This window comes from Meriones unguiculatus, chromosome 16 (assembly GCF_030254825.1).
Source record: "Meriones unguiculatus strain TT.TT164.6M chromosome 16, Bangor_MerUng_6.1, whole genome shotgun sequence".
NCBI classification, from domain to species: Eukaryota; Metazoa; Chordata; class Mammalia; order Rodentia; family Muridae; genus Meriones; species Meriones unguiculatus.
In genome coordinates, this window is record NC_083363.1 from 2695550 (window position 1) to 2761576 (window position 66027).

Genomic DNA, 66027 nt, shown 5'->3' on the forward strand with positions numbered 1-66027 from the left:
GCTCCCCATGGCTTGCTCCCCATGGCTTGCTCCCCGTGGCTTGCTCCCCGTGGCTTGCTCCCCGTGGCTTGCTCCCCATGGCTTGCTCCCTGGGGCTTGCTCCCCGGGGCTTGCTCTGCCTGGTTTTTTATATACCATGGACCACCTGCCAGGGGGGGACCTTCCACAGCGAGCCGGGTCCTCCCACGTCAATCATCAGTCAAGAGAATGCTGCACAGGTTGCTCAAGGCCCATGTGCTGAGGACTTTTTCTCGGCCAAGGCTCCCTGTTCCCAGGCAGCATATCTGTGCCAAGCTGACAGAAACTAGCCTGGATGACATAGGCACTTAAACGTAGATCCAATCTCTTCAGCTTGGCAGGCCTAAAGCTCGGAACCAGATCTTCTGGCCAGCCAGGAGTAAAGGAGTGAGGCGTTCCTCCTTGCCTTTTGAATTTTCAACTACATTAAAATGTTGCCCTTTTTATACATTTTTAAAAATGAGAATAGTGAGAGAATAAGTGTTTACAAGACTTCTGTTCCCAAGTCAAAGTCACCCTTGTCCACGTGTGAGACCCTGTCAGGTTAGTGACTGTTTCTGCACTTTTTTAAAAAAGATGTATTTATTTATTATGTCTACGGTGTTCTGCCTGCAGGTGTGCCTGCACACCAGATCTCAATATAGATGGTTGTGAGCCACCGTGTGGTGGCTGGGAATTGAACTCAGGACCTCTGGGAGAGCAGCCAGTGCTCTCGACTGCTGAGCCATCTCTCCAGCCCGTGACTGTTTCTGAACTCGTGTTCTCAAGTTCAGGGTTGTGACAATCACACCGGCCACGTGAGGCTGTCTTGAGAATGCAGTAAGAATGTGCATGCCCGGCCCGGACGCAGCTGCAGAGATCAGGAAGCCCCCAGAGAGCACGGCCCAGCTCAGGAGTCCCTCAACTCACGCAGTGCTTCCCACAGCCGCCAGGGGGCATCGGGGTCACACCAGCGCTGCCCTGGCTCACCCAGCAGGGGACTAAGGAAGGTCGCCTCTGACTACTCCGCCCCCCTCCCTGAGGGATCCCTCCCGGGAGGTCCCTGTGACCCCCAGGCGGACATCCCACTGTGCAGAGCTCTGAGGACTGGAGGCTCGATGCTGCCCCACAGAGAACAGGACAGACCGGGCAGCCGTCTGGGTGGACCGTAGGAATCCACAGAGCCTTCCTGAGAGTCCCCCTCCGCCCACGCTTTCCTTCAGAAAGACCAAGCCCTCCTTCCCTCTCTGTCACCCTGTACAAAAACCCGCCAGGATGGATCAAAGACTTTGATGTAGGAGCTGCAAACGTGGCTACAGAAACGCTGCAAGATCTAGGTGTGAGCAGTGGCTGGAAAGGCCCAGAAGCCCAGGAAACAAAGGTGAGAATTAAAAAGTGGGATTGTGTTAGATTAAAAACCTTCTGAAGAGCCAAAGAAACGGAGGCAGAACTCAGAGGGACAGAACGGCAGGGCCGGATCAGGAGGGAAGGCTTTGCCAGCTGCCTGCCTGACGGGGACTCAGACCCAGAACACACACCAATCTCAGGACACCAGACACTAAAACACAAATAGCCCAGCCAGTAAATGAAGACACATCTGGGTGAAAACGTGTCTGTGGTGCCGGGAACCAACCCCAGGGCCTTCCACGTGCCAGGCCACCTGGCACCTGCAGCCCTGAAAAAAAAAAAAAAAAACATTGAAGAAGCTCACGCAGCCAAGAACACACGGGGAAAGCTCGAGAAGGAGGAGGGTGCGAGGCTCACAGAACACGGACGTCAGTGGGAGGGAAGGGGTGGGGTGAACCTGGGCGCAGGAAGAGCGGGGGCAACCGAAACTGAGCGTGTCCCAGTGCGCCCCAGGGGACCGGGACCTCTGCCGCTAACTCTAACACGTTTCTTTACGCTCTCCGATGAGGGCCGTGGAGATGGCTCGGGGCGGAAATGCACTTGCCTAGGACCCACATGCTGGAGAGACAGAACGAGCTCGGCGAAACTGTCCTCCGTTCTCCACACGCGGCTGTGGTGGGAGTGCTCACCCACACAAACAACAATAATCAATAAACGACATAGAAATGTTGAGCTGTACTGAGAGTCCATCTCACCTGAGCCCGACTACCGGGACAGAAAAGAAGAAAGGCAGGGCTGGAGCGATGGCCCGGGTTAACCGCACCTACTGCTCTGATAGAGGACCAGGGCTCAGCCCAGAACCCACACGGCAGCTCACACACATCCGTTATTCCAGGTCCAGGGGGTCTGACGCCCCCTTCCCGCCTCTGTGGGTGCCGGGCACACAGCATACACAACACAGCCATCAGATTAACAGATTTGGTAAAGAAAGAAAAAGAAAAATGCAGCTCTTGGGAGGTGGAGGCAGGGGGATGGTAGTCTGTGAGTTCAGGCCCTGGTCTACATGGTGGGACCCTGTCTTATAAACCAGAGAGGAAAGGAATTGTTACTTGTTACGGCCTCGGGTGTTTGCGCTCTGCCGGTGGAGGTGTGAGCTCTCCAGTATGCAAGCATCCCTACGGAGGCTCTCCAAAGACAAAATTAAAACCACCACACGGGCTGGCGTACCGCGCCGAAGCACACGCCTGAAGGACCGAAGCCAGCGTGCAGCAGACCCTGCACACACACACACACACACACACACACACACATACAGCAGGTGAGCTACTGAGCAATCTACATGCCCATCAGCTGGCGAAGAAAGCGGATGGGCTGGCCAGTCACAACGAGCTTTGTTCGTCCACAAGGACGGATAAACTCAGGACAGGACAATGGATGGAGCTGGAGATGTCACACGGAGAAGGAAGTCAGGTTTACCAGGGGCACCCCATGGCTTCTCTCTGTGAGCATAAAGCAAACATGGAAACGGGGGGGGCTCTCAGAGAGGCGGGTGGAGAAAGAGGGTAACGAGGGTGACCGGGGCTGAGCACGATCAAAGCGTGCTGTAGGCATTCGTGGCGATGTCTAAGGAGGGCTGGCAAGATGGCGCCACGGGTACAGGCACTTGCGGCCAAGTCTGATGCCTGGGTCCCATGTAGTGTGAGGCGAGAACAGACCAACTGAAGCAGTCGTTAGCTGTTCGCACGCACAGTCACACACACATCCTAAATGAAAGTAATAAAAACATTTTAACACAATAAGACCCACCTGTGGTAAAGCTGGTATACAGCAGTGTTTTAGAATAAGGCTGGGTAAGCCTTATTTTATAATTTTTTAATTTTATATTTTTATAATTTTATAAATCATTTTATAATATGAGAGAGAGAGAGAGATCTTGTGGCTCAGCTTGTCTTACATGAAGGTCAGAGGCCAATTTGGGGGAGTTGGCCCTCTCCCTCCTTTACTCGGGTCCAGAGACTGGACTCAGGTCATCAGACTTTGCAGAAAGCATCGTTCCCCAGCCCTGCCGAGTTTTGTTTTTTAATTTAATCTACCCGTGCATAGGTGTTTTGCCTGTGTGTGTGTCCGTGTACCGAATGAGTGGAGTGCCAGTGTAGGCCAGAAGAGGGCGTCAGATCCCTGGAAGTGCCTTGTGGCTGTGGGGAATGGAACCCGGGGCTCTGGAAAAGCAGCCCGTGCTCTTAAGCTCTGAGCCAGCTCTCCAGCCCCTGCTATGCTATTTTTAAGATGCTCTTCAAGAACGTGATTGTAGTGAAAAAATTCAGGGACTCCTCACACACCATCTTCCCTAAGGTCAGCGACAAAAGAATTCTTTTCCCTGTAGAAGGGGAGCTTTTGTGGGACAAGGGAGGACTCTGGTGAAGCCTTCTCCACCCCTCCCTCCCCGTGCTTCGCTCACCTCCCCTGGGCGGTGCTCCGGTGCCGACGGCTGCCCGGCTGAGGGATGAGCAGCTGAGCTGGCAGGCTCCCGCCTAGCGCTGGAAAGTACCTGCTGTTTCCAGGAATGTCCAAGTTTCTGTTTCCCCGAACACGGCTGTTCCCAGCGCGGCCCTCCCAGCGCCGGTGAGCTGAACAGCGGCAGATCCGCCTCAGGAGTTCATTTCCACAACAGACTCGCTATTCATGCTCTGTGAACCTGGGCTCTGGGCCAGGTCAAAGACACAAAGCCTAATGAGATACAGCCCTTCCCCGGGGAACTCCTGGCCTAGAGGACAAGCAGCGGGCAGGGGAGCTTAAGGGAGGTAGGACATGAGCCCATGTGACTCCTGGAGAGGCCACCTCCCGAGTGGGCTCCTGGGAGCCCTCGGTTAACCCTGGAGGGCTTGTGGGAAGTCAGGAGGGTGGTCAGGGAGCTTGCTGATGGACCAGGACAGGGAGGTTGGGGCCCCCTGTGTGCTGGGCAAAGACTCCAGGCCCAGAAGCCCACAATGGAAGTGGCACCTTCCCAGCTCCCTCCAGAAAGAAAACCCGCCTTCCTGAACGGGGGGGGGGAGGGAAACTCATGACAGAAAGCTCTGGTGACTGGATGATCTAAGGCTGTGAATGGCGGCCGTCACAGGAGGGAGAATAGTGGATTGAGCTCCCGAAGCCAGCGGCTGCAGGCGGTGTGACTTGAGTTGGGACTCTGGACAGGAAACACAACACAACTGTGTTCAGAGTCCAGACACCAGACCTAGATCCAGACGCTGACTCCGACAGCGTCTAACCCTGGTGGTGAGTTTTGGGTTTTAACTTATTTAATATGTATACAGCGTTCTGCCTGCATGTGTGCCCGGGTACCAGAAGGGGGCACCAGATCTCACTATAGATGGTTGTGAGCCACCGTGTGGTTGCTGGGAATTGAACTCAGGACCTTTGGAAGAGCAGCCAGTGCTCTTGACCTCTGAGCCATCTCTCTGGCCCTGGTGGTTAGTTTTAAATGTCAACTTGCAGGCTGGAGACACAACTCGGGGTTTAAAAACACTTGTTGCTCTTGCACAGGACCTGAGCTGGATTCATACCCAGCACCCTCAGACAGGCTCACAGCTCAACTCCAATCAGGGGACCCAATGCCCTTCCTTTTTAGACCTCCAGGCTCACATGGGTGCACATAGAAACATGCAGACAAGCACAGACAGAAAATAAACTGAGCAAATTTTTTTAATGTTTTTGATGTCAACGTGCCGCTGCCCAGAATCACCTGGCTTCGTGCTTTCAATGAGGACCGTCACCCATGGCACCAAGTATGTGAGTGTTTGGTCCCCAGTTGCTGAGGTCATCCGGGGAGTTGGTAGATTTGCACCACGGCAATTTGCTCTCCGCTTCCTTTAGGGACAGACGCGATCTCTCCGTCTCTGGCTCTGACAACCGGCTGTGCCTCATCCGCCATTACAGACACTGGCTCTCGAGCCACGAGCCAGATAAACCTCCCTCCCGTAGTTGCTTCTGCCTGTGGTGTTTCATCACAGCTAAGACAGCTGTGAAGAGGCTCGGGAAGGATTTCCTGCCATCGGGTCGCCCGCCCCGTGGGCAGGTCTGGGAGGCTGGCCTTGGCTGTCGCTGTAGGAGGCCCAGCCCGCTGAGGGCCACTCCGTCCCCTGGCCAGAGGGCCTGAGCTGCGTACGATAGCTGAGCATAAGCCTGCTGGGCACCGAGGAGCAGCAGCCGCTATGGTCCCTGCTGCCCATCCCTGGCTGTGAAGGGAGCTGCTTGGTTAGGCACGGCTGCCATCGCACCCTGACCTCCCTCACTGATGGACTGTGATCCAGAATTGTGAGCATATACGCCTTTCTCCCCCAGCCTTTCGGCAGGGTGCTGGTCACGGTGACCAAAATGAAACCAAACACCTTGGTTTCTAATCTCTTTGCACCTCGGTTTCCCCACTCATAAAACGGAAGTGATAAGAACCTGGAAATGGTAAATATACAGATCCCTAGAGCTCAGAATAAGGATTAAAGACAACACACGGGAAACATGGGAGTCGTTCCTGCCCACACTCAAACTCCGCAGGCCCAGCTCTCATCCACACAATTACACTGTCACCACTGTTAACGAAAGAGCTGAGCTCTGCCCTGCCATTCTCTAGTTTCCCCCCCCCCAAAAGATCAGTTACATGGCCAGGCAAGATGGCGCACGCCTTTAATCCCAGCACTTGAGAGGCAGAGACAGGTGGATCTCTTTAAGTTTGAGGCCAGCCTGGTCTACGCAATGAGTTCCAGGACAGCCAGGGCTACATAGAAAAACCCTATCCAAAAAAAAAAATATATATATATATATATATATATCAGATACTGGAAGCGTACAGAAAGGCAGCCTTATGACTATTCGTGTGAAATTGGGTGACTTGCATTTTAAAGAACAGATACACACTGAAAAGATAGCTAACACAAGAATAACAATGGTCATATCCAGGAGGTAAATCACCCTGTGAGCCGCCTATATGAAGGTGCCCTTATTTGTATGTACAGATCACATTAGTTCCAACAGAACCCCCGACAAAAGCAACTTAAGGGAGGTTTGGCTGTGGTGTAAGGGCCCAGTCTGCCGAGGCAGGGAAGGCAGAAACGAGAGGCGTCAGTCACGAGGCGTCCGCAGTCAGGAAGCAGTGAGGGATGCAGGCTGGTGCTCAGCTCGCTTTCTCCTTTTTACGCCTATGGGCTGGTTCCACACGGCGGGGCGGGCCTTCCCACTTTAGTTACCCTGAACTAGAACTCCCCCGTAGACATGCCCAGATGTTGGCCACGATTCCAGATGCGGTTAAAACGTCAGCAATATTAACCATAACATGCATTAAGGAAAAGCATTCTTACGTATTTATTATTTTTATATTCAGCAAAAAATAATGTTTCTAGACCAAAAAAACAACCAGTCCACTCGGTGATCACCCCATCCCCCGACTCTCACCCATCGAGCCCACCAAAGCACACAGGGTCCAAAATGGTCCCGATCTTCATCCCGACTCCAGCTCAGGCCCGGTGCGTCTGCTCCCGGCCACAGTTCTGAGGCATCCAGAGGCCTCACTCCTCCAGCCGCTGCTGCACCAGCTGAGTGTAGACATCCTGGTCCTCCCTGAGCTGATCACGCTCCACCAGCCGCCCCTGCCTGAGCACCAGGACCTGGTCCGCACTCTGAACCGTGTGCAGCCTGTGAGCGATCACCAGCACTGTCCTGTCGCCCTGCGATCTCCAGGCCTGTAGCTGCAGGGGACAGATCACGGGCCTCAGAACGGCGAGCGTGGGACAAGAGCTGGGCCCTGAGCTGTGCAGGAGGCAGGCGGCGGGGATCCGCCCTTCTCCGTGGCTGTGCGGCTGCCACCGGCGAGGGCAGCTATGGAGGACCAGACACGCACACCTTTTCTCCACTCCATCCTGGAGACGGTCCGTCTCCATTGCCAACGAAACTTAAGAAAGCCCAGGACGTGGGCAAGGCACACTTTTGGGTGTGTCTGTGACTATCGGCTCAAGAATCCAGAGAGGAAAAAGATCCACCCTAAAGGTGGGTGGCACCAAACCTGCCCCGGGCCTGGACCATATGGGGGGGCGGATCAGGAGCAGCTGGGTGCCAGCACCCCCCCCCCCGCTTCTCCATCCACCAATATGTGAAGAGCCCAAACTGCCCATCCCCACAGCCGCGCCCTCCCTGCTGTGATGCCCTCTACCCAGGAGCCAAAACCGCCCAGTCTGCTAAGCTCCTTTGCCGGCTATTCGGCCAGCGACAAAGAGCAGCCCTAAAAGGTGCTGACGGTCTCCCCAACAGCGGGGCTTCTGAGCACCCCTGCTCAGGTCCACACTACCTGACCCTTCCAACATCCCCTAGACCCCATTTCCCCGCCCTTCCACACCGGTGCTCACAGCCCGCTCACACCTAGACCCCACGCCCGCCCCTTCCACGCCGGCACTCACAGCCTGCTCACACTGAGCGTCCAGGGCACTGGTAGCCTCATCCAGGATGAGGACCCGTGGGTTCCGCACAAGGGCCCGGGCAATGGCCAGGCGCTGCTTCTGTCCCACGGCCAGCTGGCCCCCTTTCTCTCCTATTTCTGAGGAAATCAGAGAAAATTCCCTCTGGAGACACACGGGTCAGAAAACACCCCTCCCCTCGGAGGACTTCCAGCCACCAGGAGGGAGCAAAGCCGGGCAGGGAGGGAGCTGGGGGTGGGGAAGGAGGAGAAGCGGAAGCGGAGGGAGGAGCCATGGGGGTACAGCATCACCCCAGATTAAGTTTCATTATCTGATGTGTCGTGTGCACAGGAGCCTGTGTGTGTGTGTGCACGTGCGTATGTGAGTATGTGTGTGTGCATGTGTGTGCATGTGTGTGCATGTGTGTGCATGTGTGTGTGCGCATGTGTGTATATGTATGTGTGTGTTTGTGAGCATGTGTGTGTGCATGTGTGTATGTATGTATGTGTGCATGTGTTTGTGAGCATGTGTGTGAGCATGTATGTATGTATGTATGTGAGTATGTGTGTGCGTATGTGCGTGTGTGTGTGCATGTGTGTGTGTATGTGTGTGTGTGTATGTGAGTATGTGTGTATGTGTGTATGCGTGTGTATATGTGAGTATGTGTGTGTGTGCAGGTGTGTGGGTAGGAGGGGCGCCTGGTGGGTGCTCACATGCATGCTCATGAACCTCTGTGTATGGGGGGCCTGTGTGGGGCTGTTCCTTGGATAGTGTCTGTTTGTGAAACCAAGTCTCTCGCTGGCTTGGACAGAACCCCAAGGACCCTCCTGTCTGCATCCTCAGAGTGGGGATTACTTCCCCCCCCCCGCCCTAAAAAATGGGTTCTAGAGATCAGTTCAGTGCCCTGGTCCTGGCCCCATCTCTCCTTCCCCCGCCGGGTGGGCTCGGGGCCATCGGTACCTGTGTAGATTCCGTTAGCCATTTCCCCGATGAAGTCGCCCGCGCAGGCCGCCTGGGCAGCTGCCATCACTTGAGCGTCCTCACAGTCCCTCAGGCCGTAGGCAATGTTGTCCTTGACGGAACCCGAGAACAGCACAGGCTCCTGGCCCACCAGCACCACCTGCGCGGAGCGAGAACTGGCACCTCCCCTCTGGCCCTCCACTGCTTTCCTCAGGATGGACCCCGGCAGTGTGGTCCCGGGGGCTGCTCCTCGCTCCCGCCCCTCCCCCGGCGGCGCCCCTCCTCCCCCCTCCTCCCCCCGCGGCGCCCCTCCCCCCTCACCTGCTGGTGCAGGTAGCGGTGCTCATACCGGGCCAGGGGCTGGCCGTCCAGCAGCACCCGGCCCTCGGTGGGCTGGAACAGGTTCTGCAGCAGGGCGGCCACCGTGCTCTTCCCCGACCCGTTGGGGCCCACCAGGGCGGTCACCTTCCCCGGATGCAGCGTGAACGTCAGCCCCTGGGGAAACCGGAGGAGTTAAGGGCCGCTCCCCAGCGACCTGTGATGCCTGACCCCGCAGCAGGGAGCCAGGTCCAGACCCAGCGCGCGGGTCTCCCTCAGACACCTGGAGCACGGGCTTCTCGGGCAGATGGGGGTAGGAGAAGGAGACGTCTTGGAAGTCCACGCGGCCCTCCATCCTGGGAGGGGCCAGGGTCCCCGGCGGGGGCAGATCCGGCCTTCGGTCCATGTAGCAAAACACCTTCTCGGCGGCGCCCACGTTGCTCAGCATGTCTCCATACATGTATACCAGGTTCTGGAAAGAGGGATGGACACGCCAATCAGGCCCCCACTCAGCTCCTCACAAGCTCTGCCCACACCCTGACCGCAGCCAGCCTCTCCTCTCCCGCCCCTTACCCAGAAAAAGAGCCTCTACCTTTTAACGGTTTGATGAAACTCTGGGAAGGAATGTTGCGGCAGCGATTGTTTTTACTTAGGTAGCTTTATCTGTTCTTTTGGAACAGTGTTGGCATGTAGCCCAGGCTGCCCTCGAATGGGACATCTTCCCCCAGGGTCGCAAGTGCCCCAGCATTACAGGCACATGCCACCGTGCCCAGAGTAGCTTTGGTAGGATTTAAAGTTGCAGCATTATTTCAGTGTTCTGAGCTGCCACTGAAAAGCTCTAAAGCGCACTCAGCCCATCAAGCCCCACGGCTCTCGCCCCCTGCTCTGATCTAGGTGAGCCTGGTGTCCTGTTGCTTGAGGCAGAGGACCCTTAGCACCCAGTGTGGCCACTTCACCTTTGAAATGATCAGAGTGCTTGGCAGCGCTCCAAACACACACACACACACACACACACACACACACACACACACACACACACACAAAGATGGTGAGGAAGCGACCAGGAATATTACGCTCAGCGCCCAAAGCGAAGTAACTCCTATTTTGAAGAGATCAGATATGAAGGATAGTTAAGTACTTTCCTGACCAGGCTGTACCGCTGGGTAGCCCGACAGTGGACGGGGTCCACGTCAGTCAGGGAAGGAGGCGCAGAGCGGCACCAGCCCTGATAACTTCACAAATGCAGGCACAGGGCGTCAGCGGCACTTTGCCAACTCCAGGAGAGCCAGACACATTGCCTCTCCCAGAAAAAGGACACAGCTATGACTGAAAAAGGGGAAACACTGAATCTTAAAGTTTCCAGAATTTATCTATGAGTTGATAGGAAAGAGAGTCAGAGGAACCCGAGGACTAATACACAGAACCCCGGGCCATAGGAAACACCACAGGACAAAATGCCCATTCTTTCAGCACATAGCGAGGTGGGAATGTCAAACCAGTGGACACAGAGGCTGAAAAGACATCCTCAGTCGTTTCCGTGAGCCTGTGGAGATCCGGGCACTGGGCGTCCTGGGTGAATCTAAGGACTTGTTTTTAGGTGTGATAATCTTTTGGACTGCATGATATTTATATTCTAGAGGTGCACGTTGAAATACCTACAGTGAGACTGTGATGTCTCGAATTTGTTTCAAAATAGTGTGAGGCGAGTGAGGGCCGATCAACCACAGAGGGATGTTAGGGTTACTAGGTGAGATTAAGGCTAGGGGTAGGGTTGGGTTTGGGGTTGCAGTTAGGGGTAAGGTTAGTCGGGTGGGGTTCGGCCCGCTTTACGGCTATTTAGAGTTGGAGTTGTTTGGGTTAGTGTTAATTTAGAATGGAGTTAAGCTAGTTAGATTTGGCTGTGGCTGGGGTTGGGGTTAGAGTTATGATCACTGTTAAAGCCGATAATAGTTATCTGAAGATTCATTACAATGTCCTTTTCTAGCATTTAAAATTTTTTCGTAAGAAAATTAACTAGTTTGTTTGTTTAACAGATAAAGCTCATGGCCCAGAAGCCCAGAGAGAAACGCAGAGCTTCAAAGCATCTCCTGAGGCGGCCTCACTTACCTGGACATAGTGGCCAACTTCCTCCTGGTACAGCAGGAAGGAGAGCAGGCCGCCCCTGGTGACCTCGCCGGCCAGGATCTGCTGCACGCCGCAGTTCAGAATCAGCACCTGAATGCCCAAGCCCATCACCTGGACGGAAGGAGGGAGAAGTGAGCGAGGCCCCAGCCTCTGCGACCTGGCTCCCATCCCTGCCTCCTCCCCCTGCACAGGCCGCCTCACCCTCTGAACGACTAAATACAGCTCTTTCTCCAGGTCTCGGCGCCACCACAGCTGTCGGCACCGCTCCAGGGCCTCCCGGTAGCGGCTGACCTCGTGCTCTTCCGCCCCAAAGCTGCGCACAGTCTGCAGCCCTCCCACCGCCTCGCGCACCACCTGGCCCGCCTTGGCCACCTCATCCTGGATCTCCCTTAGCACCGCCTGGGGAAGAAGCCGATAGAGCAGTTAACGTGGGGGGCGGGGCGGGGCTTCCCTCCAGTTGCCTTTCTTTCCAATAGGAATATTGAGAGAGACAGAGAGACAGAGACAGAGGGACAGGGAGGTGCTGGGGGATGGCTCCCCGGTAAACTGCTTTGCTGTGCAAGCCTAAGGGCCTGAAGCCCCGAGTCCCCCGAGACACATCCACTCGAATCTCACAAACCCACGAGGGCACAGGAAGTGGGGGGGGTTCCTGAGTCCTCACTGTTAACCACTGTGGGGCCTGAAGTAAATCCTTCCTCCCTGGTGTCAGATGAGGGAAGAGATCTGGCGGGGAAGGAGGGGGCTGTTCATAAGGGGATAAGGCAGCCGCTGCCCGGGATGGCCCGAGTCAGCCCAACTTCACAGCGAGACTGTTAGGCCTCAGGGCGGGCTGAGCTCAGCAGAGCCTTTGCCTCGGAGCATCACCTCAGAGCTGACCACAGCCAGCCCTGCCTGCAAACTGTGGGTGCCAGTTTAAGATCTGTGCTCTGTGTCTCTAGTCCCCCCTCTCCTGCCGCCGTTCTCTGTCTCGGTGGATTCTGCTGCAGCCCATTAACTAGCCTACCGGGCTGTCCCCGGCATGTCAACCAGCATCCAGAAAAATGCAGGATACGTTTTTAAAACACAGTTTTTAAAAATATAAGGGATAGCTTTTTGAAAACACAAATTTTTTTAAAAGATGAAAAATTGGGAATTTCTCTTAGCCATCCCTCCAAAGACTGCGTCAACTTATGTGCGTCCCATAAGCACATGAAAACACACTTAACATTAATGGTTAGAAAGATGCATGTCAAAGCCACAGGAGCCACCACACCACAGCCAGTGGAATGGCTTTTGTTGAAAATAAAAAATAAAAAGACAGTAAGTCTTGGGGTGAATGTGGAGAAGCCAGGAGGCTTGTGCTCCGAACTCTGGCCCGAGAGTGAGAGCACAGAGAGCTTCCCACCCTGGGTGCTTTCCTACATCAGAAATCCAGGAGGCAGAACTGACTGTCGGTCTCAGCATGGCCCAACTCACGGCCTCCCTCCCCTGCACTCATCCAATCACATGTGCTGGCGTCAAAGGGGAAACTTTCTAGGGGCTGGAGGGATGGCTCAGCAGGTTAGGGGCTCTGGCTGGTCTTCCTCCGCCCGTCGAGACCACCCAGGTTCCATTCCCAACAACCACACGGCAGCCCACAACTGCCTGTAACTCCAGTTCCAGGGGACTCAGCGCCCTCTTGTGGCCTCCTCGGGCACTGCACACAGACGATGAACATGCGTGCCAGTAAAACACGGTACACATAAAATAAAGACAAGGTGTGAACCTAGGACGTTCTTCCCTCGCACCCTCAGTCACTGGTGGGGAGGGTCCTCGCAGACTCTGTGAAGCTCGTTAGAAGACCTCATCTTACCAGAAGGACGCCCCGCCCACCTCCCTCTCCCCCACAGCTCAACACGCGCAACACTTCTGCCTACGGAGCCGGTGGCCACCGGCCTCCTCAAATCAGTGGAGGTGGTAAAGTACAATAAACTGTAGGGGCTGAAAAGAAGTGTCCCTCTGTCCATCTGTCCGTTTGTCCGCCTGCCTCTCATCCCATGATTTGCCTGTGGAGCCTGCACACCTCAGAGCACACATACCTGATGGCGGGAGTTGTACACCTTCTCGGCCGCTATCGTGAGGGGCAGGTCCAGCAGGGAGAGGAAGGTGAGGCGGGGTGACACTCGGAGCATGAAGAAATAGAGGCCCACCGCCTTCACCAGGCTCCGCAGCAGGACGTTGGCGTTGAAGGGGAGCCAGCGGCTCATGAGGGAGGTGTCCGAGCTCAGCCTGGAGCTCAGCTCCCCTGGGGAGGAGAGGATGAACTCGATTCCTCCCCCATCCTCTCCCGGGTCATCCCCACCTCTCCCGTGGTCATCCCACCTCTCCCGGGGTCATCCCCACCTCTCCAGAGTCATCCCCACCTCTCCCGGGGTCATCCCCACCTCTCCCGGGGTCATCCCCCCTCTCCTGAGGTCATCCCCACCTCTCCCAGGGTCATCCCCACCTCTCCCAGCCTCCTCTCTCACAGGGAGCCTGGGCTACACTCTAGCCTGCTGTAACGGACAGCTGCCAGGCTCCAGCAGGACGCAGGCGGGAGAGGACCCCAGCTTCACCTGTCTTGGTCTCCTGGAAGAAGCCAAGGTCCTGGCGCAGCAAGGATGAGAAAAGCTGCTCTCGGATCCGCAGGTTGATCCTGGACATGGTGAAGAGGAAGGAGCCTCCTCGGCAGCCGGCGGACAGGGAGCTGGCGGGGCGGGGGGGGGGGAAGAGGGATGGAGAGAAGGGGAGATTGGGGGAGTAGACAAGAGGCAAAAGGGAAAGGAGAGGTGAGAGCACATTAAACAAGGGGAGATACAGGGAGCTAGGCTGGGACCAAACTCAGGACCGCACCAAGCCCCATGTGCTCACGGACTCCCTGGCCACAGCGGCTTCCAAAGGAAGCAAGTCCCTCCCATTCTGCAAATCCCTGAATCACCAACCTCATCTTTTCCCCTTGGGGAAGTCCTTAGACCAACTAAATTTTCACAATAAAACTTTAAAAAGAATGTTTTGTTGTTGTTGTTTTGTTTTGTAGGTTTTTCGGAACAGGGTTTCCCTGTGTTGCCTTAGCTGTCCTGGACTCACTGGCTGGCCTTGAACTCACAGCCATCTGCCTGCCTCCGCCTCCCTGAGTGCCGGGGATTAAGGGTGTGCACCACCAGGCCTGGCTGAAGCAGTGTTTCTTAAATGCATAAAGGCAGGTGTTTCACAAAGTACGGGTTTCAGATGCAAATTGAGTTGCCATATTGGATAAGCTGACATGAAGTGGTGGCCTTTGGGTAGTCACAGTAAGAACGAAAAGGAACAAGAAACTCTGCAAGAGTGTGTGTACCCATGCATGCATATGTGCATATGGAGCCTTCCTAGATCACACTGCACCCGTTTTTTCCAGGCAGGGTCTCTCACTGATCCCGGAGTCCACCGCTTCTGCTAGACTGGCCAGGCACCGCAGCTGTGGGATCCGCCTGACTGGCCGCACACCCTCTCTGGGGTTAGAGACTCACAGAGCCCGGATGCTGGGGATTCACACCACGCTTGCACGGTAAACCCATAACTCAAGGAGCTGTCTCCCCAGCGCAGGAGAGAGAGACAGTTCTCAAAGCAAGGATCAGCGGCGTGGCGTCTGCACTGAGGCCGAGGCCCGGCGTGTGGGTGAGGACGGGAAGGGGGAGCATCTTCAGGAAGGACCAGGAGGGAGTGTGACACAGGGGGTCACAGGTATGTGCAGCGAGAGTGCCTAACCAGCAGCAACGCCCCTGGAGCAGCCAGGTTCATAAAACAGAGCTCGGCGTGAAGCCACATCTGAGAACCCGCCCTGGTGAGCTGAGTTAGCACAGGAGGAAGAGTAGTTTAAGAAATCAGAAGACACCGTGTGGGCCAGCCCAGGAGGTAAAGGCCACCAAGCCTGGTGGTGACCTGAGTTCCATCTCTGGACCCCACATGATGGAAGGACAGAGTTGACTCCAGCAAGCTGACCTCCGACCTCACACACACACCCTTACTACAGAAAGCCAGAAGGGGGTGTGGTTTAGAACACCCAAGAACAGGCTGGCCTTCAGGGTCTACAGAAGGACAATTCTCCCAGGAAGGCAGAGCAGAGCGAAGGGGAAAGGGGGTGTCATAAATGCTAATTGCAGAGAGAGATCAGTATGAACCGCAAAGGCAAACATTACAGAGACACCAAAGAGAACCGAAGCCTGAGTCAGGAGAGCAGAGAATTGACCCATAAGGAGGTCACCTGCGCAGTGTCAGAGAAGAAAAAGAAAAAAAGCAAAACTAGAACAGAGGTAGAATGAAGGACTAAGGCGAGAGACAGAAACGTGTGTATGCACGCATACATGCATACGAACATGCATACATACATGCACAGAGAGAAAGCAAGCACCCTCTCTCGCACCTGAGGCCTCTCACCCCAGTCACGGCCCAGCCATGCAGGCCACTGTTCATTTACTTTCGACTGCAGGCTCAGGGGTCTGAGTAAAAAGAGGAAAAGGCAGGAAGTGAGGAAGTCACAAGATGCTGGGGAGGTAGTCAGACTTGGAACCTGAGCTTCAAAGACTGGGCAGGGAGGGAGGGAGAGAGAGAAGAAAGGAGGGAGGACGGAGACACGCCCTCCGCTGCTGGGAGAATCCTGGAAGGCCCTTGAAGACACTGGGAAGTAGAGGCACAGGGCTCCTTCAGGGACTCACTACCTTCCTGCTTGTTCCTATGTAACACAAAATAAACTGTGCCGATGTTGGAAAATCCAAAGGAGGAGGTAAGTGTCTGGACGCGAGCCAGGGGTGGATAAATGCATATATTTCAGTCGAAGCGCTTTGTGCTTTGTGCAAAACAGAGTCAGAATGGAGGCCCCTGGCCAGGCTTGGGTCTACCAGAGGGACCTGAAGTGGATGACCTCTCACCTCCCCACAGAGAAGAGGCACATGAAAAAGATGGCGCTCGCAAAGGCATCCGGGTCAAAATCGCCTCCCAAGATGTCAATCACGCGGCCAGAATAGTGAGGGATCAACGTCTCCCCTGAAAGAGGCAAGAGAGATAAGGAGGGTGCTCCCCGCCACGGCCCTTCTCCTCCCCGCTCTCGCAGCGGCCTCTGCCTCTCACCCAGCACGGCCATCGCGAGGAAGAAGAAGGCCACCAAGAGGAAAGGCAGGTCGGGACTGGAGAGCTTCAGCAGCCGCCTCATCAGCGCTCTGCTGTTCTCCTGGCCCGGTGGCTTCTCCTGGGCGTCCGGCGGGCTCAGCACGGCCCACACCGCGTGGCCCAGCGCGGCAGCCGCATAGGCAGCCAGCAGCCAGCCCCAGGACGCAGAAGCCGCTCTGACGGCCGGGGCGCCCAGGGCGCCCCCCACCAGGGCTCTCAGCGAGAAGAACAGGGGGCCGGCCAGGCAGAGCAGGGGCAGAAAGCCCCCCACGCGCCCCAGCAGCCCCCACAGCACTCCAAGCCGCAGGGCGCCCTCCAGCCACACTCCCGGCAGCCCCAGGGGGAGCAGACTCCCCAGGGGCCCCTGCAGCAGCCCCAGTAAAGCCAGGTCCGCCAGCAGCAGAGAGGCCCCGCGCCTCAGGTAGGGCAGCGCCATGGTGGGGGCTGCGGAAAGAAAGGGAGAAATCAGGGTGGTGGAGGTCCAGAGCCGTCACAGGCCTCCGGCTAGTCACCTCCCCCTGGCATCTAGGTCATGCCGCCCGCCCGTCTGCAGCAGCAGGGAAGGCCACACCATTCTCACACACAGACACAAGGACGCACAGACACACGGACGGGGTGGGGGTCTACACACACACACCACGGTTGGGGGGGGCTGGTCCGCCGCGCACAGTCGGGGTGGGGTGGGGGTCCGCCGCCACCACTCCTGTGTCCTCGAAGCTCGCTGGTGTCGCCCCCGGGTCCTTTGGGCCAGCGGACGGGCTGCAGGGGCGGGATGGGGGCGCGTCCGGCAGCGGCAGAGAACTTGGGGCAAGAAGCGCGGAGCAGGGGGGCTGGGCGGGCGCGGAGCAGGGGGGCTGGGCGGGCGCGGGGCGCGGGAGCGGAGCAGAGGACCTCGGCCGGGGTGAGGGGCGGGGGACCTGGGACGCGGGGCGGGGCAGGGGCGCGGAGCGAGCCGCAGAAGAGCGGGACGGGACACCCGGGCTTTGGGGCGGGCCGCGCCCCGCTGGCGCCCGGGTTCTCCCCTGCAGAACTCACCTGCGGCTGGGGACGGCGGCTCCGGAGTGCCCCTGGGCTGAGCTGCTCCCGAAGTGGGGAGCCTGGGTGCGCGGGGCGGGCGCCGGGGCCGCGGCTTTCGCTTTCGCTTCTCCGCCCGGGCCGCGCTGCTGCGCGCGGCCGCCAGCAGATGGCGCCCGGCAGCCTGCGGGCCCGGAGCGCCCGGTCCCCAGGAGCCGCGCGCGCTGGGCGGCCGCCACTGGCCGAACTCCGGGGTCGGGGACGCTTCGGAAAAGGAAAAACCTACGTTCTTTTTTTCCAGTTAACTCCCTCGACCTCAGAGCGTATCTTAAGAAGCTCCCATTTGGCTGGGAACACAAAGGTAGAGAACCCTTGCCTGAGCCCAAGGTTCACGCTCCAGTAGGTGTAAGGCAAGGGAGAGTGGGGGAGGAGGGAAGGGAGGAGAGGAGCGAAGAAGAAGCGGAAAGGAGAGGGAAGAGAACGGAGGAGGAGGAGGAGGAGGAGGAGGAGAGTGGGGGAGGGGTGGCTTTAGGTCCCCTCTCCGTCATCCAAACAATTAACAAAGGACCACACAGGAGTCCACCTCAAGTCACTTTGGAAAAAGGAAAGAAGGGGGAGAAAGAAAAGTGAAGATGGGCTTTTTTTTCCCTGAAGAGCTCAAGAATTTGGGGTCTGAGGTACAAACAGAACCTAATTAGGCCTCAGCCCGTATCACCAGGCCAAAGGTTTCCTCTCGCAGATCTTGAACCCAGGAGGCTCTGGCCCTACATCCTCAGGCTGCCTACTCAGCCCTGCCCCTGCGGTGAGAATCCTGGTTAGTACTGGGGGAGGGGAGGGGGCGAGCTGCCTGTGAGGCAGGCAGAAGCTGCTCCGGGCAACGCTGTCACACAGAAACAGTTTCCACCCGACCTCCCCCCAGAGGCCACCCCTCGGGGGCTCCAGGGCAGCCCTTCACCTAGCGTGATGAGGCTCCAGGTTCTCAGTAAGGAAAATAAAGCGTCTTTGCTGAGCATCACCACGTCCCTCCCCCAAAGCCGACCTTCAGAAATGACTCTAAAGAAATTAGCTCTTAAGGGAAAAAAAAATCCCCTTTGAAATGTTGGTGTGCTACCCATGAGTCACCTGAGTTAAATGTGGGGGTTGGGAAGTGTGTTAAAGCAAGTCTTGTAGTGAGAATTCAGGAATTTTAGTTTTTTTAACATCAAAATATTCTAAGACTGTGTACACTTTAAGGCCAGGTGTGATCTGCCTGGTCCTCCTCTGGCCGAGGCGAGGCTTCGCCACCTGTGGATAGTTTCTGTGATTGTGTGACAGTTGGAATTCTGGGAACTTTTAGAGGCTAGATAAACGCTGGAGCCCCCAGGAGGTGGGGGTTTGTGGTTGTTGGGAGGGGAGCGTTGGTTTCTTCCGTTTGTTAACAGTCATGCTCAAGGAAGAAACAGGAAGAGAGAAATTAGATTCAGGGACCTCTCTCTCTAGCTTTTTCTCCTATCTAGTGATAGGGGGTGAAATTGGGGTAGGGGGATAAAGGATGGGAAAAAGAAGAACCCACAAAGTAGCAAAGACCAAAGCCGCAGCCACCCTTGTCCGCTGGGGCTTTGGGAGCACCCCTGGAGGAGAAAGCTTGGCCTGGCTGCTGCCTCAGGCTTCTCCCCCAGCCCTTGGCCCCTCACAGCACCTGCACTTCCCCAGGCCCCGGGATTGCCTTCTTCCCTTCTGCCCTGCAGTCCTGCCCCTCTCTCTTCATTGCCCTCCCGCCCGGCAGCCAGGGGTGAAACAGCATGAAACTGAACCTGGGCTGCGTCGTTACATTTCAGTATCCGATGTCACAGAGGCACTACTTAAGCGGCTCAGTGTTTAGTCACCACAGCGTCCTCCCGGTCGCCCGAATGAAACATTTGCCAGGGGCCACACTGGAGCCCCCAGCCAGGGCACTCCAGGGAGGGCTGTGGGCCAAACGAAACTGAAGGAGAATGGCGGGTCCTCCTGAGAGGTGTCCGAAAAGGAAGCCCGGGGAAGCGGGCGGTTCTCCGAGAGCCACCCCTTCTCAACGGAAGCCTCAGAAGCCTCGTGTGACTTCCTACTTGCTCTTTAGCCCTCCAAACAAAGGACCCACAGCCTGACCCCATTCAGCCACAGCCCACAAGCATAACCGTTTTCTTTTATTGTTACTTAGAAGGTCTCCAGGGATGGGGAGCTGGCTGACGGACAGGGTGAGCCTGGCTGTCCCCCAGGCCTGGAGCTTTCTGCTCGGGCCCTTCTTTCTCCTGGGACTGAAGCTGGCGCACATCCTTGAGTTCACCGGGCTCGCCAGAGCCCAGGAGGAGGCCTGTCCAGCTGCCGCCGTCACTGCTTGGCCTCTCGGTATTTGTGCAGCAGGTCACTGACATCCGAGCTCTCCACTTTGACCCAACCGTCTTCCTTCATGTGGTACACTGTGGGCGAGTGAGAAAGGGACATGGGGCCTCTTTTCCGTGAACTCTGTCAGTGGCAAGGTGGGGATGGCAGCAGCAACTTACAAGGACCTTAGCACACACACATACACACACACTCTGGGACGTTAGCGTTCTCAGACCTGAAAATCTCCACTCCAGCTCCCCAACTCTCCCAGTCTAAAGTCTCCCCCTTCACCCCACAGTGGGCAGAGTCACTGTCTCTTACTGTTGACGACTCCCCCAGAATAGCTGTCTCTGTGGGTGGCATAGACGATAGCCCTGCGGCCCAGGTCGTAGGCCTCTTCGGGGCTGAGGTCCGGCCGGTACCCGCTGTCCATCACCCCGTAGGCATAGGTGTTCCCGCTGCCTGTGGAGAACATCTGTCCGGAGAGCCGGGTTCCATTTTCATTCACGTAGTAGAGTCCTGGCCCCTAGAAGAAGGGAAGGCGCCCTGCGTTGAACCTGGAAGTGGGTTACTGGCGACATAAAGAGCCCGAGCGTGCTTTGTGAGGAGTGGGCCACACAGCAATAGTGACAAAACACCGAGATAAGATGCCAGCTTTGGTAAGCAGCAGACCTGAGCCGGGCACGGGGAGGGCAGTGCCCAGGGGGCAGGACCCTCGGACCCGGGGTGGGGGTGCAGGCGCGGGCCGCTCACCTTCTTGTCCCAGCCACAGATCATGCTCCCCATGGACAGGCCCAGGCCCCGGTACTGGATCATCATGTTGGAAAGCAGCTTGGAGGCCGCAGACACGGAGATGCGCTCCCCGTTCCGCAGATAGTACAGCCTGGTGAGGAGGGCAGCGGAGGGCTGATGGGGTCAGAGGTTTTCAGGTCGGCCCGGGAGGCCCGAGGAGGGGAACCAGTGAGAACGTGTGCCTACCTACACTCCTTGGCCAGCAGCCTCTCCCAGTACTGACAGTCGGCGGCACAGCCGGACATGGTGCCAAGCAGGTAAGGGTTGATCTCGATCACCTTGTTCACCCTCAGGGTGGCTGGATCGAGATGAAGAAACACGCTCACAGCTCTCCCTGCCCTAACGTCGGAGTGGGCCTCCTGCCCTAGGGGGCCTCACAGACTCCGCGCCTGGACCCGCGTACTCACCAATGTAACTCCCAGCAGAGGCCCGGGAGTCCACGGCCACAATGACTCCGTGCTGGAACTTGAAGGCCAGCGTGGTCGTGCCATGGGCCATCTCAATCTGAACATTCCTTTCTTGGTCACTACCGAAAGACTTCAGGAATTCAGTGGGCTAGAGAAGGGGCAGAGGAGGGGACAGTGAACACCTTGGTAGCAGGAGGGTCCTGGACAGGGTGTCGGAGAGTGTGTGTGTGTGTGTGTGTGTGTGTGTGCAAACTCTAGACGGTAATAGTGCCAAGGAAGGAAAGCAACAACTTTACGCCTTCCAGCACAAGGGGGCAAAGGTCATGGTAACTGACTTCAAGGTTTCTCCTCCTCCGTGGCTCCTTCAGCTCTCACAGGGTACATTTTAATAACGTGTTCCCGTGTTACAGTAGAGGCCCTGAGACCTAGACCACCCAACCTGTCCTAGGACACGGTGGGTTGCCGAGGCCAGGTTGGCTACCCAACCAAGTTCATGGCCCTTCCCAGGCGATGGACGACCCCTGCAGGAGGGCTGGCTCTGTGAAGGATGGTGATTTGTGCAGGGGGTTGAGATGGGCACCCCTCATCTTCGCTGTCCCTCCCTCTCGCCCGCCCTCCCTCGGCCCCTCCCCTGCCTTCATCTCCACGTGGGTGCTTCAGGGCTGGCCTGGAAGATGCTCTCCGGACAGCCGCTCCAGGCTTCCTCACCTCCTTAGACCCAGGCAGACCCTCCTTCCTCTGGGCACCGCCCCCACCCCGCCCCGATCCCCCCAACCACCCCCCCCCTCCGCCCGCATCTCTCACCTGCATCCCCCGGGGAAGTGCGAGCTCCGGAGTCTGCGCAGAGAAACTGTAGTGCCCCGGGTCCGAGCGATGCCCGATGTCCGTACCCAGCGCTGCCCACTCGGGCCGCTGGCCCCGAGCGGCTCCGCACAGATCCAGTAACGCCATGACCGCTCAGCCCTGGAGCTCCGTCGACTCTCCCTCCGACAAGGAAGTGAAAGCGAAAGCCACAGCACCAGGGGGAGGGAACCAGGCCCCCGTCGCCCGCGCCCCCACCCCCACCCCTGCCCTTTTCAAGAAGGGCCCAGTCAGTGCGTTTCCGAACTAAACGTGTTGGGGACCAGTTTTCCTACGGCCAGGTTGGCGAGGCCAGCTAGGGAGTGGGCTGTGAGGAGGAAGCGGGGGTGCGCCTTGGGAGGCATCCTCAGGGACAGAGGACCGGACTGGGCCCTGTCACATAAAGAGGTGCTCCAGGAAGTTGGAAGCCTGGGAGGACGTTGAGCAGATTCTCCTGGGCGTGCGTCCTGGGTAGAGGAGCAGCGCTCAGACGGGAGCCGGAAACTGGAAGATACGACAAATGGGTGCCTGGGGTCCTTACGTCGGACGACGGGGGAGGGGGGCACCCCAGCAAGTGGGGAAGAGCGAGCCAAGGAGAGGGCGCCAATCGGGTGGTTCCATGTGGCCCCTCCCGGTTCAACAGCCTCATCTCCTGAGGTCACCCAGGAGAATGCGCCCTTCTGCCCGGGGCTGCTCGCCTGGCTCCGGTCCGGACCCACGCTCTTTCCTCCTAACCTTCTAAACCCCGCCTCTCTTTGCAACCTGTGCGGGCCTCATCTGCCCAGCAACTGTGACGTCACCCACCTCGTCCTCCCTGAATGGACGAGATTTACTGGCTAATCCCATCTTTGAGATTATCCTGGTGTGTGCCCGCGAGGAGAGGGTGAGCGGTTCAGAAAGGCTCAGAGAGGGCGAGGCAGTGTCCAGTGTGATGTCCTGGCGTCCCCACCAGCTGAGGCGACCAAGAGAAGGGCTCTGAGGTGCAGTTGCTGATGCCTTGGGGTTCGGTAGGAAAGAGAAAGGGAAGCCACAGAAAAGACTATAGGACACAGCAGTAAGACAGTGCTGAAGAAGAGTGGGACACCAGGCTGTGGGGAGTTGGGGGTGGGCGAGGGCGTTTATGGACGCTGAGGAACAGGAGAGGCCACAGTACAAAACACCAGTTTTATTATAAATATCAAGTGTCCAGGGGACATCCATAGGCCAGCCTATGCCTTTGGCTAATTGCAAGCTGCCGGTCCTTTCTCCCTGCACATTTTGGGCCGAGTTTCTGCTCACTCACTCCATCCCCAACACCACATAGACCAGGTTTGTGGGTGCATGCTGTCACAGCAGCAGGGCACGGGAGGGTGGAGGCAGGAGAATCGGGGGTTCAAGGTCAGCCCGGGGTACCTGAAACCCAGTCTCAATGAGGGGCGATTTGTGTGTGTGGAGGGTAACCTCCACGGTAAATTCCGGCCATCCAGTAGGGCTACATTTCATCCTGTAGCAAACACCTCTGCTTCTCAACTGTCGCGATAATGGCTGTGTAATCGCTTTGCTCCCAGGATCACACAGAGCACGAGCAGGGGAGAGCGGAGGAGGGCCGTGCGCAGGTCCACAGGCCCATCAGTCTGAAGGAGCCTCGGGAGCCTCCACCATGGCGCGGTAGCAGCCTCCGAGCTCCATGAGCTGCAGATGTGTGCCCTGCTCGCAGACAGCGCCTTCTTTGAGAAAGAGGATGTGGTCGGCCCGCTCTGCCAGGCCGAGCTGCTGGGTGATGAGAAGTACGGCTCGGGAAGCCCGCTGTGGGCTCTCGTACAGGAGCCTCCGCACCTGCAGAAACACACAGGCCTTAAGGGCAGGGCCTCCACCAGAGGGAGGGCCTGGCTTCCGGGGCCGGGGCACGGCGCTTCCTGTCTGGAGCTGCCTCCAAACCTCTGCCCGGGCCTCTTCACAGGAGGTGGCACAGATGCAGGAAAGCACAGAGGGAAGGGACCTGAATAGTCTCTCATCTCTAGCCATACACTGGGAAATTTATATATATATTCTTCTCCCATATATGATATCCCAACTGCCGTTTCTCCTCCCTCCTCCCAGCGCTCCTCCCCACCCCACCCCACCCCACCCACTCTTCCTCCATTTTCCTTCAGAAATAAGCAGGCCTCTCAGGGACATCAGCCTAACACAGCACACCGACTTGAGTAAGAGTAGGGTTGCCTCGTCTAGCCTTAATGTGTGGGAAATTTCTTACATTCAAGAATATATATTAACTTATGCTTTGAGAATGTCACACGTGTATACAATGAAATAAACCACCTCCCGTGTCCCTCGCCTCTGTCCCCCAGGGCCCACTCCCCAGGTCATCGTTCCTATTTCATACACCTTTTTTTATTAAACCACTAATAAACTGAGAATGTTTATATTCAACTTAAAGAAATTCAGCGCAGGGGCTGGAGAGGGCTCAGCAGGTAAGAGCACTGAGCTCCAGAGCCCACACAGCAGCTCGCCCTCATCTGTAATCGGGGGGGGGGGGGGGGGCACGAGGCACACATGTGATGCACACACGTACGGTCAAGCAATGTGTGTAAAATAAATACGTCTAAATGTTTAAGGTGAGCTTAGTAACCATGGGCATGAGAATCCAGAGGGCTTGGATTTGAACCCCGGCTCCACTGCTCAGCAGCTGTGTGACTATCAGAGGGTTAATCAGGCTCGCTTAGACTCGATTTTGCAATCCACAGACTAAACACAGCAAAGGACTCCCAATAAACAAGTCAGTACAGAGGATGAGAGAGCACATTCGGGACGCAAAGCAAGCTTGGGCCACCTCAGGACAGACAGACGCTCTGCTCACTGGTCCCTGGGTCCTGGAGGAGCGCTATGGGAGCTCAGAATCCCAAGGACAGGTGTGAACAGTTGTGTTGCCGTAGCTAACACGGGTGAGAGAGGCAAGATCGCCTGAGAATGAAACCCTAGGAAGATGACACAGCAGGTGACCTGCGCTCCAGAGGTAACAGCCGGAAGACCGCCAGCACGGTCTCCTGAGTGGGCTCCAGGCCAGGACCACACAGCAGGGCGGCTCAGAAGCAGAAGGGACGAGGAAGCCTCACCCGCAGCTGGTTGTCAGCATCCAGGGCGCTGGTGGCGTCGTCCAAGATGAGCAGGCGTGGCTTCCGGATCAAGGCTCGGGCCAAGGCCACTGCCTGCCGCTGACCTCCTGACAGCTGGTTCCCAGTCTCCCCAACCTCTGCAGAGACCAGAGTCCAGCTGAGGTGTAGACAGGTGTGTACACACTCACACTCACATACACCGCATACACACAGACACACACACACACCACACACACACTCACAGTACACACACTCAGACACACACAGACACACACACTCACACGCCACACACATTCACATCACACACCACACACAGGACTGACAGAGAGGCGGCTGGAAGGGAGACCTGGGGAGGGGACGGAATCCTGAGGATGTAAATCATGGAAACAAGAGTATCGACTGCCAGTTCACATCCAAAGGGCAGGAGGCACTGAAGAGCGCAGGCAGGGCTCCTGGAGCCTGGAGGTGAGGTGAGGTACCTGTGTCATAGCCCTGAGGGAGCCTAGAGATGAAATCGTGGGCGCCAGACTCCATGGCCACAGCGGTGATGTCCTCCGTGGTTGGATTCCAGGTCAGGCCATAGGCGATATTTTCCCGGAAACTTCTTCCAAAGAGCAGCGGCTCTTGTGCCACTGAGGCCACCTGAGGTGAAGCATGGAGAGGCACAGACAGGAGACACAGGAGTGCTGTTGTCTGGGGGCTGACGACTCACAATCCAGTGCCCACCACACGGGTCCTTCTGCGCCGGGCCCCACTCTGCCCTGGCTGCCAGCTTCCCCGAACTCCGCAAGGGCTGTCACTGAGAATACCCTTGCTCTCCTCGCTCCCGCCCCCCCCCCCCCCCCCCGTGGCACCTCTCCGCCCCTCTCCCCTCCCCCTCCTCACCTGTTGGTGCAGGTAGCGGTGCTCATACCGGGCCAGGGGCTGGCCGTCCAGCAGCACCCGGCCCCCGGTGGGCTGGAACAGGTTCTGCAGCAGGGCGGCCACCGTGCTCTTCCCCGACCCGTTGGGGCCCACCAGGGCGGTCACCTTCCCCGGATGCAGCGTGAACGTCACACCCTGGAGGCCAGAGAAGCAGAGGGTGGTAAAAGCATCCAGAGGCCTCTAGCCTGGAGCCCGGCACTGTCTTACCCAGGAGGAAAACGGAACACACAGCACTCCCCACCCTCTGTGTGTACTTCCGAAGCGGGAGAGAGGGGAGCTGGGCAATGGACAGCCCAAAAGTGGAGGACAGAGGCTGAGCGTCTTCTCCAGGAACAGAAACTGTGTTCCGCACCACAAATGGTGGCTGGAGTCGCACGTTGCCATGCCAACTCCTTGCTTACAGGAGCTTTATCTTTTTAAAAAAGTTTGTTTTGACTTATTTATTTAATTTTATGTGTAGGACTGTTTTGCCAGCGTGTATGCATGCGGGCCATGGTCGTGCCTTGTGCCCAGGGAAGTCAAAAGAGGGGAGAGGATCCCGGGAGCTGGAGCGGGGGGCTGTGAGCCACCGTGTGGGTGCTGGGAACTGAACTGGGGTTCTGCAAGAGCAGAGCGTGCTCTTAGCCACCGAGTCGTTTCCAGAAGCCTTCCCCTTGATGCCTCTTCTCCCCGTATCGTGGGAAGACAGAGCTGGTTCTTGGTTGGGGTGATTTATAAACACATGGTTTTCACTGTCACCTGAGGGTTAGGATGGGCTGTGCTGCTGGTGAGAAGATGGAAGGGGGGAGCGTGGGGAGGGCAGGAGTCAGGATTGGTGGCAGTACCCGAAGCACTGGGTCCTCGGGACGGTTTGGGTAGGCGAAGGAGACATCTTGGAACTCAACAAGGCCTTCCATGTTTAAGGGTGCCAACAAGCCACTGGGTGGAGAGCAAGGGGTCCGGTCCAGGTATTCGAATATTTTCTCTGAGGAGCCCACGGCCTTCTGCATCGAGGGATACACGGAGAGCAGGACCTGCTTCACAGAGTACAGTGTGGGCGGGGGCGGGACAGGCTGGGAGAGCAGGAGGGGGAGGTCCGACCTGCTTGACAGCATTCAGTGATGTGAGCAGGGAGAGCACGGGGGGGGGGGGGGGGGGCAAACAGCAGGGGCGGCAGCTGACAGGCAGAGAGAGCCGGGGCACTGGGTGGGGGAGGAGGGGGGGGGAGGAGGGAGAGGAGGGGGAGGAACGGGGGAGGCTCACCTCAACAGCCCTCGTGAACTGAAGCTGGTACAGAACAAAGGACACGAGGTTCCCGCTGCTCACAGCCCCTCTGATCACCAGCTGCCCGCCGACGTACAGAATTCCCACCTTCAGCAGCATTCCCGAGATCTGCAGGGAAACCACGGGATAGATGGACCGGAAAGGTTGACCGGAAAGCTGCCCCGGGTGGGTTCCGGTCACCGGGAGGAGCAGGTTGCACCCTTAACGGCTGAACCATCTCCACCCTGTAAGCTACAGAAGGTCAACACAGCTAGCTCTCACAGCGAGGGCCACTGTAAAAGAGGTCACATTGTTTCTTTCTTGTTGCTGTTTTAGTTGTTTTTTTGTTACATTTGTTAACCTGTGTATTTACTTTTGTGTCAGAGGGCAACTTTGAGGAGTCCGTTCTCTCCTACCATCTTGTGGGCTTGGCAGTGGGTACCCTTAGCTCCTGAGCCAGCTCATTCCCCCACACCTCTTCTTGAGACAAGTCTCACACCGTAGCCCATGATGGCTGGAAGCAATCCTCCTGCCTCAGCCTGAGGGCTGGGATTACTGATGTGAACCACACCAGTTTTTATTCCCATTTCTCAGAACAGGGAAACAGCCTCAGAAAAAGGCAGCGTGTGCTGGTTACTTCACTGTGGAAGGACGTGTCTTAGAAACTAAGGACAGAGACTAGAATGGCAACCCCGAGCCAATGACTTCCCACTGCAGGAGGAACGGGAGGAGGACTGGGGCAGTAGAATCCAGACGGGCCTGACAAGGAGTGGACGCTCGTCTCCTGGTACTCACACTCGTGGTCCAGACTTCAGCTACATAAGCCAAGGCCTCTTTCTTGTTCAACGTCTTCATTTCCTCCAACTTCTGCCTGAACTTCTGGGCCTCTCCGTCCTCGTTGGCAAAGCTCCGGACGGTAGGCATCGCTGACAGGGCCTCGATGGCCACCTGCGTGGACTCTGCAAGAGACTCCTGCACCTTCGCTGCCAGAGACTGTGGGGGACAAGGACCAGAGACATCACACAGTGGGCAAATGAGAAAGGATGCTGGCACCTAGGTTACCTACATGGAGATTAAATCGGAAGTCAGAGGAACAGAGGGAGGAGAAAGGTCTCCAGCCATACTTGTGGGTAGAAGAAGCAAGGAGGAAACAAATCAGTTTTTGTAAGATGTTATATGTGTGCGTGTGTGTGTCACATGTATGGGTGTCCATGGGAACCAGAAGAGGGTGTCAGAGCCTTGAACTTGAAGTTAAAGACCATTTTGGATGGCCTGGTGTGGGCACAGGTAACCAAACTCAGGCCCCTTGGAGGAGCAGCCAGCACTCTTAACCCTGAGCTGACTCTCCAGCCTGGGAGCCTCGTCATAAGGACAGACTGTGGTCAGAAGTTAGGCAAGAAAGCAGAGGGCACGGCTGTGGAGGCAGGGCAGTGTGGGGCCTGAGGTACCAGGACAGGGAGAGGACATGGCTGTGGAGGCAGGGCAGTGTGGGGCCTGAGGTACCAGGACAGGGAGAGGGCATGGCTGTGGAGGCAGTGTGGGGCCTGAGGTACCAGGACAGGGTTAGGGTGATGGAGGAAAGTCTGCTGAAAGCAGCCGAGGAGCTTCGTGCAGTAGCTGAGGATCCCGAGAACGTACCTGGTACACTTTCCCCAGCTTCCTAGGCAGGAGGAAAAGCAGGGGCAGAGTGACCAGGGTGATCACAGTGAGGTGCAGTGACCCCCAACACATGAACGCCAGGAGACACAGGCCTCGCCCCAGGTACCACAGCAGCAGGTTCAGCTTCTCGCTGATGGATTCACACACCTTGGATGTGTCGTCTGTCACCCGAGACGTGATGGACCCTGCCGGAGTGAGGGCAAGAGGAGTGAGGGCAAGAACGACAGTGAGCAGTGGTTCACAGAGATAAGAGGAGCTAACAACAGACAGAGGGCGAGAGTGGGCGTGTCAGCATCAGCTAGCAGGGATGGGGCCTGCGTTTGCCTGTAAAGGAGTTGTGGCTGGGTGTGGTGGCGCACATCTTTGATCCCAGTGCTCTGGGGGCAGGGGCAGAGGCTACTGGTGGGGGGCCAGCCTGGTCAGCGTAGTGAGTTCCAAGCCAGCCAAGGCTACACAGTGAGAAAAAAAAAAGTCAATGTGATATGACTCTCCAGTTCCCTGAAAGCTTTTAGCTTCTCGGAGACGGCATCCTGCCTCTGCGTATCCTGGAGACCTATAGAGGACTGCTGCCAGGTTAGCAGCCCAGGGGCCTGGCAGGAAACGAGACCCTGGGCTGTAAGCTCGGGGCGTCTGCCTGTGCAGGCAGTTTCTGCCTTTTTAAGGGAGGCCGTTGGAGGTGGGGGCTCCAGCTTTCCAGGGTTGAGGTTCTGCCGTTTCTATCTGCGGGGGACTTTGAATGCAGATACTGTTTTTCTTCCAGTAAAGAAGACAGAGCTCCGCTACATTTGAGGGACGCCATGAGTACGAAGGCTCAGGAAGGAGGTCGCCCAGGAGGTGGAGGTTTTGCCTAACACACCGGGAGCCCTGGATTCTGAGACAGGATCTCTTGTGTCCTAGGCTGGCTTCGGATTGGCTATGTAGCTGAATGCCTTCAACTTCAGCCTCTCTCCTGCCTCGTCTCCCAAGCGCTGGGCTTGTCACGCCCCATTTATGTGCTGCTGGAGGGAAGGTCCCACCTGGGTGTGTGTGTGCGCGTGTGCGTGTGCGTGTGTGTGTGTGTGTGTGTGTGTGTGTACAAGCTTATAAAGGGAGGGCAGTCGAGGATGTGTGTGGATATGCAGATTAGATCACACAAACGGAAGGGTTTCACGAGACCTGCTGAGTTCTGCAGGAAGAACCCCGTCTCCTGGCGCAGGACGGCCTGAAAGACCTCCCCGTGCACGCGGCTGTGCATGGAGCCCATGGCGGTGCTGTAGGCGCCATCGCCGGCAAACTCCAGCAGCGTGCTAGAGGGTTGGAGAGAAGGAAGGTCAGCTGCGCTCCTCCCTCAGACAGGGCCCCCACACTCCGCCCCTTCTGCTGAGGGGGGGGCTTCCCCACCCTCCACACCTGGCTATGGTGAGGATGGACATGAGCCATATGTTACGGGTGAAGCTGGGAGCTGCCTTATCCTGGAGAATCCAGTCAGTGATTCGACCGGTGAAGAAGGGGATGGCCATTTCCCCTGGGGAGAGAGGGCAGATACTCAGTCACAAACACTGTGTGCACCCGCCTCCAATCTCCTCCGGCCCCCTCTGCTTCACCACTGTCCAGGGGGCCGAGCTCACCGACCCAGGCCTGTTCCACCACATCAAACTTTTCAAGGGCTGCCTATGAAAGATGGCGGTTAGCAGGGCTTGGGGCACCCGTCTTTAATCCCAGCACTGGAAGGCAGAGGCAAGCAGATCTCTGGGTTTGAGGCCAGCCTGGGCTACATAGTGAGTTCCAGAACAGTCAGAGCTATGTAGACAGAAAAGAAAAGAAAAAGAAAAAAAAAAAAAGGAAAGGAAAGGAAAGGAAAGGAAAGGAAAGGAAAGGAAAGGAAAGGAAAGGAAAGGAAAGGAAAGGAAAGGAAAGGAAAGGAAAGGAGAGAAGGGAAAAAGGATGGCAGCGTGGAGAGAACCCTGACGCTAGCTCAGGCTCCAGGAAGACCCTGCCCCTAGCAGCCTCGGAGAGCCAGGGTCCTCCCCTTCCCGCCTGAGTTGCCTCCCTAGGCTGACACTCTCCAGAACTTTACTCTTCCTTTCTACCCTGGGTTCCTGCTCTGCACCCCGTGGCCTGCTCCTGAGTCCCCCTTACCAAGGCAGGAGAGGACCAAGAGAATCAGAACCAGGTGGAGCCGCCGCTTCTCGGAGCCCAGGAAGCCCAGCAGCCGACACACCATGTCTCCGGCGCCCCCGTGGCCTCCGGGCGCCCAGAGGCCCTCGAGCTTGTGCCACAGGGCGGCTGCGGGCAATGCCGCCGCATAGACGAGAGCGAAGACGTCGGGGCGGCTGCTCCAGTGCAGGGGTCCGGCGCTGTCACCCCCGCGGAGTCCTGCCCAGGCGGCCAGCTCTCGGAACAAGGCAAGTCCAGGCTGGGCCAAACCCAGCGCCGCCGCCAGCGGCTGCAAAGCTGCCAGCCAGCCATGCGCTCCCTCGGTGACCCTGAGGACCCCACGGACCCCTATCCCCAGGACGGCCCAGCGGCTCAGTCCCACCGCCCAGACGCGGAGCAGCGGCGCCTCCGGGACCAGCAGGGCGAAGATCCCCGGCAGCCCGGGGCGCAGCAGCAGCCAGTCCAGCAGCAGCAGCGGCGCGGCCGCCAGCCAGGAGAGCGCAGCCATGGTGCGTGCGCTGTCCAGGGGCTGCTCCCGGCCTGGCGCTCTCCGCGTCCCCGACGCGCTGGAGTCTCCGTGCGCAGGGAAGGGCGGGCCCAACGGCGTGCGCGGAAAGCCCCGGGAGCCCGCTGGGGCTGGTGGCGCTGGCCAGAAATGCAGGCGTTTAGGGGAAGAAGAAACCGAAAGCTGCCGCCGACTCACCGGTCACGCCCCTTCTGGGACCGGCCTATCCAGGGCGACCTGGGAGCGGCCGCCGAGGGCAGAGCTGGCCGTCCGGCTGATCGCCTGGGGCGCCAGCCTTTCTCCACCACTCCGGTTCTCCCCTCCTGTCCGCGCCTTCCTCCCGTGCTCGCAGGAACGTTCCCACCCCAGGCTCCACCCAGCTGGAGGGCGGACCCTGTCGTCACCTGTCTCTGGGCAGACCTGCCCCGCGCAGGTTGGCCCAGGGCGCCCAGGGCCTAGCGGAGCTGCACGCCCCTTGCGCGCCGCGGGGCGGGGCGGGGCCGCAGGCTGCGAGCTGTCCACGCTGCGCGCGGCGGCGGATTGGGAAGCCCAGCTCCGCTCTGCTAGGATGCTGCGGGCCGGAGCGCCCACCGCCGGCTTGGCCCGGACGGCAGAAGTCCACACCGGGGTAACGGGTCTGGGGGCGGAGAGTCGGCGGGTGCGGTGACCAGGGAAGTGAACCAGGAGAATGAGAGGCTTAGCGAGTTTGCAGCGCTCTGGCGCTCGCTCGCGCTCCACGGTGGGCGCGGGGTACCCCTGCTCAGAGGTGTGGTGTCTGGGGGTCTGTGGGGGGACCCGCGTGCCAAGCTGGTGGAAAAGCGCGAGCTTAGGCTCGAGCTGGAAGCGCCTAAGGGAAGTTGCTCCAAAGCGCTTTCGCTTTCACTCTGGTCTGCGCAGGGGGGGCTGGTTAAACCAAGTGGGGGGCTTGGGGACCCCTGCGAGGAGGTGCTGAGATGGTGTCGCGGTGAAGGTTCGTTGAGAAAGACCTACACATCATACAGATCTTTGCTTAACCTGCCCCCCATCCCCAGACGACCTCCACCCTAAGCGAGGACGAGGTCTCCGGCCCGGGATTTGGGGAGGGGGTAGGGATGGTCGCTAGTCCTCCTAGGTCCATATGCTGCCCTGTCCGTCCCTCCTACCCCCACGCCCACGGTGGCAGGGGAACTTTGCCCAGGCTTGGAGCTGGGAAGGAGATGGAAGCTGGGCTCTGCTCTCGGAAAGCCACGACCACAGTCCCAGCATGGTGTGGTGGGGAGAGCAGACTCTGGAACTGAGTGGCCGCTTCGGGCCTTTTGTGGCCAGAATGACAGAGAGCACACTTGGGTGCAGGGTCTCGGGAGAAGGGGGCGAGGTGTGGAGTGGACAGAAAGGTTCGAACCATCTCCCCTCGCTGCTGTGGAGCTGTGAGACCCAGAAGTCAAATCAACCCAGGTTGAGCGAGACCTGGTGAGCTTAGAGAACCCACTCTTCTCCATGGGTCAGTTCTCTCGGCGCAACCGGAGGTCCCTAAGGTGCCTTTCAGCTCAGAGGGCTGAAGGAGTGGGGGAAGCAGACCGTCTTTACTGTCCTTCACTTTCCCTTGATTCTTCTCTTGACCTGAAGAACTGTGCTCCCCAGCAGGCCCCTCCCTGCTGCAGAGATTGCCCTTACATGAAGCACAGTTCCCCGTGCTCCAGCTGAGCTTTCCTTGCCGCTTCCGGCCGCCTCTGTTACCCAGCGGCCTCTTCTGTGCCCCTGGTTCAGTGACCCTAAGACTCCCCTTCTGGTTCAGAAAGGAAGCAGGTGGAGGATCTGGGACCAGGAAAGACCCAGCTTCGTGACCCAATAATTGACCCATGCACACTGGACAAGCAGAGGGGACAGTTCACTGGGCTCCTCCTGTCCGGCTCTCCTCTCGGGCCTCTGCCTCTAAGAGCGCCTCCTTGCTTCTCTTCCGGGATGGGAAGGGTCACATTTAGGGAAGCCAGGGCTTGGGGAGATGGTTCTTTCCTGTGCTGGACCACAGCGGAGCGGAAAGAAAGCTCAGGAGCTCGGGCTTGAAGGACTGTGTGACCTTGACTTCGTGGCCTCCTGCCAGCGACGACATTTCCTCGAGATGAAGGGTCAAGACGCTTCTTGGCTCTGGCACTTCACACACTGTCTCTCCGCAGACAACCATCATGGCGGTGGAGTTTGACGGGGGCGTCGTGGTGGGGTCCGACTCCCGTGTGTCGGCAGGGTGAGTACCAGCAAGCCCTGTGTGCTGGGAGCCGGCTGGGGGCCCTCGGCGCGCGCTTTTCTTGCCCACTTTCGAACAGTATGGGCCTTCCAGGAAAAGGAGCAGTTGAAGGGATCATAATGCAATGGTGGGTAGGCCTTTGGGCCTCCGACTGATTCCTGGCCGAGGACCTGCAGATCTGAATGCTCTGCAGCTTGATGGACATAGAGAAGGGGGGCAGAGGGAAGGGTGTGGGGACCCCGCTGTCTGCACTTAGGACAGAGATCTCTGTCAAGCAGCTGTCTCACTGTGCCAGAGTCTGACTTGCTTGCCGGTCTCCCCTCCTGGCCAGTTTCCTCACACACGAGTGAGACTGTGGGTTCCATCAGCGCTGTTGACGCGTGTTCTGTAGAGCTCCTCAAGGGGGCTAACAGCCAAGAAATGCTGGAAAGAGCCAATTTTTCCTCTCTCTTTTTTCCTTGCTTTTTTGTATCTTGAGACAGAGTTTTTCTGTGTAGCCCTGGCTGTCCTAGAACTCACTCTGTAGCCCAGGCTAACCTTTAACTCCCCGATCCTCCTGCCTCCACCTCCTGAGTGCTAAGAGGCCACGCCCACTGTGTGCCTGGGCTGGGCCTTGTGCGTGCCAGGCAGGCCCTCTACCCCCTGGGCCCCTCCCCCCAGCCCAGCACATCTAACTCTGATCTGTGCCATGACTCGCTTGCCTGAGATAATGTCTTTCTGCTCCCTGCTTTAACCCAAGCCCTGCTGTTCCCTTTCCAAAACAACCTGACTGTCTGGCTCCTTCCTGACAGGACAGCGGTGGTGAACCGAGTGTTTGACAAGCTCTCCCCTCTGCACCAGCGGATCTACTGTGCCCTCTCCGGTTCCGCTGCCGATGCCCAAGCCATAGCTGACATGGCCGCCTACCAGCTGGAGCTGCACAGGTACAAAGGCCCGGGTCCTGACTCCCCTCCCACTGAAGCTCCCGGCTCCGTGAAGAGACCATCACAGCAGCCACCCTGTCTCCCCTGGGGTGGCTTGGAAAGTGCGCAGGGCTGCCCTGATACGGGAAATCAGGAGGAAGACACTCCTGACATCAGGCCCTGCCCTGACAGAAATCAAGGTGGCTGGGACGGAAGCAGGGCTTATCATGTGCTCTACCGTGAGGGCAGGGGCTCGGGAGTGGGAAGGTGGAGTGGGAAGGTGGAGCCGAGAGAAAGAGGGTGGACATCTCAAGGCCCCTCAGTGGTGATGCGGGGCTCCTGCTCCGCTGGGCACGTGGGAGGGAAGCTGGAGTCTGCTGCAGCTGTGGGTTCAAGGCTGACTTAGCAGAGAGTGGTGGGCAGGGCGGGGTGGGGCGGGGTGGGGTGGGTGGGTGCTTAGAGCAGTGTGCCCACCCTTACTCCCAACACCCTCCTCAGCCTGGAACTGGAGGAGCCGCCCCTTGTTCTGGCGGCTGCGAATGTGGTGAGGAACATCTCCTACAAGTACCGCGAGGACTTGTCAGCGCACCTCATGGTGGCTGGTTGGGACCAGCGTGAAGGGGGCCAGGTGCGTGTGTCCTCTCCGGGTCTCAGGGTTCCCCGTGCTTCTCTTCAGAGAGATCAGAGTTGCCTGTCACCCTAGCAATGTGGTCCAAAGGCAGTTCCCCTGAAAACATACCAATGCCAGGTGTGGCCATTCCCACCGCAGTCCCAGCGCTTGGGTGGTGGGGGCAGGTGGATCCCTGTGAAGAACCTGACCTGTAGAGAGTTCCAGGCCAGCCAGGGCCGCACAGTGAGACCCCGCCTCGGAACAAGCAAAAATAAGCGATAAAGGCATACTGCGGGCTCAGGTGTGGGGTGCCAGGCCTTCATGTCTGCTCCTCTCGGCAGAAGCAGCCGTGGGGTGCTCCTGACTCTGCCCTGGGGCCTCTCTCTAGGTGTATGGAACCATGGGAGGGATGCTGATCCGACAGCCCTTTGCCGTCGGTGGCTCCGGCAGCACATACATATATGGCTACGTAGACGCAGCTTTCAAGGCGGGCATGAGCCCTGAGGAGTGCCGACGCTTCACCACAGAGGGTAATCGGACGGGTGACCTGGGGGGGTTCTGGGTGTGGAAAGGAAGGAGACAGTGACGAACAAGAGAAGGATTACAGGGCGGCCACTCCGTGGCCAGGCTTCACAAAATATATAGTTATTTCTAATGATGTACGTGTCCACGAGTGTGACCATGTGTGGTGTGTGCGTGTGTATGTGGAAGCCAGAAGAGGCTGCAGGATCCGCAGGAGCCGGGGTTACCGTGTGGGTGCTGGGAACCAAACTCTAAGCGCACTGGGTGCTCTTAGCCACTCAGCCATCTCTCCATCTTTTGAAACTGGGAAACACTTGAGAGTGAAGGGGACAAGACAAATTCTCAAGCAGATGGAGCTCGGGGCAGCAGGGTGGATCAGAACAAGTCACCTAAGGGTGTGGTGCGTCACCATGGGAACCAGCGGTGGGCTGGGCTAGCGCAGCCCACCACCACTGCCCCTCTGCCAGCTCACACACTCCAGGATTAACCAGTTCGTGCTGACCTGAGGGTAACTTGAAGTGGATCTCGGTGCGAGTGCCGACAGTGGGGCCATGGGCAGATGCGGGTTGGCTGGACGTTACCGAAGGTGCCTCTGTCTGATGTGTCTAGAGGGGAACGCGGCCTACAGGCAGGAAGGGAAGGAGACGAGCACTTAAGCTAAAACGTTTTCCGCCCCTCTCTCCAATGCCAATCCCCTGCAGCCATCGCTCTGGCCATGAACCGCGATGGCTCTAGCGGAGGGGTCATCTACCTGGTGACCATTACGGCCGCCGGCGTGGACCACCGGGTAATCCTGGGAGATGAGCTGCCGAAATTCTACGACGAGTGATTTGTCCCCGGACTCACCTCATTGTTTGTAATAAACTTCATGGAGCCAGAAGCTGGTGTGACGGATAGAGGACCCAAGGTGAAAGGGTGTCAGAGAGGAACACTGTGAGGAGGGAAGGTTCCTCCCAACCCAGATAGCACCATGGCCTTTCATTCTTTTTCTTAAAATAAACTTTATAATAAAAAAAAACACTTGTCAATAAAAATAAATAAAACGTATAAATGAATAAGCTGCGGAGAAGCAAGAGCACCCACACCAAAGTTAACCACATCCGAGGTCTACACAACTCAATGAACCTCTCTACACTTAGGATGGGATCAGAACGGAAGCTGTGAGGCTTTACATTAAACTTCCCAGCTTGTCATTCTGTACGCCGGAGCTAAGACATCTTCCCCGAGGAAGAGAGCAGAGTGCCCTAGGAGAAGAAGCCTCGTATGTGAGGGATCACTGTGACTGGATTTGGTTTTTAATTTTTTAAAGATTTATTTACTTTCATTGTATGCATTTTGATTTTTTTCCCCAAATGGATGTGTGCAGGTCCCTGCGGAGGCCAGAAGAAGGGTACCGGAAACTCTGGAGTCTGGTGTTAAGCTGCCATGTGGGTGCTGGGAACTGAACCTGGGTCCTCTGCAAGAGCAGCTTAACCACTGAGCCACCTCTCCAGCCCCTGAGTGGTTCTTTAATATTGTAGATCTGGTGCTGAGAAGATGGCTCAGTCAGTAAAGGGCTGCTTGCCCCAATAACTTGGGACTAGATTCCCTAAACCCATGCAAATGCCACGCCCAGTGCACCTGCCTGGAACCTCAGGGCGGGGAGGCAGAAACAGACCGTGGTGGCTGCCAAATCAGTGAGCTCTGAGTACAGCAACAGACCCTGCCCCAAAAGTAAGGTAGGAGGTTACTGCAGAAGTCACCTGCTCTAGACCTCTGCCCTTCACGTGCACACAAGATAAAACATCTTTAAAACTAATGCACACCAGCTGGCTGTGGTGGGACACGCCTTTAATCCCAGCACTCAGGGAGGCAGAAGCAGGCAGACTGCTGTGAGTTCGGGACCAGCCTGATGTACAAAGCAAGTCTAGGGCAGCCGAGGTTACACAGAGAAACCCTGTCACGAACAAACAAAACAAAAACAGAAAAAGAATGCAAACCATAAAAATTCTCACAGGACTGCTGGATGCAGCTCAGAAGTAAGGCTCAAAAAAGGAAGATAAGGCTTCATTTGAGGCACAGGTGCCCCAGGAACCCTGTTAAACACAGCTCCCACTTCCCACTTTCCCTCTTTGTGTGTCCTGGGCATCGGCAACCATCCCCTTCACCCTCCCGTCAAATGAAGGCCGTTGAGCCTGGGGCGGTTCCATTCACATGCCCGGTGCTCAGCGCCATTTTGCTAATAAACAACTTAAAAAGCAGGTGTATTGAGCTGACCTGTGAGTAAGCTAGAGGGCTGTGCACACAGGTTTAAGGGCTCTGAACTGCCCCAGACCTTTGGGACGGGCGCTCTCCGTCGGGTGTCTAGAAACAACATCTGGAGCTGCTCATAGCCTCGCCATTAAGGTATTTGTTTATCGCATTTTAAATTATAGTTTAAGAGCCTCTCTCTCCCATGATGGCCACTGAGAACTCTGGAGAGGATCCAGACAGCCAGAACTGAAAGCGGCCAGCGAGCAGAGTCGCAACTCCCAGCCTGCCCCAAAACCAGCCCCAGCTCACAGCTGCTCGGAGGCACCAGGACAGAGCTCTCCCCGGCGAGAGGAACTGAGAAGGCACTGAGGGGGGGGACAGTGTGGGGACTCTCCAGGCTCAGTTAGCCTTGACCCCTCAAGCCTGTGCCACGCCTGAACACAGTCCCCCAGAAACAGACTGAAACGTAAGCTTGTTCAAACTGGAAGGCTTCGTTCTGTTTCTATGGATCAAATAACTGTATCTTTACCCTCTTCGTTCAAAGAGTCTGAAACGTCTCCCACAGGCAAATGGCTTAAAGAACAACTGAGACAAAGGAAAAAAATAAGGGCAAGAAAAAGAAAGAGAGCCGAAGCTGAAATGTATATACAACAGAAATGTCAAGAGATACGAGGCCAGCCAGATGACTGTGGGTAGAGGCTTTTGCCACCGAGCCCCGGACCGACAAGGTCAAAGGAGACCGCTGACTGCTTGAGGTTGCCCTCTGACCTCAGGGCACACATGCATCCTGCAAACCAACAAAAGAGCCGGAGCTGGCTGACACGGTTGGCAGGCCCACTGTAAAATACTTCTCAAAGGCAGCTGTTAACCACTGGCAACCTGATGTTATCTGCAGGGGACATCGCTGCAAGTTGGGGCTTTCTGAGTTCTCAAAAGGCCCTATTCAACAGGGCACACATGTGTCACCAGGTATCAACCGGCCACAGTTGGCTCTGAGCCACGAGGTGGTTTCACCGCCAAAGAGAGAAAGAAAACCAGGCAGAAGACTCACAAAATTCTGCCTTTAAATCTCATCCCAAATGCCAAAAGCTGTTTCAGCTTTTGAAACCACATGGCCCCAGAACTGTGTTTTACACGGGCACTAAAGCACTCCCCGGTCAGTTCCAGAGAGGCAGAGTCCGCAAAGTGTGTTCCGGGCCAACCCTGCAACATGGAGACAAACCCACACTTGGATCCTCGGCTTTGGAAACAAAACATCGGTAACAAGGATCTAAGATGAAGCCACAAGTGGAAGAACTCATTTGGAACCAGCTGGTAAAAACATTACATATGAAAAATGCTACATGTGACTGATCCCAGCCCTGGAGGGACAGAGCAGATCCTGTGAGTTCAAGGCCAGTCAGGAATAGATAGCAAGACCCTGTCTCAAAAAAAAGTTGCATGTCCAGGACAGTAGAGTGTGTCTATAGGAAGTGGAGCCATGTCGACAGGAAGAGGGAGGTGAATGAGAAAGCAATTTGTGCTCAAAGTACAGCATACACTTGTCCTAGCTAGGGTTACTGTCGCTGTGCCCGAAGCAACCTGGGAGGAAAGGGTTAATCTCGCTTACACTTGCACCCCGCTGTTCAGGAAGTCAGGACAGGAGCTCGGAGGGGGCAGAAGCCTGGAGGCCGGAGGTGATGCAGAGGCCGTGGGGGAGACCGTTTCCTGGGTTGCTCATCACAGCCTGCTCAGCCTGCCTTACAGACCCCAGGACCCCAGGGTGGCGGCGCTCACCACGCCTGGGCCCTTCCCATCAGTCACTAATTAAGAAAATCGCTGCTGACATTTTCTCAAGTCCCGCTCCGAGAGTGACTTTAGCCTGTGTCAAGCTGACACAGACCCAGCCATCACAGTACTGACAGGGAGATGTCCTTTCGAGACCTGGTGCTATGCACAATGAAAAGGTCACGTGTCTAACTCTGTAGGATGGAGGCCAACCTGGACTTTGAAAGAATTAGACCCCTGCAGATATACTTACTTAGGCCCTCAAGCTGGCTCAGTGGGTGGAAAGCACTGGCTGACCAAGCCTGACCATGAGTTCGATTCCTGGATCCTACAGTGCAGAGAGAGAATCCTGAACGTTGCCCTCTGACCTCTACACATGGACTGTAGCGCACACACATCCACACACCCACACACACCACCATCATCAACAAAAATAAAATAATTTCAGGAGAAAGTACGTTTTTTTATTATAACAAGAGAAATTAGATATAAAGTACCTAAAAGTTCTCAAAAATCTGAAGACCTGGAGCTAGCGGTCCGGTGCCTTTAATTCCAGCACATGGGAGGTGATGGCAGGAGGATCTCCATGGGTTCAAGCCTAGGCTGTTCTGCATAGCGAGTTCCAGGCTAGCCAAGGCTATGTAGTCAAACCTTGTCTCAAAAACCAAAATGACACCTGGGGAAAGGGCTGGACAGATTGCTCAGCAGGGAAAGGGCTGAACAGATGGCTCAGCGGTTCACAGTCTTCTTGCTCTTGCAGAGGACTCTGGCTCGGTTCCCAGCACCCACACCAGGAAGCTTACGGCTGCTTGTAACTCTAGCCCTTTGTTGTCTGTGTTGTCTGTGCATCGTGAAGTAGATCCAGTGAGGGGTTTTGTCTGCTCTAGGACTTCATGCACAGAATTGCTGTTCCCCTGACGTATGAGGGTCCCAGGACTCCTGCCTTCTCCCTTCCTGCCACGGCCCTCAGCTCTAGCCTTCAGCGCTCCTAGGCCTCTGCATAGACTTTTTTGCTGCCAGGATTTTAAAGAAACCTTTGAAGAGACTCCAACCCCTGTGATCTCGAGTAAGCCCGTGTGTTACAGAATGTTACACTCCACTGGGACCTGGTCACCCTAACCAAAACTTCCAAAGTCCTTGCTGGGAAAAACCATCTCAGGAGGAGGCAGAAACAGCAGTCGAGGAAACATGCCAACTTGGCCCAGCAGCTTCAGTTCCGGGTACAGAGGGTGTCTGGCGTCTGTCTCCCTAAAGAACTGGGGGGGGCGGGGAGAAGAGAATGGTGAGCAGCGGACAGCGGGGCAGGATAGACAGGACGGACCCAGAGCACCAGCTCATCTGTATTGCTCTCTTTTTACCACCCTGCACAGAGGCTCACACGGAGGACACTCCCCACATAGCTTTAAAAACAAGACAACAACAACAACAAAGATGTGCTTTTACTTTATGTGTGTATCTGCATGTATGCACACTACATGCATGCAGTACCTGTGGTGGCCAGAAGAGGGCGACTGCTTTGCTCAAACACTGTCTGCTTTTAACTGAAGAGGGTTTTTATACAGCCCAGGGAATGGTGCCTCCCGCAGGGGACTTTAACTCCAAATAACCCCCCAGGCAAGTCTACAGGCCTATCTCCGGGGTAGTTCTAGTTCTCATCAGGCCGACAGTTGAGATTAACCCTTACACCTCCGTTCCCACCAACACCTAGACTACTACCCAAATAAGTGAACACCGTTGCCAGGCAACCCCAGATCAGATCCCCGTGGCTCTGCCAAAACTTCAGGATAAACACAGCTCAGGCGTTAAGGGAAGAACCGAGCTGGAGCTGGGCCGGCCCTCAGGTGTTAGACATCCAAGGGAGCCGATAGCCAGGACTTCCGTGAGACAGAGAGCATACAGGGTTGAGGATCGGCTGAACCCCAGGCTCTGTCCGCTCCTGCCTGCCCTGGAAAGCGCGCAGAAGACACGGAGTGAGGTTAAAGCTCTTCCTCTGAACTGAAGATGGGGATGAGAGCTTTCTCCTGTGGTCTCTCAGTCAAGGCGTCTTTTCATGCGTGTGCCTGGCACACCCGGAAAACAGTAGTGGGCCTCCCGGAGCGGGAGCCACTCTGGGAGAGCTGGAGAAGCAGTGTCCAACTGCTGAGCGGCCCAGCCTTTCCTACACCCACCTCCAAGGATGCCTTCCCTCCTGAGACCCAGCGCAGGCACGGAGCAGGACGCTGCTGGGGGCTGGGAACGGGGGAGCCTGGGGGCTGGGAATGGGGGAGCTGGTGACTACACAGCCCTGCAGAGGCTCCGATGACCAACTGTAAGGACCGCTAAGAGGGATGTAAATTCTGAGATGAAGTAAAAACAAAACCCACTGCCCCACCTTTTTTGAGGTCCCGAACTGTGGATCAGATCCACGCACCTGACACTTCAGCTCGAGAGAGCAACGTGAGGAAACGGGACCGTCCGTTACTCACTTCCCTGGCGAAGGGCAGCGGGAGAGGGAAGCAGCCACCCCTTTGGGGAAGCGGAAGCAGCAGGAGGAGTTCCTGGGGCAGAAGTGGCCAGGCAGGTGGCTTAGGTGACTCAGCACAGAAGCCTGGTTCCTCTCCACGGGCTGAGCAGCACCTTGGTGGGGGGGGGGTGGCGGGGGGGGAGGCAGGGGGCCGCTATTGGACCTCTGAATGGTCTGGAATATTTCCCTTCACCGAAACGAGAGTGTCCCACCTGTTGTTCTGCATTTCCTGTTGGAAAGCCAAACACAGCCAGGCCTGGTGGTGCACACCTGCGTGCCCCGCACTCAGAGACAGAGGCAGGAAGAGCAGAAGTGTGAGGCCAGCCTGGGCTACGCAGAGAGACCCTGCCTCAAGTAAACAGAGCTGGATTGTGGATACGAGGTGGAAGAGGAGGAGAAAGGAAAGGAAAGAAGGGAGGGGGAAAGCACTGAAGAATGGAAAGTTAAGAAGGACAAGGGGCTGGAAAGCCGCCCAGGCAGTTAAGAGAGCACCCTGCCCTTACAGAGGACCAGAGTTCGGTTCCCGTGTGAGTAATGAAGCTCACAGCCACCTGTAACTCCAGCGCAGGAGATCTGATGCCCCCTGCTGGCCTTAGTGGTCACCGCACTCATGTGCACACACATAGAAGCATAGATACAAATAAAAATAAAACCAGAGTTACAGACAGGTGTGAGGGGCCCTGTGGCTGCTGGGGACCAAACCCGGCCCTGTGCAAGATGAGCCATCTCTCCAGCCCCTCTGGTGAAGTTTTAAGTCCCTGCTCCAGTCCGACAGGGACAGGAGACAACATACAACATCCACTTAAATGTGTAAATTTCTGCCAATAATTCTATTTTCTACAAACACTGAGGATAAAGAGCTCCTGGTGGGCTCATCTCCCCGACCCTGGGGAGTGTCCTCTGGGGTTTCCCACGAGGGTCCCAGTTTTTACCCGGTGACTCACAGCAGAGGCCTTCGGGAACTCAGAAAGCAGAAAGTGTCCATCCGCCTGTGAGATCAGAGGAGAGGAGGGCCCACGTGTGGCTGTCTCACCAAGGCCCGTCACCTGTCATCGCTCTGAAAGCAAGACCGAGCTCAGACACGACGACACGGCCACCTTCCACCGCCTTCTGTCCAGAGTGCACGTTTGGATTTGTACTCTTCAACAAGGCTTTTAAACCCGGTCACTGAAACGTTAGCAACTTCCCACGCAGAGGGACGTCGCCAGATGTCCTGGCCTGATTTCCGTTGCTGCGATGAACGCCATAATCCAAAGCCGGCCGGGAGGATACGCATAGGATGAGGACAGGGCTGACATAGCCGGCTCCCAGGCGACCCCGGGGGAAGTCAGGCCAGGAACTGAAGCAGGGGCCCCGGGAAGGCAGCTGACTACTTACCGGGTGCCTGCCGAGGGATGGTTCCGCCCGCAGTGGGCCGTCCCGCCCCCGCAGCAACCCTTCACCAGGATGATGCCCGACGGCGACGGCTGCCCGCAGGCCAAGCTAAGGCAGACATTTCTCAACCGAGGGTCCTTTCCCAGACCTCACCCGTACACCACGCGAGATCTGAAGTCTTGTTTTTGCCTCTTGTTTTCCGGTTTCCCCCACACTGTTACTTTGATTCTAGGATTGCCGGTTTGATAGGCACCAAGCGGTCAAGCGCCTGTTTCGGGCCGAGTCGTGAAAGCACGTGCCTTTGGCGCCACCTAGCGGCTACCCGATGAGACCATTCACAGGTTTGGGAGGGTGACGAGATCTCTCCATTTTTTTAATTATCCTGAACCCAAGATACGAAGTTGAAAACAGCAACAGCTAAAGAAACTGTCAAAGGAAACGCATCACTTTTCTAAGTGCACAAGACGTGAAAATCAGTCACTTTTGGAACTTCTGACTCTCACAGCAAGGGGATGGAATCTAGTGCCAGGAGAGCGGGAGTGCGGGCGGTCTCCCAGGAACACGCTTGCGGCAACCTTCTCAGCTGGACCCAGACACCCGCACGCACAGTCTCAAAGACCAGCTTCACCTGTGTGCTGACACCTGTGCCGCCAAAGTTCTAATTTACCTGATTTTCACTGTGGTCACAGAATCCCTTGAGTTTTAAGCATGTATTTTGTAAAAAACAAAAACAAACAAACAAACAAAACCACCCTTCTCACTTTAAAGGAAATGAGAGGTTTTACTTTTCTGGGCCATGTTCCAGGAACCCGGAGTCGGTTTGCCCCATGGCAGGAAGGCAGTTGTGTGAACGTTTTATAGGACGTCGTAAATCAAGCCACCCACAAAATATATTAGTGGGGACGTCACAGCAAGTGGCTCACAGCAGCGCCGGGAGATTCTGCTGTAGATTTCGGGGACCATCCTGTGACGTTCTGAGTTTTGGGGCTGGTGGAGGGCAGCAGATGGCTAAGTTAATGTTTCCCAAAGAGTTTTCCTGAAAATTGAGAGGATGCTTGGTTGTTAGCGCTAACTGCCAACCTGACATAGCTCATAGTACCCTGGGCAAAGACTCTCGGTGAAGGAGTCAACACTGGGTTGGCCTGTGGGCATGTTTGTGTGGGATTGTCTTAACTAAGTTAACCGATGTGGGAAGGCCCAGCCCACTGTGGTGACATCCCTCCCTGGGCAGCCCACCGTGGGGGACATCATTCCCTGGGCAGCCTACTGTGGTGACATCCCACTGTGGTGACATCCCTCCCTGGGCAGCCCACTGTGGTGACAGCCCACTGTGGGTGACATCCCTCCCTGGGCAGCCCACTGTGGTGACATCCCTCCCTGGGCAGCCCACTGTGGTGACATCCCTCCCTGGGCAGCCCACTGTGGTGACAGCCCACTGTGGTGACATCCTCCCTGGGCAGCCCACTGCGGGTGACATCACTCCCTGGGCAGCCCACTGTGACAGCCCACTGTGACGACAGCCCACCTTGGTGACATCCTCCCTGGGCAGCCACCCTGAAGCGTATGGGAACAGGTAGCTAAGCATGAGCAGGGCGCAGACGTGCACTATTTCTTCTGCTGGTGACTGCGGATGTGAAGTGAGCAGCTGTTCCAAGCTGCCTTGACCTCCCCACAGTGAGGGCTGTCACCTGGAGCCGTAGGCTGAACTAAGCCCTTTATCCCGAGTTGTTTTTTGTCAGGGAATTTTCCCACAGCAACAGAACTGAACCGAGGGCTGGCCGTCACCTCGGCCTCATCGGTGGACTCCGCATGGCTGGCAGGACACTAAAGAAAGAGCCAGGTGAGTCTGACTCTAGATCTTCAACTCCGCCGTCTTCAACTCCAGATCTTCTCCGCAGGAAGTTTGAATCATCCATCAGCCTTATAGGATCTTCAACATTGATGTGATTTTTTTTTTCTGGGAATATTCAAGAAATGTTCTCTCAGGTCCGCTGAGCCCGGGGGGTGGGGGGTAAGGGAGAGCCTGCCCAGAAGCAGCATCCCCCAAAGGCACAGTTTAAATTTCCACTTAAAAGTCAATAACACGTTGTAGCCTGTAGGTGTCAGCAAAGACTGGCGAGCAGCAGGAAACCCGGCTGGCCGGAGCAAAGCGAGTTTTCATGGTTCTGCCTTGTGTCGCTTTGCCCTGTGAGTCTTTTGGCCATGTTCTCTAAGTCTGTGTCTGTGTGTGTGTGTCTCCCTCCCTCTCTGTCTCTCTGTCTCTGTAGTATAACATGAGCCCTGTGTGTGTGTGTGTGTGTGTGTGTGTGTGTGTGTGTGTGTGTGTCCCTCCCTCTCTGTCTCTCTGTCTCTGCGTGTCTCTCTGTCTCTGTAGTATAACATGAGCCCTGGGCACATGCTTTGCTGGATATTCCTTGATGACTTCTACTCACTTCACTCAGCCGAGGTCCTCAGCTTGGCGGCAGGTACCTGCTGAGCCATCTCAAGCGTCTGCACGAATTTTCTCACACACTGGGTGAAGGATCTCACCGTGAGAAGCCCACAAATGCAAGCCAGGGAAGGGATGAAGGAATTTCTATGTATGTGCATCTGGCAACAGAGCCAGGAAGGGGCATCTTTACGGTCTGATAAAGGTGGAGCTGTGCAAGCAGAAAAGCGGTCTTGAGGGGTAGGAGGGTCACTTGGTGTGCTGCGTTCCTAGCGTGCAGGGAGCTCTGGGTTTGGTCTCCAGATGTGGTCAAGGGTCAGGAGCTCAAGGCCATCCTTGCTACTTAGAGATGTCAAGGCTAGCCTCGACTATGTGAGACTGTGATGGAGAGTCAAGGAGCTGAGTGGTGAAGGGTCTCCCTATGCAGCTCTGGCTGTCCTGGAACCCACTGTATACACCAGGCTGGCCTCGAACTCACAGAGATCCTCCTGCCTCTGCCTTCCGAGTGCAGGGATTAAAAGCGTGCACCACCACACCCAGCTTTAGGCTGCAGTCCCTCCTGCCTGGGATTTTTCATAGCTCCCTCACCTTTTACTGTGGCTGCTTTTAAACATTTTGTTAGTGTAGTTATGCTAACCCGTGCGTGCTGTGGCATGGGAGTAGATGCCAGAAGACAGTTTGTGGAGTAGGTTCTCTCTCTCCTTCCACCCTGAGGGTCCTGGGGATAGGTCTCAGGTCATCGGCTTGGGGTCAAAGGCCTTTGTGCCCCCCCCCCGCCCCCCGTCATCTTCCTGGCCTTGTGAACTGCCTTTTAAAAGTATATTTTGGCTTTGTACAGACACCCTGAGGAAGGTCTCTTTTGGATCTACTGATAACTTTTGGCTACTTTTGGTGAATCCACCAGGATTGTTGCTCTCATTAAAGAGTTTTGTTTGTTTGTGTGTGTGTTTGTTTGTTTGTTTTAATAAAAACTACTCTACCCAGAATTTTAGGGCTCCACCAACAGTCGATAGAGCTGAAGTTTCTCCAGGGAAGACAGTGTCTGAAGCCATCCTTGAGACAGCGTTTCTCGGTGTAGCCCTGCCTGTCCTGGAGCTCACTCTACCGACCAGGCCTGCCTCTGCCCCCCAAGCACTGGGCTGAAAGGCCTGCGCCACCACCCACCTGAGTTCCAGAGCTTTTGGCTCCCGTGGTAGAGAGAACATGACCTTGACACTATCCACATCAACAGGAGCAAAGTCCCATTGGCTGGACATAGTTAACACTCTTTTTCATGGCAGGAATTATTGGTTTGGGGTCTAGGAGTTTAGGTCAAGTTACCCTGCCTGGGCACTCCGTTGGGTAGCTTTAAAACAGCTCTGTTGGTCTAAGTTCTGGAGATGTTTTAAGGTCAATTATACTCGACAGTAAGAGGGACCTTCGGGGAGGTGGTGAGAACCTGAGTATCTTCAAACACAAAGACTTGGTTTGACTAAACCAGGAGGTTTGAGTCGGCAGCAAACCGGGTTAGCGCAGAGCGTGACGCTCGAGGCCTCACGGTCAGCTTCCTCACCACGTTAAGAACTTACACCACGGGGAACGCATAACTCTTAAAAAGCTTGACACTAAGGGGAAAAATATCATCTCTATGAGCCGGGAGCGGTGGTGCACGTCTTTAATCCCTGCACTTGGGAGGCAGAGGCAGGTGGATCTCCGAGTTTGAGGCCAGCCTGCTCTACAGAGCACCAAATAGTGTTCCCCTGCAGCAAGCATTTTCCCCTTTGTTGAGGCTCTCTGTTCCCACAGCCCTCTACACCATCGGGCAGGATTTGTGTTTTATATTAGATTTATGTGCTGCTCATGGGAGTAGCTCCCTAGGGGCTCATCCTGAGGTCAGCCCCCACACACACTGTTTGTTAAATTTTTTTTTCTATCCATTTACATGAAGGGCCTCAAGACACGGGGCAATCACAGTCCTCAAGTGTCTTCCCGGATAAGACAACTAAGGTTCCCTCTAAGCCAGCTGTGGGCTAATAGCATAGCGAACCTGGTGTCTTTATGTGGTGCTCAGAGACTCCCTAAACTGGAAGGGAGCGCTGTTACAACAAGCAAGGAAGGCCCAGGACGTGCAGAATTAGATGCTGAGTGACAGCAGGAGAAAGGGGCTACACATCAGCAAACCAATGTCCTGGGAACAAAAGGGCATCCAGAAATCCAGCTCAGGACGGACCATGGAGGAAGCCAAGGGGAGGTCCAGGCTCCAGAAGGGATTTACCGACATCCACCTGAAGAGACAGCGCAGGGCCCAACCTGTATCTGTGGCCAACTTCTCTGGTGAGGCAGGCTCTCACTAACACAAAAAGCAGAAATGGTGGTGCTGGGGTGGAGAAGGAGGAAGAGGGGGAATTCTGGATCATCCTTGGCTACAATAGCAGTTCAAGAACAGCCTGGGCTACGTGAGCACCTGCCTCAAAAAATAAAACTAAAATGAGGGGCCTGGAGAGATGGCTCTGTGGTTTAAAGCACTGGCTACTCTTCTAGAGGACCCAGGTTCAGTTCCCAGCACCCAGGTGGGAGCTCGCAGCCGTCTGTGCCCCAGGTCCAGGGAATCCAGTGCCCTCTCTGGCCTCCAGTGGGCATCAGGCGCACCCATACATACATGCGGGCAAACACACAGACACATTGAAAGATTTGGGTTGTAGCTGAGTGTGGTTCACATGAGAAATGCCGCCACCACCACCTCTGCTGTTTGAACACTTGGTTGGAGGCTCAGTTGGGGGCTCGGTTGGGGGAGGTTACGGAACCTTTAGGAGACGGTCCCTTGCTGGAAGAAGTGTGTCACCGGGACGGCTCTGAGGTCTTCCAGCCTCATCCCGCTTCCTGCCTGCATGTTCTGCTTCCCGCTGTGGGTGAGGAGCAACCAGCCCGCTTCCTGCCCCAGCCAGGCTGTGCCTTCCCTGTCAATGGCCTGTACTGGTTCGGAACCGCAAACCCAGACCCGCTCTCCCTCCTGTAAGCTGCTTTTGGTCATGGTGCCTTATCACAGCAAAAGAAAGTGACAGGTGAAGCACATTTATCTAGCCTGTGGAGAGCCCGAAGTTTGATCCCCGGTGTGTGTGAGAGAGAGAAACTGAAACACTACTACGGAATTTAGTGTAATTTTGTTGCTGTTAAATGTGGGGCTTGTGGGGAAAAAAAAAGACAGGAAGACGGTGCAGCAGGTTCTGTGGACGCAGGTCTTAGCAGGAAATGGTCACCTTTAAAGACACTTATCAGGAACCATAATAAAAAAGTTAGAGTCACGTGAGCTGACCACAGGTGAAGAGGGACTGCACAGGCCAGAGAAGGAAGGAAATGAAAAGACAAGAATAGCAAAGCAAATCGCTGAAGCAGAGCCGTGAACGATCAATGGAAACTAAAACCGGCCTTGGAAACCACGTGTGGATGCGGCACTCCAGAAAAGGGTGAGGAGCAGATGGGCCTGGCTCCTGTGTGGAGGGATCTGCATCACCAAACAACAAGGAATGCAAGAAAGCGTGTCTGTGCGTCCCGAAAGGCACACCCGGCACCCGAGGAAAAGCGAAGTAAATGATGCCAGGGATGGCATGGGCTTGTCGGGGATTTGAGGGTGTCTCACAGCAAAGTGCCAGGCCTGGAGAGGCTCAGCTGCTCCCGCGCAGGACCTGGGTTCAGTTCCCACCCCCAGCACATACCACTCTGTCTTAGCCAGAATTGCTGAGCATTCTCCTTTTCCACTGGTTTCTCTGTCTTTCCCAGACATAAGGTATGCTGCCCTAACCCCAGGATTCTCCTGACAGAACTGTGGGTGCAGCGCGTGTTATGAATATTACACGCCATGGAACAGGGAGGGTGGAAGGAGGTTGATTTGAGGGAAGGGAAGAAGGGTGTTAGGGCCTGAGTGAGCCCTGAGGGCAGAGAGGTAGAGAGATGGGGGGAGGGAAGGCTCCCCAGACAGCGGGAAGGGGAGAGAAAGGGCAGGCAGAGAGAGCCCCTGGCCCAGGCGGTGACATAGACATGGTTGGGACCCTAACGGCCCCTGAGTGCAGGCCCCTGGATTTGCCTGCACACCTGACAGTGGGGATCACTGTTTAGAAGATGATAACTTCGGATGTCAAGTTTCATGAGGAGGGCTGCCCCAACTCCTCTCCAGGCCCCACACACAGCCCCCCAACTCCTCTCCAGGCCCCACACACAGAAGCCGGCTAGGGCCCAGGGACCCAGCCCCTTGACCTCCACCCACCCACACCTGCCATGAAGTTCACAGTTTACCTGACCCCTTCCCCAGCTCGTCAGATCCTGGCCTTCAGGGTTCCCCCGCAGGAGCCCACATACAAACGTGTCCACAACCCATTGCGACCCTGCTGTGTTAAACTCCTCCCTACGCATGTGTGTGTGTGTGTGTGTGTGTGTGTGTACGTGTTAGGCTTCTTTCTCTTGATTCTGTTATTAATTTCTTCATTTCCGAGTGCAGGTGTTTTGCTTGCATGTAGGTCTCTGTTCTGAACCCAGGCCCTGTGAAAGAGCAGCCCATGAGCTACTCACTGAGCTCTCCAGCCACCAGCTTCCTTTTCTTACGGCAGTTCAGTTCCCAACTCTAATTCCAAAAGCAATTCCACAGACCAACTATCTACACCCGGCAAACAGACATCAGCGGAGCACCCTCCCCTCTAGGTGTAATCTCCCCAGCAGGTGAATGTCTCTGTTTGGGGTGCCAGGAAGAGAAAGGTGACGTCCTAAGGAGGAGTAACCATCCAGAGAAGGTTTTCAGAATAAGCTGTCAGGTAAACACACACCCCACGGAGAATTTGTTCTTTGGCCTCTGACAAGCGATTTCGTCCCTGACCTCACTTCCTGTTCTGCGATTCAGGGAGCCTTTGTGAGAGGCAGAGGAATGAAACTATAAAGCACTCGTATGCCCCGCCCCCCACGATTGTGGAAGGAGCAAAAGCCACGAGTAACAACAGCAAAGGCGGCTGCTGGGGCTCGCGGAAGGCACAATCCTGGCTCTTCACAGGAACAATTCATTTAGCCCTCATTAGAGCACTCACAGGCTGCTAAGGTGAGCAGGATGAGGGCAGCTGCCGCCAAGCCGGCAACCTGAGGTCAACCCTGGAACCCACACAGTGGAAGAGGAGGGCCGACTCCTCACACTGCCCTCTGACCCTCTGACCTCTAGATACACACACACACACACATACACAAGTACACACACACATATACACACAGAGATATACACACAGACACACACTCACACACACATAAACACAAACAGATATACACACACAGACACACACTCACACACACACACACACATACACAAGTACACACACACATACACACACAGAGATATACACACAGACACACTCACACACACACTCACACACACATAAATAAAATGCAGTTTCCAAAGGCCTCTTTGAGCTAATGGGTTGGCCCCTCCCTCTTGCTCACGTGGGGACTCTATCTCACTACACTTCAATTTCTTCTTATGAATTATAATTTCAAAGTTGCCTCCAGTTCTGTTTCCTGCAAATGGGAAACCGAGGCCCCAGGACAAACTTGGGGGAAGCCAGTAATTCCTCCAGTTTATTTCTTAGGCGTGATCACCGATGACATACTGGCCTGCTGTGACGAGGTGCAGCCTTCACCAGGGCCTTGAACCCCCTCCTCAGACCAGTTCACCTTGGGAAAACAGCCTGCGACCATGACTGGACTATGGAGACCCCCCGACCCACCCAGAGCTGCTAACATTTACATGGGGAGGGGAACGCAGTAGAGGGAACTATGACGCCAGAAGGCGGGGAGTCCTGAAGACGTTGGGGGTACGGAGGCCTCCTCAAGAATCTCCTTCTCAACGTGCAGTTCTGCCTCTAGTGCCATCCTGCAGGGGCGACAGTAACCAGACGGTGAGAGGTGACAATCCAGCACACCCGCCAGCCATGTCTATGACCGCCTGGTGCCTGAGCCCTCACACAGGTAATGCAAAGGCCCAGCAAAGGAACTACCTCCTGCCTGCCCCCCACCTAAACTCTGGGAGTGTGGACTCCCTTCTTCCCTCTCCCAAACCATCACAGCCTGGATGATGGCATCCTTAAATCACCCTCTTGGTTAAAAGCTGTTCTGTGCCAGTGAGCACAAGACCAACAGGAATATTACCTTCCGGGTACGTGGATCCTGGGAGAGGAATGTAGCCTAGAAGAGGAAGATGCTTGATTATACCAGTCCCCGTGGATGTGGGGACCCAGCACTTTTCAGGTCCTTACCACAGAAGTGCTAGTAAGAGAATCACAGACAGAAAGTGAGAGAGACAGGGAGGAGGAGGAGAGCAGGAGGAGGAGGACTGGGGAGGGATCACTCACTGGAGGAGCGAGACTTCCGCCAGCTGAACAAACCAAGACAGAAGACGATGACGCCCAGGCCAAGGGTGGCTGCAGACACAGAGACCTTCACCGTCTGGATGGGGGACAGCCCGACCACTGCGGAGTAACGGAAGTTCTTAGAACTAATGTCTCCGGCTCAGCCTCAGGGCACCTGCCGCTGGAAGGGTCGGAAGGGTCGGCACACACCGTCCTCTTCCAGCACGGCCCTGAGGAAACTCTTCCCACAGTTCCCTCCGGGCTTCTGCGCCCCTCCCCCACCCCACCTCCACCCCCACCCCAGCCTAGTGGGGCCCTCCGCTCCCCGGGCCACCTCCCCAGCCACCCAGGGTTCCTCAGAGCCCATGCTGGCTCCCAGCCTCGCTCGGAGCAGCTTCCTGTTAAAACGTCCCCTCTCTTTCTGGGCCCCCAAAGTTCCATGGAGTGAGCCCCGCATCCACACTGCCCACTTCTCCCTCCAGAGTCTCCCATCTTCCCACCCTACAGCCTTTGCCATCCCACTTGCCAGAGCTATTCCCAACTGGATTCTTTATTATTATTATTATTATTATTTATTCAGCATTCTGTGCCTGCATGTGTGCCCACACCCCGGAAGAGAAGAGGGCACCAGATCTCACTATAAATGGCTGTGAGCCACCATGTGGTTGCTGGGAATTGAACTCAGGACCTTCCAAAGAACAGCCAGTGCTCTCAACTTCTGAACCATCTCTCCAGTCCCCCCCCAAAAAAATAAAAAAAAAAAAAAACTAGGAGAGCACTCTCACCAAAGGAACTCCTGTGTGCCCTACCAAGGAGACCTGGTCCGGAAAGCTCAAGGACATATGTGTTTTCCTCTCTCTTGTTTCTCATCTATGCTGGCTAGTTCTGCGTCAATTTGACACCAGCTAGAATCATTTCAGAGATGGGGACCTCAGCTGAGAAAATGCTTCTGTAAGATCAGGCTGTGACAAACCCCCAGTGTAGGGCATTTTCTTAATTAGTGGTGGATGGGAGAGGGCCCAGCCCGCTGTGGGTGGGGCCATCCCTGGGCGGGTGGCTCTATAAGAAAGCAGGCTGAGCAGGCCAGTAAGCAGCATTCCCCTGCGGCTCCTGCTGTCAGGTGCCTGCCCTTGCTTGAGTTCCTGCCCTGACATTCTTCAGTGATACACCAGGATGTGCTGGTGGAAGCCGATTAACCCTTCCCTCCCCAACTTGCTTTTGGTCATGGTGTTTCGTCAGGGCAATAGTCACCCTAACCAGGATACCAACCCGTCCCAGGGACCCACCAGAACCAACTGCAGATACAAAGCTCCCCACAGGGGAAGGAAGGCCTGGCCTGGGCAGCCAGGCTAGGACCCTGCTCCTGGCCTTTCCTAACTGCCCTTCCCCCTTCTTTCTCCCTCTCTTCTTTTCCAGTAATCTCCAAGTTGGTATGTACCCTCTCTCATTACCTCTAACTCCCCCTGGTCCTAGGGTTCAAACAGTGTCAGTGAGTTCTTTATCAATTAGCCTCTTCACATATCCACAGAAGTGTCTGCCAGCCTCGGCTGGACTCTCCCCTTCTGCTCAAAAAAGCTGCCCAAATTCAGCACAGCCCTATCCCGAGAGGAAATCCCGGTTCTTCTTCAGTCTTCACTATTGTTTCATTCCCAGTCCTGACAAGATGGCTGACTATTGGGAAAACAATCACAGTGAGTTCTGGGGTTTGTTCTGAAGATGCTATCGAGTCTACGCTCCCTCAAACAGATGAAAGGCATCCACGCCGCATCTGCCAGCAGCGGCATAACCCTAACTCAGTTTGCAAACCCTCAAGAGGATCCTCCAGCCTCACTTCAGTCCCAGCATCCCCCTCTCTCTCTCCCTCAAGCCAGGCGTCTGTCCATGGCTCACTCCCAGTCCCCACTTACTCCAGTCCTCACGGACGGGCTTGGGGGTCCCGGCATGCTGCACCACACAGGTGTAGACATCCCCATAGGAGGGGGTGAGGGCTAGGTAGGAGACGGCCTGGTATGTCCAGTCTCCGTTGGGCTGGGCCGTCTTGCTGCCGCCGTGAGGAGAGACTAGCTGCCCATTCTTCATCCAGACGATGGTCACGTCCGCCGGATAGAAGCCCCAGACGTAGCAGGCCAGCATCACAGGCTCCCTCGTGTTAAAGGGAGTGGCTGGGGCTACTTGGACAGATGGCGGTCCTGCATGGGAGAAACAGTTCGGGTTGGCAAGGGAGGCGCCTTCCGTCCTTTCAAGGATTTCTCCGGCCACCAGCTGAAAGGGGAAATAGCACGCACCCCACCTCGCTGGGCTTCCTCCCACTCTCTCACTGCCTTTCTTTTTCCCTCCAAAGTCAAGTTTGATCACAGTTGGTAAACGCCGGGTCTGGGCCGTGAGCTGTCTGCCATGCACAGCCAAGGCTTGTGTGTTTTCTGGGGAAGCCTCAGGCTGTCTTTTTTTTTTTTTTTTTTTCCAGAGCTGAGGACGGAACTCAGGACCTTGCACTTGCTAGGCAAGCACTCTATGGCTGAGCTAAATCCCTAACCCCCTTGTGTGTTTTCTGAGACGGGGTCTTATATAGCCCGGGCTGGCCTCACACTCACCAGAGGGCTTGGGATGATCCTAACTCCTGCTCTCCTGCCTCCTAGATCACCTGCCTGTAGCTCCATGCCTGGCAATGAGATTATTAAGACCGCCATCTTCTACCAGTTTATTCTCCCAAAGAATTCCCCTGCTCGCCTCTAACACAGCACTTTTTGAGCAATATCTTAAGTGAAAATCTTCAGTGACCATCTCGGCCAGGTGAGGCTGAGAAGGCAGCTCAGAGGCCGCGTCTTACGACGCACCACTCCAACCTTGGGTGCGCTTCAGCGTTTGTACCTTAGACAACTTCACAACCTTGAAGCCATTCCCATGAGCTGTTCTCACTGCAAAGGATTCTGGGAGGAAGAGAGCCGGCACGGGAATCCCTGGAACGCTGCCAGTCTCCCCTCCCACGCCTGCACGCAACAAAACCTCAGCTAAAGAATCAGGAACGAGCCTGGCTGTGGACCCAGGCTGCAGTCCCAGCTAGCCGGGATGCTGCAACAGGAGAGTTACAGGTTCAAGGCCAGCTCAAGCAACTTGGGGAGACCCTGCCTCAGAGCAATCAGAAGGGTACAGAGCTTGTTGGGCATGTGCAAGCCCATAGGTTCAATCCCCAGGACTGAAGAAAAAAATCCTTAATTAACTAAAAACAAGAGACAGGAGGACTTTGGGGGAAGTCGTGGGGGTTCTCTGCCTTGGATCTGAACCTGACATGCTGTGGCACCTGCTTCTGGCCCTCCTGTCAGTACCTTCTCTTCACACCATCCATTCTCCATCTTCCATTCCATCTCGGAACCACACTGTTTCCCCCCTCCCTGCCCAGACTCCCTCTTCCTACATTCCAGGTCCGCACCGTTTCTCCCTGCCCAGGTACCAACCCTTAGCTTCTCAGGAATCCCCGTGTCCTCTGCCCTCCTGTCCGTGTTCCCCGACTGGCCCCTGCACTCCACCACCGCCCCGGCCCCACCCTCTGCTCACGCGTTCTGTGGGTCAGCGCATCCCAGAAGGGCTGGGTGTGCGTCCCACAGTCCTGGAGGCCATTGTGCAAGCGCTGGATCAGGCTGTCGTCTTTGTTGAGGTACTGTGAAATGAACATGGCCAAGTTAGCCAGCGTCCCGAATTCGCAGGGGGCTACGTGTCCTTCCTCCGGATCCCAGCAGGCCAGCAGGTCTTTGTTGAAGGAGACGCAGTAGGTGAAGTCCTTCGGAACCCCGTCATCATCCAGCAGGCAGGTGCTTTCCACGTGAGCCACAAAGCCACCTGGAGGAGTCGGAGAAGGGAAGATGGGTCAGTGTCGGCATGGCACAACCGCCCACAGATCCCGGCCCGGCATTACTAAAACCTTAGGATGCCTTAGGGATGGGTGCAACTTCTGCCCTCACATCTGAGTGTTAACTTGGTTCCTCACTCGGAGCCCTGAAGCCCTTGGGACTGGACGACCGAAGGGTCTTTTGCTCTAATGAGGTCAGTCTTGGAGGAGCCCTGGGGTGGGGCCTGTCAGTGGAAACCATGATTGCACTTACATCTCATATGATGGAGCCAGAGACTTTTACCTCCATCCTTCCGGAGCGGGGGGGGGGGGGGGAGAGCTGGAGCCTGGTTAAAACTAAATCCTATCTCTTTGATGAAGCCTAAAAAGCTCAGGGGACAGATGCAGCTGCAAACACCTCAATGCCCAGCACTCTGGGAGGCAGAGGCAGGCGGATCTCTGAGTTCGAGGCCAGCCTGATCTACAAAATGAGTACAGGGCAGCCAGAGCTACTCAGAGAAATCCTGTCTCAAAAACAAACAAAACCAAACAAAACAAAACGCCCAGGCTGCGGGGTTCTGAGACCTTCCCGGCAGGGGCACACACCCCTGTGGTGAGGAGCACACCCCGCCTCCCAGGAAGCCGAAGCTGCTGCATCTGCTGCGCCTGGGCTCTCTGGACTTCACCCCGGGAACCCCTCTGTCCCTGTTCTTTAAAACATTCCTCGTGGGGGTGGGGATGTGGCTGGCTGCTGAAGAGCAGGTGCTGCCCTTGCGGAAAACCTGATGCCCAGGGAGCACCTACAGGCTGTGGCTCAGGGCAAGCCCAGCTCAAGGGACTCTGATGCCCTCTGGACTCCTCAGGAACTACACAAATGTGGTGCCCTTGCAGAGAAGCAGGCACACACGTGTGCGCACACACACATACAGAGAGACAGAAAGAATGTTCTTAATCTCTTGCCATAAATGAACAACAGTAGTCTATTTGCATAGACTGTATGCCCGCTCTGTTTCCCAAGCCACGGGGCTGTCACTCAGCCAAGCTGGATGGAAGTTGTGGGCAATTCTGGGATTTACTATCCATCCTTGATGTGGGTGCTGGGAATTGAACCTGGGTCCTCTGAAAGAGCAGTCAGTTCTCTTAATCACTGAGCCACCTCTCCAGGCCCCGAAACTAAACCCGGCCATTGTTTTTGCTCTGCACCAGCCTTAAGTGTTAAGGCTATATATTTAAATGACTCAGTTTCCCAGGCTTTCCTGACACAACAACAGCAAACCAAACAAAAACCAGAAGACACTTTAAAGTTAATCCCACTCTTCTCCCGACATAACACGCTATGACGTGATTAACTCCCACATCTGTCAGAGGCATCAGGTTCGGGAATGAGCAGGAGATGCGTGTGCACAAAGTTAAAAGTGATTAGCACCGTTTCCTCTGTATGCGAGGCTAAGTGACAGGAAGGGCCCCCCAAGATTCCTGTGCGGTTAGCATGGCTGTCTACCCCAAAACAGACCTTCGGGGCAGCACGTTGCTGACAGGGAGATGAAGGGTAAAGTAAGCGAGGTGGGCACACTGCACTGAGGCAGGAGGATTGCCATGAGGTTAAGGCTAGTCGGCTATACAGTGTGCCTGTCTCCAGTGAGAGACAGACAGACAAGATGGATGGGGAGGAAGAGGAGAGAAAAGGAAACGGAGTCGAGAGAGGCAGTCAGCCTTGCTCTGTGCTGGAAATGTTCTCGCTTTTGACTCCATACAAGGGCACAGAGCTCTCTCTTCATGCCAGGTGCCATGCTAGGCACCAGGACGCAGCAGTTCCCGTCCTAACCTACGTCCCTGCTGGGCATCCATTCCACAATCTGCGAAACTGACTGGTTCTTCAAACTGCTGTCAAATGCAGCCCACAGTGCTGGGAGAGCCATAGCAGCGGGACTGGCTGGCCTGGGGCCCTCAAACCTGCTAGCGAAAATGAACGTGTTTTCCCCAAACAGCAGCAAGGGAGGGGGGTCCAGGAGGGCCTTACCTACGCCCACACAGCCCAGGCTGAGGCTGAGCAGCAGCAGGAGTGCGGCCATGTTCCACTCTCGGAAGGTGCAGGAAGGTCTGGCCCCTGGGGCAGCTCTGGCAGGGGCCTCTGGGCTTTTCCTGCCCCAGCCTGGACAAACGGTCTTCACACACCGAGGTGAATGTGGTGCCTGTTGCTCAGGTCCCTTGCTCCTTGCTCAGACCTGGCCCCAAGTCCCTTGGCCCCTCCTTAGAGCCTAAACTTACACCCGAAAACTCAACCAAATCCTGGGTCCCAAAGGGAAAGTGGTTAGAGTAGCTGGGTAGGCGTGTCAGACCAATCCCTGAGTGTCTCAGCCTAGCGTCATCAGTTACTAGGTAAACCTCCTCGTGGCCTAGGCTTTGAGCACAGGCCTGGGGGTGGTTCCCTGAGGGCCAGGAATGACTTTCCCCTCTTCCAACAGGCCACTTCTAGACAACCTTCGTCTCTGAAAAGACGGTCACCTAGGAGACAGCGCACACGCCCCTGGTCTGCCCTGCCTTGTCACTCGGGAGGACACAGGCTCAGAGGCAGGGCTGTGGGGAAGGAAGGAGAGTGCACAGATTTGCCTTGTATCAAAGCAAGACTGTGAAAGACAGAGAGCAGGGGCGGCGGGGAGACCCGATCCCTCCAGGGCGGCAGGGGCGGCCGGGACCCGATCCCTCCAGGGCGGCAGGGGCGGCGGGGAGACCCGATCCCTCCAGGGCGGCAGGGGCGGACGGGGCGGACGGGGAGACCCGATCCCTCCAGGGCTGCTTCTCAGGGTTCCTTTCCTCCCAGGCTGCAACGCTGCTGTGGGAGCCAGGAAACCCTCTCCCCCTGCACTCAGGCATCTCTAGGGCAGCCCTAGTGACGCTCCTGGTGAACCGCTGACCTGCGCCCAAAACTCAAGCTCCCCCAACCCCCCCCCCCACTCTCAGCTTCCCTGAATGTGTCCTGATGCTCCATCCTGTCGGGCTGGTCTCTGGATTATGAAGGTACCAGTAAAAGAGATGTGTCCCCCTGCCGTTCTCCGGGAAAAGACCAAGTCTATTGGGCACACTGTGCGCGCGCTCGTGTGCACACCTGCTCCCTATGTGGGCGCCTCTGTGTGTGCGCGCACGCGCATGTGTGCGAATGTACGCGGAGTCCACGGGGACGCCCCCCACCTTGCTGGCTGTAGTTGTTTCAGAGAGGGTGTCTCGCTGGCTTGGAACTTGCCAAGTAGGCTGGGCGACCTCTCTGGCGAGCCCAGGGACGGGCCTGCCTCTGCCTCCACAGCACTGGGGCCACAGCCGTGCACAGCCACGTGTGTGTGTGTGTGTGTGTGTGTGTGTGTGTGTGTGTGTGAGTCCTGGGGATTGAACTCAGACACTCAGGCTTCCGCAGCCAGCGCGTTCCCAACTGAGCCGTCTCCCGTTCCACGCAGGGTCACACACAACAGGGGAGATTTTAGAGGGAGTTGCCTCTTCCTCCAGCCGCGAACCGCACCGCTGACAGTTTCTTCTCGCTCATGCAAAGTCTTGAACTGACCACATGAACTATGACAGACGCACACGCCGACACGCCCGCGCGCACACACACACACACATGCTCACACACGGACACTGCGTAGCACACACGCACACGCCCGCCACACACACCCGCTCACTCACTTCCTCCCGTGCTGGGCTGAACCCCAGACAGCAGAAGCTGGTGGCCCTTGAGCCGGAGAAGAGGAGGAAGCGGGGAGCCGCAGTGCAGCCCTCCCCCCAATGCGCCCCCCCCCCGCACGCCTTCCTGCCCCTGGAGCCCCCCAGCCTCTGCCAGCTTGAGCGCGGCGTGCCTCCCCGCCTCGGCCTGCCTTCCCTCCCTCGCAGGAGTCGGGTCCCCGCACCCCACACCCACTTGCAGCCCCCAGGAAGCCCCGCTGCGCGGCTGCCTGCACCCACGTGGGCGTGGCCCCGGCGGCGAGGCCCGGCGGAGTTCCCTCCGGTGTCTGGCTCTCCACTCGGGCCGCCAAAGGAGATGTGAAACCTTGGGAGACCCCGCAGGAAGCAGGAGGAGGAGATTTCACTTCCATGTTCAAGTGGACGCGGAGGGAGGTTGTCAGGGGCAGAACGGGGAACCCCGGAGACTGTGCTCAGCCAAGCGGCTCCTGGGTCCCCAGGCTTCTGCCCGCGCAGCTCCGTCCTCACAGGGTGTTCCCACGCCTAGCGCCCCGCCGCCATCACTTCACCACCTCGCGGCAGCAGGACCCCCCAGCCAGGGTCCCGCGGGACGTTCTTTGAAGGCCACTTTGTGCAGACCCACACCGCGAGTCCTCTTCTCTCCTCCTGCCTGTCCACATGCCCGGGTCCCACACGCCCCAGCGGGCTAACGCTGGGGTATATCAACGCCCCAGGCATTTCAGGGGACCAACCGCCACACCTGAGAAAGATGGGATCCTGCCCCCAGGTCTTCCCATCTGAGGCCAGGGAAGAAGTGGGAGAAAACTTGGTGTCGCGGCTACTTAGCAATAAGGCCAGAGGGATTAACGGGAGGGAAGAGAAGGCACCGCAGCCAGTGGGCAGAGCATCCGGTGTGGAGCGGCCACAGAGGCAGACCTTGGCCAGCAGGCTGGATTCACGCGCAAGAGGAAGGCACTGGGGTCTAGCCCTGGCTCCCCTTAGCTCCCAAGCCTGGAAGGTGCCTTCGGCTCTACAAGGGGATGGAGCTATCGGAAACAAAAGCAGGTGCTGATATCAACACCATCCCCGCCTGTGACCTTGCGTTTCCCCTGGGGGTGTGGCCTTAGCCATAGGACTCTCTCCTAGGCGTTTCCTAAATTCATTCTATGTAGCTCTCAGCTTCCTCTTCTGGGCAGATGGTTTTCATTCAAGGCTCCATTTTGTGACAGAAAAAAAGAAATGCTGGAGCAGTCATCATTTGTCCACAGGGGTCTGACAGCTGAGACTAAACAATTCTGTTGCGGGAAGAAATCAACTGTATGCAGGTTCCACTGGAGAACAGCCAGCTGGAATGGTTGTTGTTGTCGGCTTTGGTTTGGGAGGTTTTTGTTTGTTTCTTGAGACAGAGCCTCAGCATGCAGCCCATAACGGCCTTGAACTTTGGGGATCCTCCTGCCTCAGCCTCCTGGTGCCAGGATTACAAGTGTGTACCATGATGCTCAGCAGAAGGCATTTCGGCATCCATTCTATGTCCCCAGAAATCACATGAAAAAGCTGGAAATACAGTTTGAGGACTATCAAAACAGGTGGCGGAGTCCTGAAGTCCCAGCACTGGGGAGGCTGGAGCCAGGGATCAGGAGTCCAGGGTCGTCTCAGCTATGCGAGCTCCTGTCTCAAAATGGCAAAACTGGCATTTAAAAAAAGTCTACATCAATAACTGGCAGAGAAAGGAACCCGTGGGAGGGTGCCGGCCTCACGATCCACCCACGGAGAGCCAGTGAGTGAGACCCTGCCAGCACCCACTCACCGCCAAGGATGCCTGGTGCTGGTGCGGACAAAGGCAGCCGCTTTGACCGACAGCCTCTCCCTGACCTCGGAACTGCAAATTACAAACCAGTTGGTGAAAAGTTATCATTAAACAAGAAAGTGAACCCTGAAAAGTCTGTGTCTGAAAATTCTAAGAAAGACAGAGGAGGGCCAGGAGGGAGGGGCAGGAGCTGGGTGTGGACGGACCTGCGGTGGCCGAGATGCGAATGCGCTGCAGGAAAACAAGCATGGCGCCACCAAGCAAGAAGGACGAAGGAGGTTTGCCCGGGATGGGCTTCCTTCTGGGCAGCATTTCTGCTCCAGAAGAGGCCCATCCAGGCAATCCCAGCAGTTGGAGGTGGCGGCGGGAGGACCAGGAATTCCAAGTTATCCTCACCTACATGGAGAGTCCAAGGCCAGCCTGGGCTACGGGAGGCTTCAACTCAAAGAAAAGGAAAAGGGGACACAGGCCAAAGACACCTTTGATGCCTCCAGGTTACGTTATCCTGGCATGCTCTCCTGGGGTCCCTCGCCTACTGCACTCAACCGCATTCAGTCTCACAGCGGAGCAGGCTCGGCCTGGCTCTTACTTGGATTCAAGAGCAGCAAGCAGGGTGGTGCTTGCCTGTAATGGCAGGAGCTGGGGGTGGAGGCAGGGGGATCACTTCAGCCACACCTGAGCCAAGCTTGAGCCAGCACGGGACAGGCGAAAATCCAGTAAGACGCTGCGTCTTTAATGGAAGTGCTGGGATTAAGGGAAGAGGCAGCAGATCTCTTGTGAGTTCGAGGTCAGCCTGTTCTACCTGCTAAGTTCCAGGTTGGTCAGAGTCATATTACAAGGTGAGACCTTGTAATAAAAAAATAAAATAGTTTTAAGTTTTGATTGGCAGGAAATTGCCAACTGAAGTAGAACAGAAACTAGAAAATGTTAGAACTTGATATGGATCAGACCCACAGAGACAAAATGGGAATAAGACCAAAAAGCATCTCCAAGGGAGAAAATCAAAGCTGAAGATAGAGTCAAGGGTGTAAGAGATGGCTCAGCAGCTGAGAGATGGCTCTCTCGGGACTCTTGTTTGCTTCTCAGTGTGCGCACGGCTGCTTAAAGCCGGGTATGATTCCAGAGCCAGGAGAGCTCATGCCTTCTTCTCGCTTCTGAAGGCACCAGGCTTGTATGCGGTACTCAGACACATAGGCAGGGCAAACACACACACACACACACACACACACACACACACACACCACACACACGCCACAAGTTTTTAAGAAGTAAAAAAAATTACAGGCAGAAGGAAGTTTCTGAGGTCACTAGGTTCTGTGGCCCAGACAAATGGTGACAATGCTCTCATCCTGCCCTTTCTCCACGTGACACTGTTTTCAGCATTCTACGGGGGTTAAGATTCACAGAAGCCTGGGGGTGCTGATAAGTGGTTAGAGCATTTACCCAGCATGCATGAGGGGCTGGGGAGATGGACGGACAGTTAAAGTGTTTGGCACACAAGTCTGAGGTCCTGAGTCCGATGGCCCAAAGGCCAGGAAGACATGGAGGCCGCTAATCACCCCAGCCTCAGAAGTCAAGACAGGAGGCAGCACTCAGCAGGCCGGCCAGCCAGCCTAGCCACGTGGGTGAGCTCTGGGTCTGAAGGGGGACCCTGCCACAGTGACAGGGTGAAGACAGAGGGAGGGTGGTGGATTCCTGGTACCCACCTCCCACTCGGCTGTGTACCCACACACACTCGCAAAAACGTGCACACACATATGGAAAACAGAGAAGACACAGCATCGCAAAAAGAAAGAAGTAACCATTGGGCTTACAACAGCTCTACAGGGGAAGCACACGCCACTGTTATGATCCTTTACTGAAAACTGACACGAGGACACGGGTTCAGCACGTCACTCAGCCGAGAGCACACTCTGACACGCACTCCTGCCGTCTTTATATGTACACACGTCGCTCTAAGAAATGACGTGGTCGAGGAAGAGCCGACGCCTGGAAGAACTACCTGACGTCCCTTAGACTGATTCAACATGAAAAACGGAGATGGCCTTGCCAGTACCATGCTAACTCTCTGGGTTAGCCTTAGGCAGCTCCACAGCAGCTCCAGATCCCACAGAAAGCAAAGAACAGAATGTGTGTGCAGCAGCTCACCAGCAGCGGCCAGGTGCCAGGCTCCCTCCGTCTGCTGGGCAGTGCCCAGCAGTTGCCCTAGGAGAGTTCCTGAGGCTGACTGGTGGAAGCACCCTGCTCCTCTGCCCTCAAGGGCTGTTCCCACTTCACCTCGGGAGCTCGGAGGGCATGGGCGAAGAACTGATCTGAGCTATCAGGAGCAGCTGGAGGCCCTGCGCTTCAGTGTGAACACCCCAGTGTAAACACAGGTAAGCCTGGTGGGAGCAGGTGCCGGGAAAAGTAGGGGCAAGTAGAGAGAGTGCCACTGTTTGGAGAGGAGGACAGAGATGGCGCCATCCCAGAGAGGACACCTGAGCTCCAAGAAGGATCTTCTGGGCAGAAACTGCAGCTAGGACCCTGTGTTCCTGTTTTCCCAGGTACCCAGGGGTGGGGGAGCACAAACCATAAAAAGCTTCACTGGCAACAGAGTATGGAGGTGGGGGAGGGGAGAACACAGGGGGAGGGGAGGATGGGACGAGGGGCGTGGGGGGGATCAAAAAACACACGCAGTTTCCTCAACCATTTTCCTAGGACTTCTCGGGAAGCTGCCTCCTCTCCCGTGGATTTTGCACAAGCTGATGGGATAAAAGCCACCGTCAGCCAAGCTGAGATCAGGGAACAGGAGCTTGAGGAGAGGGGCTTTCCCATTTCCCTCCCTAATGAGCCGTGTCCAGGTCAAGGTGTGCTGGATCTGAAATGACAAGCCACTCAGGACAGGGATCCAGAAGCAGACTCCAGGAGTGAAGGCACCGTGGGCTGGGGCGCGGCCCAGCGGTAAGAGCCTAGCGTTCCTAGTGTGGCAAGGGAGCGTTCACGCTGGTGTTAAGAAATAAGGTTTATTTCCTGGAAGAGAGAAGGTGTGAGGTGGTGCAGGCTGGTGTCCTGGGCTCCTGATCAAGCTCTCCTGGAGGCAAGTCCAGGGACAGCAGAACCTCAGCGGACTCCCCTGCACACCGGCACACACCCCGAGGAATCCCAGGGACCTCTGTGCCGAGGAGAGACCCTGGGGAGGCACAGACTCCAGCGCTGTCCCCCAAGCTCTGGCAGAGTCAGCCTGAGGAGAGAGCAGGGAGAAGGGAAGTCACCGGAAGGGCCGCTTTCCTCCCTAAGTGTCCCCTCAGCTCACAGCACACCCAACTGAGTCCTAACTCTGCTTGTTCTCAAGTCCCCTCCAAGCGCGTTCCTCACAAGTCCCCAGTTACCCCGTCCCCCACTCAAAGCTGTGTCTGTGGTCCCCCATAACTGGGCATGACTGACAGGGTCCCCCATAACTGGGTATGACTGACAGGGTCCCCCATAACTGGGCATGACTGACAGGGTCCCCCATAACTGGGCATGACTGACAGGGTCCCCCATAACTGGGCATGACAGGGTCCCCCATAACTGGGCAAGACAGGGTCCCCCATAACTGGGCATGACAGGGTCCCCCATAACTGGGCATGACAGGGTCCCCCATAACTGCAGGATGGAGCCCCAGCACGCTGCACACAGGCCCCCACACCAGAGGAGAATCCTAGCACACCCACACTGGCGCTCTTGTACCTGGCTTCCTCACCTTCCCGAGCGACTTACCACCTGAGCAAGGTCTCCAGGCGTGGACGAAGAAGGCAGTGCCCACGATGATGCCCAGGACACCTAGGCCGAAGGCCATACCACACAGAACATTCTCTAGGAGATCCGAAGGCAGGGCATTCTGGGGCACTAGAGCAGAAAGGGCGAGATCAGCCTGGAGGTCCAACAGGGAGCATTCTGCCCAGGGGGACTTGGGTATCTGGGATAATGAGGGAGAACTGAGGCATGGAAGCTTGAAGCTGGCTAGAGTGAGGACTAGGCTGAAGACATCCAAGTAACACGAGAGTACCCCTCCCACGGGCCTGGGCCTTTTCGCCTCTCAGAGGACCAGACTTCTGGGGGAAAGGGCCTCACCCCAAAAGGCGATTGCTGTGTAACGATCAATCTCATGGGTCACGATGCAAGTGTAAAGGTCAAAGGGCTCCGGTGTGAAGTTTAAGTAAGAGAAGGCCTGGAAGGTGAGTCCGTCGATGGCCGAGATGGTCGTGGGGCTGGCTCCCTCCACGGGGGCGGACTGGTGCTCCCAGGTCACCGTCAGGGTGGGTGGGAAGAGGTTGCTGATGAAGCAGACCAGCGTGTTGGGCTTGCCGTACTCCAGGGGCTTCAGTGTGAACACCTCAGCTATCGGCAAGCCTGCGGGGGGGGGGGGCGGTGCCGGGAAAGAGGGGACAAGTTTAGAGAGTGCCACTGTTCGGAGGGGAGGACAGAGATGGGGCCGACCCAGACAGAGGGACACCGGCTCCAAGGAGGGTCTTCCGGGCAGAAGCTGCAGCTAGGCCCCTGTGTGGACCCCTCTGCCTGG

General features: G+C 56.3%; 6 protein-coding genes and 2 long non-coding RNA genes across 12 annotated transcripts in view; 3 read left to right on the forward strand and 5 right to left on the reverse strand.

The window, feature by feature from the left end:
* The first annotated feature begins 4424 nt into the window (after nt 1–4424).
* On the forward strand, nt 4425–5758 carry LOC132648298 (uncharacterized). Its single transcript, XR_009586664.1, has 3 exons — nt 4425–4617; nt 5078–5126; nt 5215–5758. It is a non-coding gene; the product is annotated as an uncharacterized LOC132648298 (long non-coding RNA).
* Nucleotides 5759–6672: 914 nt separating this feature from the next.
* Nucleotides 6673–17484, reverse strand: Tap2 (transporter 2, ATP binding cassette subfamily B member). 2 transcript variants are annotated; one of them, XM_021629636.2, is made up of 12 exons: nt 17358–17484; nt 16284–16766; nt 16085–16199; nt 13757–13887; nt 13241–13446; nt 11385–11582; nt 11166–11294; nt 9343–9531; nt 9063–9236; nt 8742–8901; nt 7785–7921; nt 6673–7079 (listed from the first exon to the last, which is right to left on the reverse strand). In XM_021629636.2, exons 2-12 carry the CDS (start codon nt 16756–16758, stop codon nt 6900–6902), a joined length of 2094 nt encoding a protein of 697 aa, XP_021485311.1. In that variant the 5' UTR covers nt 16759–16766; nt 17358–17484; the 3' UTR covers nt 6673–6899. The 2 variants fall into 2 exon arrangements, with proteins under 2 accessions (XP_021485311.1, XP_060225076.1); XM_060369093.1 differs by lacking the exon at nt 17358–17484 and adding an exon at nt 16960–17079.
* A 2001-nt stretch (nt 17485–19485) lies between these two features.
* On the reverse strand, nt 19486–22429 carry Psmb8 (proteasome 20S subunit beta 8). The gene is made up of 6 exons (XM_021629642.2): nt 21680–22429; nt 20876–21023; nt 20655–20766; nt 20430–20559; nt 19998–20202; nt 19486–19771 (listed from the first exon to the last, which is right to left on the reverse strand). Exons 1-6 carry the CDS (start codon nt 21824–21826, stop codon nt 19683–19685), a joined length of 831 nt encoding a protein of 276 aa, XP_021485317.1. The 5' UTR covers nt 21827–22429; the 3' UTR covers nt 19486–19682.
* Nucleotides 22430–22860: 431 nt separating this feature from the next.
* Nucleotides 22861–31597, reverse strand: Tap1 (transporter 1, ATP binding cassette subfamily B member). Of its 3 annotated transcripts, none has more exons than XM_060369092.1 (11): nt 31472–31597; nt 30022–30136; nt 29788–29918; nt 28612–28817; nt 27769–27966; nt 26974–27102; nt 26556–26744; nt 25693–25866; nt 25287–25449; nt 24808–24944; nt 22861–23530 (listed from the first exon to the last, which is right to left on the reverse strand). In XM_060369092.1, exons 2-11 carry the CDS (start codon nt 30129–30131, stop codon nt 23324–23326), a joined length of 1644 nt encoding a protein of 547 aa, XP_060225075.1. In that variant the 5' UTR covers nt 30132–30136; nt 31472–31597; the 3' UTR covers nt 22861–23323. The 3 variants fall into 3 exon arrangements, with proteins under 3 accessions (XP_060225075.1, XP_060225074.1, XP_060225073.1); XM_060369091.1 differs by lacking the exon at nt 31472–31597 and adding an exon at nt 30751–31444; XM_060369090.1 differs by lacking the exon at nt 31472–31597 and adding an exon at nt 30751–31409 and having other exon boundaries at nt 26556–26714.
* Nucleotides 24986–26184, forward strand: LOC132648297 (uncharacterized). The gene is made up of 2 exons (XR_009586663.1): nt 24986–25277; nt 25379–26184. It is a non-coding gene; the product is annotated as an uncharacterized LOC132648297 (long non-coding RNA).
* Nucleotide 31598: 1 nt separating the features above from the next.
* On the forward strand, nt 31599–36586 carry Psmb9 (proteasome 20S subunit beta 9). The gene is made up of 6 exons (XM_021629646.2): nt 31599–31901; nt 33427–33494; nt 34286–34417; nt 34895–35024; nt 35395–35536; nt 36230–36586. The coding sequence occupies exons 1-6, from the start codon at nt 31842–31844 to the stop codon at nt 36355–36357; spliced, it is 660 nt and encodes a 219-aa protein (XP_021485321.1). The 5' UTR covers nt 31599–31841; the 3' UTR covers nt 36358–36586.
* A 14818-nt stretch (nt 36587–51404) lies between these two features.
* Nucleotides 51405–58322, reverse strand: LOC110543088 (class II histocompatibility antigen, M beta 1 chain). 2 transcript variants are annotated; one of them, XM_021629530.2, is made up of 6 exons: nt 58032–58319; nt 55741–56022; nt 54096–54377; nt 52192–52308; nt 51989–52024; nt 51405–51713 (listed from the first exon to the last, which is right to left on the reverse strand). In XM_021629530.2, exons 1-6 carry the CDS (start codon nt 58081–58083, stop codon nt 51703–51705), a joined length of 780 nt encoding a protein of 259 aa, XP_021485205.1. In that variant the 5' UTR covers nt 58084–58319; the 3' UTR covers nt 51405–51702. The 2 variants fall into 2 exon arrangements, with proteins under 2 accessions (XP_021485205.1, XP_060225077.1); XM_060369094.1 differs by lacking the exon at nt 51989–52024 and having other exon boundaries at nt 58032–58322.
* Nucleotides 58323–64475: 6153 nt separating this feature from the next.
* LOC110543060 (class II histocompatibility antigen, M alpha chain) overlaps nt 64476–66027 on the reverse strand; it is a 3739-nt gene continuing 2187 nt past the window's right edge. Inside the window, exons 3-5 of the mRNA XM_021629508.2 lie at nt 65580–65858; nt 65226–65354; nt 64476–64707 (exon numbers count right to left, since the gene is read on the reverse strand). Of these exons, the coding sequence (XP_021485183.1) occupies nt 64703–64707; nt 65226–65354; nt 65580–65858 (413 nt within the window). The 3' untranslated portion in view covers nt 64476–64702. The remainder of the gene's footprint in view (nt 64708–65225; nt 65355–65579; nt 65859–66027) is intronic.

Coding starts and splice junctions, on each gene's coding strand:
- Psmb8 (XM_021629642.2), bottom strand. CDS start 21,826: ATGGCGTTACTGGATCTGTGCGGAGCCGCTCGGGGCCAGCGGCCCGAG. Junction 21,024..21,679: donor CACTTCCCCGGGGGATGCAG/GTGAGAGATGCG, acceptor CCCCTTCTCTAG/CCCACTGAATTCCTGAAGTC. Junction 20,203..20,429: donor TCTGTGGCTGGGACAAGAAG/GTGAGCGGCCCG, acceptor CCCTTCTTCTAG/GGGCCAGGACTCTACTACGT.
- LOC110543088 (XM_021629530.2), bottom strand. CDS start 58,083: ATGGCCGCACTCCTGCTGCTGCTCAGCCTCAGCCTGGGCTGTGTGGGC. Junction 56,023..58,031: donor CCTGGGCTGTGTGGGCGTAG/GTAAGGCCCTCC, acceptor CGACTCCTCCAG/GTGGCTTTGTGGCTCACGTG. Junction 52,025..52,191: donor GCGGAAGTCTCGCTCCTCCA/GTGAGTGATCCC, acceptor TTCCTCTTCTAG/GCTACATTCCTCTCCCAGGA.
- Tap2 (XM_021629636.2), bottom strand. CDS start 16,758: ATGGCGCTGCCCTACCTGAGGCGCGGGGCCTCTCTGCTGCTGGCGGAC. Junction 9,237..9,342: donor CCGAGAAGCCCGTGCTCCAG/GTGTCTGAGGGA, acceptor CGGTTTCCCCAG/GGGCTGACGTTCACGCTGCA. Junction 8,902..9,062: donor ACCGCTACCTGCACCAGCAG/GTGAGGGGGGAG, acceptor CGCTCCGCGCAG/GTGGTGCTGGTGGGCCAGGA.
- Tap1 (XM_060369091.1), bottom strand. CDS start 31,276: ATGGCTGCGCTCTCCTGGCTGGCGGCCGCGCCGCTGCTGCTGCTGGAC. Junction 27,103..27,768: donor CTGAAGTCTGGACCACGAGT/GTGAGTACCAGG, acceptor GTTTCCCTGCAG/ATCTCGGGAATGCTGCTGAA. Junction 25,450..25,692: donor ACCGCTACCTGCACCAACAG/GTGAGGAGGGGG, acceptor GCTTCACCTCAG/GTGGCCTCAGTGGCACAAGA.
- Psmb9 (XM_021629646.2), top strand. CDS start 31,842: ATGCTGCGGGCCGGAGCGCCCACCGCCGGCTTGGCCCGGACGGCAGAA. Junction 33,495..34,285: donor GACTCCCGTGTGTCGGCAGG/GTGAGTACCAGC, acceptor CCTTCCTGACAG/GACAGCGGTGGTGAACCGAG. Junction 35,537..36,229: donor CCGACGCTTCACCACAGAGG/GTAATCGGACGG, acceptor AATCCCCTGCAG/CCATCGCTCTGGCCATGAAC.